Genomic DNA, 72089 nt, shown 5'->3' on the forward strand with positions numbered 1-72089 from the left:
CCCTCAATCTAGTTGAGAAGATAAGAATATGCAGTTCTGATATTGATCAAAAACTGATCACTAGTTTAAAAGTGCAAATTTCAGTACACTGCTAACTTGAATCGATTAAGGAAGAAGTAAAAAGAAAAAATTTCATGTTTGATTTTAAAGAAAAAAGAATCATAAGAGAGCCACATTTTGCTATTGGAGGAAGAAAAAAACGTCGAAGCCCTATCGAATACGACGTTCTATTAAGCAAACAATTAATGCTCCCAAGTACTTCAATTCCCTTCACGTCCTAGCCCGGCAGCCTTCGACGTTCTATGGGATGGGAGAAAAGAAAAAAGATCCCAAAGGATGGTACTTTTTGGCGGAAGAACAAAACGTCCAATTCCAACAGAATTCGACATATTATTAATGCTCTCATGTTTAAAAGTAAAAACTAAAAAGAATTTAAAAGGTAAAAACTCTTGGCTTCCAATACTACGTCTTAGCCCCTTCAAATTCGACGTAACCTTTGCAATTTATAAGAAAAAATTAATAATAAAAGGCGCGTTGTTTTTAGAGAAAACGTCGAATGGTTTGGGACTTTGACGTTGTTTTTAAACATAACGTCAAATTTTTGTTGTATTCGATGTGAAAATTATTTATTGAATGTAAAAACAAAACACAGTCTCATTGTTTGTTCGCGGTTCCATTTCTGCTTGAACTTTCTTCTTGGTGGATGACTGCGATAAAGAAAGAAGGTTATTTTTAAGTCGTTTTTGTCTTTGTAATGTCATTTGGTTCTCATTTCTAAGGTTGACCGATTGTTTTTCGTACGTGGTCAGCGAACTTCATCATTTTTTCAGTGACACCATTCAAAGTATGTTTTTTTTTTCTTAAAATACTCTTACGTATGATGTATGTGCTCGTGTTTTTGTTGTGTTTGTCGATTCTGGACGTATGATATCTATATGTATAACGATACTATGATAGTTTTTTTTCCTTCAACGTATGATATTTGTGTTCGTTCGTGGTCAGCGAACTTCCTCATCTTCTCTAGTGACACCATTTCATGTTTGGTTTCTTTTTCCTTCAATATCTCTTACATATGATATATGTGTTCGTGTTTGTCGATTATGGACGTATGATATATGTATAACGATAAATATTTGTGTTCGTGTACGTATACTATGATGGTTTATTTTTTTCCTTCAACATATGATAGGTATTAATTTTTGGTTCTCTACGTAAGTTAGTTTTTCTTTTCCGTGGATTCTTTGCTTTTAGTGTAGTAGTATGGATCGAAGCTGGATTCATCAACGTCGTATTAGTGAATAGTATGAGCGCGGGGTTTCTAAGTTCATATAATATGTTAAAAAAACACGATAAACCAGTGAACGGGGAATATTTTTGCCCTTGTTTTCGTTGTCTCAATCAAGTATATGAAGACTTGGACAACATCCGTGATCATCTGTTCATCTATGGAATAATGAGAAGTTATATAGTTTGGACTTGGCATAGGGAAGTATTATATAAGCCAACAACTTTAAGAGGTTCGAATAATGTCGACGAATGGATGAGTGATCATTTAGATGAAATGGTATGTGATGTTGGCGAACAAAAGTTTTTAAGAGCTCATTTATACGATAGTCTTAAGAACAATTCGGAGCAAGTGTTGTATCCAGGATGCATCAATTTTACAAGTTTATCGGCTACTTTTTAATTGTTTTGTTTGAAAGCAAGAAATGGATGGACTGATAAAAGTTTCACGGAATTGTTGGAGTTGCTGAAGGACATGCTTCCAGAAAATAACACGTTACCTGTTCGTAATTACGACGCGAAGAAAATTCTATGTCCAATGGGTTTGGAATACCTAAAGATACATGCATGTCCAAATGACTGTGTATTGTATAGAGATCAATATGCTTCAATGAAGGTGTGTCCGACATGTGGTTCGGCACGATTTAAGAAGAAACTTGATGGAAATAACGATGACCACAATGAAGGTCCATCGACTAAGGTCATGTGGTATTTACCTATAGTACCTAGGTTGAAACGATTGTTTTTTGTTAAAGAAGATCTGAAGAATCTTATGTGGCACGTTGATGGAAGAAAATGTGATAATCTTCTTCGGAACCCAGCTGATTCCCCACAATGAAAGAACATTGATGGCACATTTCCCGAATTTAGTGCAGAGCCGAGAAACTTAAGACTTGCACTTGCTACCGATGGTATGAATCCTTATGGAAACTTAAGTAGAAAACATAGTTCATGGCCAGTTATTTTGATGATTTACAATCTATCTCCAATGTTGTGCATGAAGAGAAAATACATGATGTTGTATATGATGATATCGGGTCCTAGACAACCTGGCAATGACATTGATGTTTATCTAAAACCGTTAATTGATGGTTTAAAAATGTTATGGTAAGAGGGCGTCGAGGTCATCGATTCATATTAAGAAGAAAATTTTCATTTGCGTGCAATGTTGTTTTGCACCATAAATGATTTCCCAGCATATTGGAACTTGAGTCGTTACAGTGTTAAAGCTCATTTTGCATGTCCGATATGTGAAGAAAATATTAGCTATCTTCAATTGAAACATGGGCAGAAAAGTGTGTACACAAGACACCGAAGATTCCTTCCTCGAAATCACCCTTACCGTAGATTGAAAAAAGCGTTTGATGGAAGTCCTGAGGATGATGTAGTGTGCAGACCATGTAATGGGGAAGAAGTATACGACCAGGTGAGGAGCATTGATGTTGTCTTCAGAAAACATAAAAAAAAGACCGTTGAGAAAAAACATTTGGAAAAAGTGATCAATATTCTTTAATCTTCCATATTGGTGTAAACTTGATGTTCGACATTGCATAGACGTGATGCATGGTCAAAAAAATGTATGTGATAGTGTTGTTGGGACTTTACTAAACGTTAAAGCAAAGACAAAAGATGGAGTAAAAGCACGACAAGACTTGGTTGACATGGGAATTCGTTCTGAGTTACATCTGCAATCCATAGGAAGACGCACCTATCTTCCTCCAGCTTGTCACACTCTTTCAAAAAAAGAAAAACAATTTTTTTGTCAATGTTTACATAGTTTGAAGGTTCCACAAGGTTATTCGTCGAATATTAGTAGCCTTGTTTCTATGAAAGATTTGAAGTTGGTTGGTTTAAAGTCTCACGATTGTCATGTCTTAATGCAACAACTTTTACCAGTAGTTATTCGAGCCATATTACCTGCCTCTATTGGAGGTATTCTCACATGTTTGAGTTTGTTTTTCAATGCCATTTGCAAGAAAGTTGTTGATCCTCGACAGTTAGATGATTTGCAAAATGAGGCCCTCAGACTATTGTGCCAATTGGAAATGTATTTCCCATCCTCATTTTTTGATATCATGGTTCATTTGATTGTCCATCTAGTGAGAGAAATTCGAATATGTGGGCCAGTTTTCTTGAGATGGATGTACCTGGTTGAAAGATACATGGAGATCTTAAAGGGATATGTTAAGAATCAATTGAGTCCGGAAGCTTCGATTATAGAGCACTACATTGCAGAGGAAGCCATTGAATTTTGCTCAAGTTATATGCCAAGTTGTGACCCAATAGGACTTCCAAAGAAAAGACATGAAAACAGACGTGAAGGAAAAGGAGTTCAAGGAGTAAGGATTGAAAGTGTTAGTGGAAAAGAAGTTAATCAAGCACATTTGTACATTTTAAACAACACAGAGGATGTTATTCCTTACATTTCACAACACATTGATCAAATTAAGTCAGCACATCCACGTATGAGTGAAAAGTGGACACTTAATGAACATAACAAATCCTTTTTAGCTTGGTTTAAGAAAAAGATTTATGCGACTCCGAATGTTTCTGAAAATCTATTGAGACTAGCTCGTGGACCTAACACTGATGTGATCACTTTCAGCGGCTATTACATAAACAATTACTTGTTCTATTCAAAGGAGGAAGACGATAAAAGTAGAGTTCAAAATAGTGGAGTTACCCTACAAGCTGAGGTTGTACACTTTTCCAATTCCAAGGATAAGAATTCAATTACAGCATCAATCAGTTATTTTGGAATAATACAAGAAATTTGGGAAATTGATTATGTCACTTTTAGAGTTCCATTTTTCAAGTGTAAATGGGTTGACAGTAATTCTGGTGTGGTGACAAAAGACCTCGGATTCACTTTGGTGGATCTTAACAAAATGAGTTACACGGATGAACCATTTATTATGGCTAGTCAAGCAAGACAAATATTCTATGTCACTAACCCAATGAATCCTAAGTGGTCAGTGGTATTGGAAGGCAGAGCCATGCACACAACTGATGATGAAAACTCTCTAGATATACTTGAGACAAGCTCCTTCTCATCAAGAACCATTGAAAATAAGGTTGATGATGTACCCGATGAAATACATGCAACTCGATGTGATCACAACGAAGGCATATGGGATAAATAGGTGTCTTAACATTGTTTTAATTACTTGTACAATTTATTTATTTTGTCTGTTCTAACTATAATTTACTAACAATTTGTAAACAGGTATGACAAGCTCTAGATCAGGTTCGACGGGAGGAGGGGGTAGATTTGTGACTTGGATGCCTGATGTCACATCCCGTCGAGTTAATGAGAAACCAATGATGGTGGAGTTTGATCCCCGAACATTTGTGCTTATTAGGGTACATGCAGCATCGTTCAGGAGTTACTTAGGCGTGATGGCAAAATATCATGTCCCTATTGTCGCTACCTATTGGGATGATGTCCCACAGGTTGACAAAAATCTACTATGGCAGGATATTTTGGTATGTTAAAGATGTTTTACTTCCATCATTGACTTATTTTTGTTGATCGTGCTTTAACATTAATTTTGTTTTTAACAGGAAAATTGGGATATCCCTAATGATGAGAGGATAAGGAAGAAGATTTTATCCCACATTGCAGTCCGGTGGAGGGAGTTTAAGACGAGAATGACACGTTAATACGTCTTTGGCTCTAAACAGAACGACACTCCTTATACAAAATATAAAATAACTGAGGAGGAGTGGGTGCAGTTTAAAGAATCTAGACATACTCTTGAGTGGCAAGTATGTTTTTTAATATTTTGCTCTAGTCACACAAGACGTTAATTTGTGATTTATGCTTAATGATTTTCATTTTTTCATAGGTGAAAAGGATAACCGCCCAGTAGAGGCATAAGCTTAATGATACACCACACATACTGTCACGTGGTGGTTATGCGTTATTAGAGAAAAAGATGAGAAAACGTCGCGCTAGGGAGTTAGGTCTTGAGTCACCTGATCTAGAACCTCCACCAACCAAACATGAATTGTGGAAGGCTGAATGGGCAAAGTCCAATGGCCAGTTTACATCCCAGTCTGCTCAGGAGATATCCTAGAGAATTGTAAGTGGAAACTTTTAATTGATTACCATAGTTCATAAAAAAATTATGTAACAAACTTTTTAATGTGTCTAGCTTCATTATGATATGTAGGATGACTTGGTTGACCAACAGAGTCAAGGCACATTTGTGACACAAGGTAGGGAGGACCTCCTAGTAGCAGCCACAGGTTGGCTAGACCGTCCAGGTCGTGTGCTCGCTGTTGGAGGAGCTATTGGGTTGAGGGCCCTAAACCAAGAAGCACAGAAGCTGTGACTCAGGAAATGGTTAGTAGCATCAAGCAACAAGTGCAAGTCGAATTAGAGGAAAGCATGGGTGAATGCTTCAGAATGCTCGAAGAAAAACTTGTGATGATCACCCAACAACAACAATAACAACAACAACATCAACAACAAGAGCAACATCAACAGTCACAACAAGAGGACGCCCCTACAGATTATCCTACTGCACCTCGTGTGAGCACCAAAGGCTCATGCTCTACTACAGATTGTACTGATTAAAATATTCAGTATGAGTTTTTGGTTGATGAGGATCCTCCGCGCGCAGTGGTCTTGGGACGACAGATTGCAGGAGGCCAGTGATAACAGTTGAAAAACTGTTATTTTTATACTTAATTTTGACATCAAAAACACCCTTTATGACTTTGAAAACTAGCTTGAAATCTTGCTTTTGCTTGAGTTAAGGAAATAAGAGAGTTGGATGGGTTTTATGCTTAGTTTTCCTTGTTTTGGATGGAATTTAGAGGAATTTGATGAAAGAAGTTGAAGTAGCAAGGAGTTGGACTCAGGAAAGGAAGGAAAAGTGCACAAAAGAAGAATCGCAGCCACCGCTCAACGCCATTTCACAGCTGAGGGCCAAGCTTGTTGTTAAGTGCACTATCTCTCACTTAAGCGCAATCGCTGAGGGCTAATTCAAGTATCGCAGTCACCGCTAAGCGCCACTTAACCGCTGAGTGCCAGAGTTTGTTGTTGAGTACATTATCTCATGCCTGAGCGCCATCGTTGATCGTCATTCTGAAGTGTCGTACTTACCGCTGAGCGCAATTCCTATCACTGAGCGCTGTGAACTTGCGCTTGGGCCAATTTTCTGTATTTTTAATAAACTATATAAGGGTTTAGTCGACCTAGGGTTGAGATCTTTGGACAGAAAGAGGCGAAATTACACTCCTTTCACCCCTCGGAGGCGGATTTTGGATGCAGAAGCTCCGATCTTCAACTTTTAGGGTTCTATCTTTTATTCTTTTCATTATTTTCATCTAGTTGCACCATGTCTATGGTGAACTAAACCTCCACTGTTGTTGGGGAAACGATGTAATCCTTTAGAACTCTCATGTACGAATTGATTCTTGATTATATATGCTTTACTTCATTAATTGTTAGGGTTTTTCCTCTATACTCTATGTATGCTTTGTTTAACTCATTCAATTGCATGATTATTGATTTTGTCAATATGGACACATATGAGAAAATCTAGAACTGGGGAAAATCTCCCGGAAGAAGTATTACCTAGATATAGGAATAGGAGGATCGGTTGCCTTTAAGCTTTTGTTCGAATGTAATGCATTATTAGTTGATAGGGAGACAAGACATTGTGAATTAGTACTCTGTGCGGTAGTGGTCGTGGGACGACAGATTGTAGGAGGCCAGACCATTCATGGTGCTCCTTTATTGCCTACTCACGCGTGGGTTATGATTGATGATCCAAGAGACCCCCAAGCTCGAGTGCCAGTGCCTACATCTGAAATCCAATTCGTGGGGGAGGCCTTAAGCACATTTATAGCTTTGCTTAAGGCTGTGATCATGCCATATATATTTTGGCCCACTAGTAGTATTATATTTTTCTTTTTATTATCTTAAATCTTCAAGTTATAATTAAATGATTCCTAACTTTTGTAAATGTGAGTTGCAGGTCTACCGTCCTAAGAAACAACCAATTGCTCAACTTGTGAATAAGGCTCGTGAGGAAGCAAAAGACCATGATCCTATATCCATATTGACCTCCAAATCAAATAAGTGGAGAAAAGGACCGGTAGAGATGCTGTTAGAGTTAAGAACATTTGGCCTCGATTGCCATGTTCCATTATATATTAATTCTGATGATGCATATGAGATCATTGGTGGAGAAAAAATGCCGAACATTTCATGCATACAACTATGGTGCAATTAAGTTTTCTATTTGTTACTTTCCAATTTGTATATTAGTATTATTACTTTTTAATAAATATACTTAACTTTATTTTTACAGGTACATGGACACCATCGTAGTGGAATCAGGTCGCGCGTCAGTTTATGGCTTTCTTGAACCTCAGATCATTCAACCATCTGGAAACACATTAGATTCCAGAAAATCATTTATTCAAACATGGATGACTGAGTCTAACAGAGAGATATATATCGCGCCATACATTGATGTGTATGTGTTTCCTAATATTGTTAATTTTTATCAAATTTTATTCAATAAACTAAATCACTAGTTGTTGGTACATGGTAGGGGCCATTGGCAACTCATGGTGATCATTCCAAAAAAAGCACAAGTTGTATGGTTTTGTTCTCTTCATAGGAAGATTAAAGCGGAGTTGAAGTCCTTGATACAAACGTAAGTATTACATTCATTCTTATCAATTCATTATGATATTAACATATTAACTTTTGTTTTTAATGTTTCAAATTTGTTTAGAGTTGTGACTAGGACCTGAGGGCAACAACATAAAATTATATATCCTAAGGTTGGAATTCGTTGATCTTTAACCTTTAATTTTCATAGTCAAATTTAAACCATTACATTTGACTAAGTGCTTTCACATGTTTAGTGTAATAGGCAAAATGATTCCTAGGCATGTGGCTACTATCATGTCATGGATAAAGGCAATCGTCCGAGCAGAAATCAGAGGGGAATGGACTGAGGTAGAAATTTACATTTGAAAATCTTACAAATATCAATATACTTTTGACATTAAAATGAATATAATAGTAAAGTTTCCTTGATTATGCAGCGGTTCAACACTACCTCTTCATTGTCCACTTCAGTAATAAAGACGATAAGAGAGGATTGGGCAAGATATTTGAATAAACATTTTAAATAGCTATAGCTTTAGGTTTTTCCTTTCATGATAGTAGCATTTTCTTACTTGTGCAACTTTTAAACTGTTAATAGATTATTGTGAATAGATGTATACTGTGAATAGAAGAATGGAAAACTGGGTTCTTTTAAGTTTTGATGATAACATTAGTGTCTTTTAATTTTACTATTTAATCGGAATTGATGAACTGATGATGAATGGTTTAAATTAATTAATTATGTGAATATATATGAATTGGAAAACTGGTTTCTGTATTTCAGGTTTGGTTAAATGAGCTAAACCGAGTCAAATTTAAAAAAAAACATTGAAGGTAACGTCTAAGTATATACCATTTGACGTTCAAACATCGACAGTAATGTCCAATATTGTCCAATATCGACAAGTTCGACGTTAACCTTACGTCCATCCCCTTCTACTTGACGTCAAATATTCCTTTAAATATAAATATTTATTCAAATATTACTCAAAAATTGATGTCCTCTTTCAACTTCGACGTGAACATTACGTCCGTTATCTTCCATAACGACGTTAACTTTACATCACTTCCCTCATACATAAGACGACAAATCTTACTATAAATATAATATTGGACGTCATTCTCTTTACTAATGGACGTAACCTCACGTCGTTGCGCAAAATCGATGTTAGACTTACGTCAATTCTCGATCCACTCGACGTCAAATTGTCCTATTAACGTCGCCCACTGATATTCGACGTAAAATTTACGTCACCCGCTATGACGTCGGTTTCAAATTCGTCGTTAAAAGCCAAAAATAACCGACGTAATACGTTGTTTTTGTACTAGACGTAACACTCTTTTATGCACTTTAATGTGCATTTACCTGTGAATTAAATTATGCTTTGAGATTTTTTATTGTTTTGATAGTAATAAACTTGATTCTGTGTTGCTTTCTTAGGTTTTGAATTAGTTGAATTGTGCATGTTACATTTTTTGATTTTGTATTGTTTTGTTTCAGCATTTAGATTTTATAGTTCAATTTCATTTTCGTTCATACTGGTTCTAGGCTTGATATTACATTTTGTTTACGTTTAGTGTATTGATGGACGAACGCCCGAGAAGATAACGATAGAAGCTTTGAGAGCTCGATTCGGAGTCCTCGAGGCTTCCTCTAGAGATGAACGCAGCGGAAAATGACAAAAACTCAAAGAAGAACAAGAACAGAGGGTTAAACTCGATAAAAACCCTAGAAATGGAAGGAAACCCAATATGAACCGATTAATCGGTTCAAAATGAAGATTGAACGGTGGAAAAGGTTTGGAACGGATCAAGAGTGATTTTAATTGGCTAAAATCAGAGAAAATGATGACAGATGAAGAAACCCTAGCAGAGAAGATGATATTCGGTGGAAAATGGTGAAAATGAGTGGAAACCTTAGAAGAAGATGAGGAAGTGTGGTGAATGAAGAAAAGATACCTTCGAAGACGTGTATGTAGTGCAGATCTGTGGTTGGAGACAATGGAGCTCTCGAGAGCGAGAATGAGACGCTCTGAGATGTGGATGGATGCGCGAGAGAAAGAAAGGAACGAGATGCAATCTGAAGACGTGGATGATGTGTTGGAATGGAGACGTAATGAGGCGCGCACGAGAAGCTGAAGATGTGGCAGCAGAACAATGGTTTAGAGTGGAGGATGACGTCGTGGATGAGAGAGAAATACGGTGAAATGGAAAATAAAAGTGAGAGAGGTGCTTTGAAAGTGGCTAGAGGGAGTCTTTGGACTATCTAGCCTATGACTTTCAAGAGAGAATAGTTTCTGATTCAGAAAACTCAATTCTCATTAATCTCAAAAGTGAATGATACAGTGATGGAGACGGGTATTTATATTAACCCATGCTCCTTACAAGCTAACCTATAAAAGGTAAAAATACTAAACAAGGACTACGTCGGGCAGGATTACATCATACCCTCCCTCTTAAAAAAAGATTTGTCCTCAAATCTGGCATCGCCTTATGAAGAAACTCCACGTAGTCTTGGAAGCAGAGCCATGAAGTGGCCTTATTACTTTAGATCTATTTTTCTTCCTCCTGGATCAAACACGAATCTGCAATACACATCAAATATATCTTCAGTTAATATCAATCCAAGAAAAAAAATTTCTTTAAAGACAAGAGAATAAGAACTTCTAATACTTTGATATGTAATCTTTGAAAATTTTAGAAGTCCAAATTCAATTTTGTCTTGAGTTAAGTGTTTTCTTAAAGATAAGAATAACTCAAGATTTGAATTGTCATATTTTGAAAATGTTTTTATAGAATATATAATGACAATTGTTTTGAAAGAGAAGTCAATATTTGAAGAATAAACCATGATTGGAAAAGAAGTAAAGATTTGGAAACCTTCCCTTTTAGGTTCCATAGTCTTGGAAAGAATAGAATTTGTCATCAGCAACAATTTCTCCTTCTCTTTCTTCTCTCTTTCTTGCCTTTCTCTCTTTTCTTCTTTTCTCTCTTTTTCTTTTCTTTCTTCTTCTTTTCTTAATTCCTCTCTTCTTCTCTCTTCTCTTTTCTCGTTTTCTTTTCTCTCTCTCTTCTCTTCTTCTTTCCTTTCTTCCTCTTCCTTTCTCTCAATCTCTCTTTCTCTTCTCTCAATCTCTCTTTCTCTTTTCTTATTCTTGAGCTCTTTAAGTCTTGCCCCAAATTCTAATTCTCTACAAAGAAACCCATGATCATTTAAACGCTCAAGAAATAATTTTCCATCATCAATGCAATCCCTAATTAGTTCTAGGTTTCTTTTAATGCTTGAAGGCACAAACTTTCTTCTCATGCAAGCTTTTAAATCATGCCAATTATGTATGGAGGACTTTCTACCTTTCCTAACATGATATTGTCTTTCATCCCACCACTCACTTGCATGCTCTTCTAACTTAGAGAGATATATGCTAAGGACATAATATTCACTCTCTTCATAAAACCAAGGATTTATTTTATCAATTTCTTTTTCCCAAGCTAGGTATGTTAATGCACCTATGTCTTTACCAAAGGATGGAAGATTCCTAGCTTGTTTAAACATTTCATCAACTCTATCTAACTTAGAAGACCTATATGAACTATAAGAAGACATCTTTGTTTTTAGAAGTTTTCTTAATCTAAAGGGTTCAAAACTTTCACTTAGATAAGTCCCAGGTAAGAGAGGTGAGCTAAAGAGCTGCTTAAGTACCAAGTCTTGCCTTGCCAGAAATGTCTTAGGCTACTAACTAATTACCCCTTAAACTAAAATCACCTTTAGAAACAAAGTACACAACTCAAACAATCACAAACAATTAAGCACAATTAAAAGACTAGACTCTCGGACTCTAATGTGATAAGGCTTAGAGTGTAATCCCTTTTAGCCTATTCACCCCTAAACGTGAACACAAAATCAAACAAACAAAACACTTAAGAAATCAGCGGACTCTAATGACCCATACGAGATACACCAATCAAGTCAATATTAAAGTCTACTCCTATGGTGAAGCTTGTAGCTTTGGCTAACAAGACACACTCACCTGTCTAGCTATACTAAAATTAAAGCAAGTAAAGTTGCCAAGAGTTTGAAAGAGCACCAAGGACTCTTCCAAAGCACTTGGACTTTATAAAAGGCCTTTTACAATGCAGAATAAACCCAAACAAAAAGCTAACACTAGACTATTACAAACCAGATTACACAAAAACAAATTCAAATAAAATAAGCTATGCTACTAGTCTTGTTCTTGAACGTTCTGGGTACGGTTCACTGCTGCAGGGCTTCACTTGATCAAAATATGGCCTTCAACTACCTCTCTCAGCCTAATCAAGAAATTAACTTGTCCAATCCTGCAACACAAATGAATCAAGGCTGCTGTCACTAACACCCTTAGTAAAACTAGTTTGCACAAAAATATAGGGCAGTAAGAACTTCCCTTTCTCTTGGCTGCACAAACTTTCTAGTGAGATTTTACAGCTGCTCAATTAAACTCCTGGACAATTTGAATTCCAATGAAAACAACTCTGCACAGATAATTCACACCAATTCAGCAGATCATGTAATTCAACAATGAACAATTTAAATCCAAAATAGTTTAAACAGTCAGAAGCAATTAAACTAGATAACTCCCTTTAGTTCAAAGCTTCCACATTAAGTGCTTAGGTTTCTGTTTTCTCAGTAAATTTCTGCTCAAGCTAAACTCTCAAATATCAGTTCTGCACATACCAAAATCAAACCAGATTCTATTAGACACATGCAAATGGTCATTATACCAGATTCAAATGGATGTAATTCTAAGCTGAAACCAGATTGATTAACAACCACCCCAGTCTAATCAAAATCAGATTAATCCAATACAATGTAGAATAATTTCAATTTAGAATTCAGATTGGCTAATCCTAGTGTACAAAAACTGTCATACCAGATTCAACACTTGAAATTATGCTAATCAAAGACAAGCTATAACAAGAATAGTTCAACCAAAACAAAAGAAATTTAAGGTGAAAGAAACTCCCTTCAGTTCAGATGAATGCTTGTAGCTTGCCTACTTTAAATCTGCTAAGCCAACAATAACACTAGACCAGCACTATCACTTAATGTATGGATGTCCAAACTTGCTAAACCAAATTCAATTTTCAGGAATAATTAAACCATATGATATCCACATAATATTCAATCAAATATGGTTAACTATTTCTAATCAGGCACAAATATAACACGAAAATACACAACAGAATGAAGAAACTCCCTATTCAGCTTGGTGTAGTTTATGCAGGTAACAAAGCTCCTTTTTCTCCACTGTAGGTATTCTTGTCCTAAATTTCCTACACGTACAAACTGCTTTTGAACAGTGTTAATCAGAACAAAAACTGCACAACTAAATGGTCATCACATTGCAAGTTCAGAAGTTATTTCAGCACTTAAAACAAAAACACCTCTCAACAATAAATTTGGTTCTTAGATGCAACCACACAAAACCCACAAAAATCAGGTCTATCTCTGGAAGTTTAAAGCACTCAAAAAAAAATGAAAGATTTGGAAGGGAGATTCTCCCTTGGCAGTTCAAGGCTTGAGAGTCTTTTAGACCACCACCACCTAAGATGCTACCAAGCACACAAACCTCCTTTCAAATTCCAGAAATCCAGAGTGTACAAGCTTCTCAATCAAGAATGGCTAGGCTAAGGTCAAAAATCAGAAACCAGAACAGAACAGGACAGCCACAAGACAATGACAGCACAACAGATAATGAAACTGACTCAAGATCAACTCTAGATCAGATTATGAAAACAAACAAAGCTCAAATTAGAACAGCTGAACAGATTTTACATGTAATGTAGACAAAACTAAGACAGCCAACAAATGACAAACAAGAAACAAAGCTATTTAAGAAGAAGGCACAAAAACTGAACCTACCAAAGGATCTAGAACAGATTCATAAAACAAGAAACAGAAACAAGTTGCAATATCATCAAAATTTTAAGCTCAAAGCAATTGAGTGAAACTGTTTGATGAAATGCTAATAGAGAACAACAGTTTTCTGGTGCACCAGATTTCAGAAAAGTTAACTGCCCTGGTCTTTCAGCTTTTTATAACTATGTAAATGTTTCTTTTGTCAATTGTTTTACATGTAAACAGAATGACCAAGCTTTTGCTGCAATGATAACTCAATTTCAAATGGACCAATTCCACAATTTCAGAAAAGGCAAACAACTAGTAACTTGTGAATGAAAAAATGCCAAAAGTTTGGTGGTTTAAAGAGTGAAAAGGCTTAGGGCAGCTATTAACTCATGGTTTCTTTGCATCATCAGTTTCAAAATATCTAAAACAAACTTGTTTGTAAAGCAACTGGATGCAGAAACACACTATCTCAAAATTTGATTTAGTCAGCCCCAAATTACTCAAATTAAGCAACTCTTCCACTCAAATTTTGACTTAATGAATCAAATGACCTTTGAACACTTAAATTGAACCAGAAACAACAACTCAAACTTGAACAAGACACTAAATCAACAATGAAAGATGTTTAGCAATGATCTATGTGCTAAACCATATTTGAAACAAAATAACTAGACTCAAGCAAAGCAATACAGATCGGCCAACTGCAAATGAGACTCTAATGGAGTTTTCTCAGTGCAACCAAGCTTTGCCAAAGCAATTCATTGCTTATATAGTATGCACATGGTACTGGCTCAATCAATCAGATGCATCTCAATGCTAAATTCAAAACAAATTATACTTCAATCAGCCAGTCAGATCTGAGATTAATGTCACTTTTGCATGCACCCGAGCTCATAATGACTGTATCATAGCTCATATGGTGTACAACCACTGATCATATAATCCAAAATCTCAGGAAAAAATCAAATACAGCTTTGAACACAGAATTTATGACATTTTAAGCAATTAAACATAACTGTAAACATGACAGAATATGATTCATCAATGAAAATGACTCAAATGAACAAATGGACCGATTAAAATGAGGAAAAGACTCAAAGAAAAGCTGGCACACACAAATAGACTCAAAAATAATGACTCAAGCACAGGATACACAACCTTATCAGAATTTGGAAACCTAAACACATAAATTGAACAAACGCGAAATCAACACAAGACATTCAATGAAGATAATGAACAATGCGAAAAATTGAAGAACAAACTCAGAATCAAGACAGAATCAAAACACAAAACTAGAAACAAAGACAGAGACGCGAATCAGACGCACGAACAGAAGAAAATCGAACAACTCAAAAATGGAAGAAAACTCAGAACAGAGACGAACCGAGATACTTACCTTCGAAGCGTGTTCGACCTTGCTCTGAATACCACTTGATGGACGAACGCCCGAGAAGATAACGATAGAAGCTTTGAGAGCTCGATTCGGAGTCCTCGAGGCTTCCTCTAGAGATGAACGCAGCGGAAAATGACAAAAACTCGAAGAAGAACAAGAACAGAGGGTTAAACTCGATAGAAACCCTAGAAATGGAAGGAAACCCAATATGAACCGATTAATCGGTTCAAAATGAAGATTGAACGGTGGAAAAGGGTTGGAACGGATCAAGAGTGATTTTAATTGGCTAAAATCAGAGAAAATGATGACAGATGAAGAAACCCTAGCAGAGAAGATGATATTCGGTGGAAAATGGTGAAAATGAGTGGAAACCTTAGAAGAAGATGAGGAAGTATGGTGAACGAAGAGAAGATACCTTCGAAGACGTGTATGTAGTGCGGATCTGTGGTTGGAGACAATGGAGCTCTCGAGAGCGAGAATGAGACGCTCTGAGATGTGGATGGATGCGCGAGAGAAAGAAATGAACGAGATGCAATCTGAAGACGTGGATGATGTGTTGGAATGGAGACGTAATGAGGCACGCACGAGAAGCTGAAGATGTGGCAGCAGAACAATGGTTTAGAGTGGAGGATGACGTCGTGGATGAGAGAGAAATACGGTGAAATGGAAAATAAAAGTGAGAGAGGTGCTTGGAAAGTGGCTAGAGGGAGTCTTTGGACTATCTAGCCTATGACTTTCAAGAGAGAATAGTTTCTGATTCAGAATACTAAACAAGGACTACGTTGGGCAGGATTACATCATGTATTTTCTTAGGTTGAATTGCATTGATTAAGCCATTTCTTTTTATATTTGATGCTTTGATTTAGTGTTGGATAGTTGTAGTTTAGATATTACTATTTCTTCAATCATAATTTGGAATTAGATGTGATGTATATTGATTGGATGAAAGGTTGAAAAGTGCCAATCCATATTCTAGAATATGAATCAAAAATACCCAAAGTGGATTTAATTTTAACAGGATGTCTTCCTGTGAGTGAATTTGTGACTTTTTCATCCAAACTAATGTGCATTTGCCTCTGACTTCATGTTTTGATTTTATCTTCAGTTAGTTTCTTAGCTTTTATACTTGATCAAGTTACTTTAGAGTAGTTTAGCTTAGGTAATGATTTCATATTTCCTTTTCAATTGAATTTGAATTTTTTTAGTTATGAGTCTTATTTTGTAAAGGTATTGACTAGGTTCTGGTAGTGTCTAATTCTAAGTGTTGTTTCAATTTTCTTTCATATCGCATTTCATTGTACATTACAGCTTCAGTTGCCAGTTGTTTAGATTTTTGTCTTTTATTCTTTTATTTCTCCTTACTTTCTTTCTTCTTTAAACATATTTCAATTGCTTTATTCTTTTCTTTTTAAATTTCATTGTTTCATTTTTTAATTTCCCCACCTTGCATTAGTAGTTAGTAGTTAATTAATAAATAGTAATAAGAATTAATTTTACATTCTGAAACTTAATTGTACGGAGTCCGAGGATTGATACCTAGGTTGTCCCTTTACTACATTAGTGGGGAAACTTAATTTGTTCTGATTTTAGGCGATAAAAATCAGTTTAACAGAGACAAACCATTTATCATGGAACATACATATGACAATTCCGTTTAATTATGTATGAATTTCAAATTTGTGTATAAGTTTTTTATTAATATTACATAAGTCTTTTTATTAATATTTCATATGACTCCTATTACATGTTTTGTTAATTATATGATATTACATAAGTCTTTTATTTATATTTAATTTGACAATTATATGGTTGACCACCCACATTCATCAGAGGATGAGGCTCCCTCTTCCAGACTGATGAGTCAATATTTTCTTGATTTCACTTAGCTTATTGTGCTAGATTTAATCACGGAATTGTGTTTGAATGTCTAGTATTTTCCCATTTTTACTAATTGTGCTTAATTTGACTAGAAATTTTTATTTTAATTAATTTGAATTATCTAGGACTAATTATTTGCATTATTAATTGTAGGGAAATTATTGGATAAAATTTAGGGATTAATTTCTTTTGGGAGGCAATTAATGAAGAGGTGCAGCCCAGAAGGAGTAAGAGTGAGCTGATTCATTGCAGCGTGAGAGAAGGGTTTTCTATTCCAGTAGCTTGGATGAAAAAAAAAAGAAACAAACCCGTGGAGCTGAATGTGGGAGGTGTGTGCTTGGAGAGATGGCAAGCGGTATTTGATCTGGCTGGAGAGAAGCTCACTTTCATTTGTTTTGAGAAACACGCAGATACTCATTTTGCAGAGGGAATTCAATTTCTTCTAGAACAGCTCCTTTAATTCATTTAGCTGGAAGAGCACATGCGGAGCTTGAACTCATTTTCTTTCCTTGTTGGAGGAAGCACACGTTGTTGCTTCCACGTCCAGCTTTAACAATTAGAAGCACTCTTTCTTTTCTGTGATTTGGGTTTATGGGCAGTACGTGGATCTTCATTTTGGCAGCAGCACGTGATGGACAAATTTATGAACACCAAAATATGATGTCACAAACTTGTTTTTCAATCGGCAAGTATGACCGAATCGTTCAAGTAATAAACTTGGTAAGACCAAGTATCGTTCTTCCCAAAGGACTCACGGCCTAGTTTAGTTGTGTGGTTTATTGATTAGCTAAGACTTAAAGACGAAATATTTGGATTTTTATATGCAAAAGACGAAAATTATATATGTATGCATGAAGTTTTGATCAATGGCAAAAAGCAAAAGATAAACACTTTCAATGAAATATGAATATGTTGTTGGGGGTCAATTTCATCTTATCCACTCTCATATATTTTAGGAATTCAACATTCAAATCATCATTGTTAATGCCACTCTCTAAAGTACCTTTCAAGAAGGCTTCTCTCTAATCACGAGTTCATACAATTCCTAGCATTCCTAATGATTAGTTCATAAGTGCAGGAGCTTAACGACAACCAATATAATATTGGGAGAAATTCCCCGGATCTAGACTTCCCCGTACGCGCCCGTATCGACAAAACCAATAATCATGCATCGAATGAGTTAAACAATGCAAGCATTACGCAAAGAGGAAAAACCCTAACTAATGATGAAAGAAAGCATAGATCTTAAAATAAAAGATGTAAAAACAAATTCCATATATGAGAGCTTCAAAAGATTACATTGATTCCCCAACAAACATACAGAGTTTAGTTCACCATATTCATGGTGAACCTAGATGAATAACAATGAAAGAATGAAAGAGATAGAAAAACCCAAGAAAGAGAAGAGGAGAGCTGTCACCATCTCCCAATCTACCCCAAGGGGTGGAAAAGTGTGTTTCTACTTCCTTCCAGCCAAAGATACCTAACCCTAGGAAACCCTAAAGCTTATATATTATTCGTAAATTACAGAAAATTAGGTCCAAGCCCATTAAAGTGCCGCTCAGCGGTAAAATACCGCTCAGCGGTAAGTGCGTGTCACGTTTCTTCCCCTCAGCGGCCATTTTGCCCCTCAGCGGTCCTCCCGTGAGCTCCTGAGTGCCGCTCAGCGGTAAACTGCCGCTGAGCGGTGACTTTGGCTTCTCCTTTTGCAGTTTTTGATGTCTTTCCTGATTCCAATTCTCTCCTTCTTCACTTCTTTCACCAAATTCACCTTAAAACCTGCACAAAAACACTGAAATCAAGCATAAACCTGTCCAGCTCTCTTATTTATGAAAATATGAAGAAAAGCATGATTTCAAGCTAGTTTCTAAGTATAAAGATTGCTTTTAATATCAATTTTAAGCATGAAAATAACAGTTTTTCAACTGTTATCAGCACGCGAGATTTTTCTTTCTTTTAAATAGAAGCACATGGATATAGAAGATGGGAGGAGGTGTCACGGCTGAGCTGGTTGATTCATTGGCTGGAAGAAAAGCACACGCGGATCACTTGGTCTTGGAGAAGGAGGTGCCCATGTGCACACGGAAGCAGCTTACTCATGGATTCAACATTCACGGTTTTCAATATGCAATTCAGTATTTTACTTCTTAGCTCATCTTTAAGAGTATTGAACGTATTTCTTTGGCCGTGCATTTTAATTGGTTCAAGCACTTTATGAATTTTCTTTGAAATTTTATTCCAAGTTGCAATGTGCATTTCGTTGTTAGGCAAACGTTCTTTTTATTATTACTGCTGCATTTTAATTAGTTCACACATTTTATTTTAGGACTATTCACTTTATCGTTTTCCTTCACTGCCGATTATGTTCGGTTTATTGTTTCCATTCATTTTAATGTTGTCCAATATGTTCGGCTTCTTTATCTTCCTGCATTTCTAATTTCCTCAACTATTTTAGAGACTGTTCGGTCTCAATGAAGAACCGTTCGAACATCTGTAGGACCGTTCGGTCTTCATGCTTTGTCCATTTAATTCAATGTTTTCAATTATGTTTGGTTGTATTTAATTTCCAGTTTTAATTTAGTTCATTTCGAATCACAAAAACACCTTCAAAACCCCCCACTTCCTAGCACTATACTGCATTTTTAATGCACATCAAATTTGATGGGCCGCGACAGCCGCATCATAGACCTACTAGAGGAGCCACCAGGTTGAGACAATTGACGGTCAAAAGAAATAGTGGTGAAAGAACACCTGTGGATGTTAATGTGAGCACTAGTGTGGCATCTGGCCCAAATGCAGATGTCTTCCGATCGTACCTTGGAGTATTGGCGTGTGATAGGACTAATATTCTTACTGCATCTTTTGACCATGTGTCCGAGGTTGATTGGAACATTATATGGAACGCTCTATTGGTAAGTTAATGAATATCATCTGAATTACACTTTGTTTATATTGATAATTTTGTACTAATACAACTTTATTATTATTATTGCATATGACATTTGACATTTCAAATGTTGCAACACTTAGAAATAAGTGTTTATCATCTATTCTTGAAAAATGTCGGAGTTTTAAGACTAATTTGACCTTGAGATATATATTTGGAGCAAAAAAAATGAGTCTCCATGTGCAAAATATAAGACCATTGATGAGGAGACTTGGCGCCAATTTGTAGATAGTCGGACATCAGAGAAATGGCAGGTTAGTATAGTTGATATTATTCAATTCCTCAATAAATTTATATGATATAAACTAATTCATTATATGTGACAAGCAACAAGAACCAAAGCATAAGGAATAAGTGTCCAAAATAAAAAAACCCCACCTATTATCTCGTGGTGGGTATAGGAAGCTTGAGGAGAAAATCCTCAAGCAAAAGGTAGAAGCTAGACCCTCATCTGAGGGTTGTAGACCCTAGCCTCTGTCTCCACCTTCTCGGCATGAGAAGTGGAAGTTGGCTCGTTTAAGATCATCGGGGGACTACTCTTCTGAGACTGCACAAGAAATATCTAAAAGAATTGTACATTATCACTATTCCTAAAATAATAATAGTTTCATTATACATACTACAACAATAGGCCATTACCGAAGAAGGGCATTACCGAAGGCCATAATCCCTCGGAAACAACCAAAAGCCTTCGGTAATTACCGAAGGGCAAAAGCCTTCGGTAAATCCTTCGGTATGATCCAGGAAAAAATAAGTCATATTTGTATTTCTTATCCATGCAAAAAACCTGCATAAAATGTTCACAACACAGACAGACCTGCATAATATTTTCAAACCACAGACAGACCTCTATAATATGCATCCCAAAATCATCCAATCATTAATGACAAAAACAACAATATAACATCATTTGTATTCTTCAAATTTAAGAACTTCTATTTATAAATGAAACATAAAACAATATCATTTAGACGTGAAACATAATGTTCTAAGATCCAAATGTTCTAACAACTATGTTCAATAACAAAATAAAAGTAATAATCTACATAGTCATCATCAGAATGATCTTCATTATCCTAGTGCTCTATAGATGGCTAGACTGGTGTGGGCTGGACTGGTGTGGGCTGGACTATGTGGGCTGGACTGATGTGGACTGAACTGATGTGGGCTACTAAGGGACAACCGGTGATGGGGAGGGTTGTGGCTGGGTCGGAGGGACGGTGGAATGAATGTCTCAAGCATCAGACAACACTCTTATGACCAGGGACTTGAAGTTTGTAAACTCAATTCTCAAGTCACTATAATTTTCTCTCATCACGATTTTCCTGGTCACGTTGTTGTAGTAGTTATGTCAAGCGCTCGATGGTCTCGTCAACAGTAGTGGTGGAAGAAGAAGGTTGGTGCTTCAGAGGACCTTCTTTTGATGTTGTATAGTTTGCAGCAAGTTTTCCTGCACCGTACACTCGTCCCTTTTTCTTCCCATCAATGACATCGACCCAGCACTATATCCTACGGATGTCGTCGTCCTCATTACTCGCATCATCCGGTGTAGAAGCTGACCCATGTTTGGATCTAACCTGTGAAAGTCTCGTAGAAAATTCTTCATGTTCAAACATTAAAAGAAATGTTAGGGAATGATTCCATAACATAATGAGAAATTAATATTAGTAGCATTGTTATTTTCTCACATGAATCTTCCGAGATCTTTCATCAACGAATTGATTAGTGCCCTTCCGAACATGAGTCTGTGCAAAGAACTCATCAACATGGACTGCTCGTCCTAGAGCTTGTGCCTTTAACATAATTTAGACTTAGAAGTGTACATGAAATATAAAATATATAAGTTATATATGAAAGAAACAAAATAGTATTGAAATTTTACCATACGAATGGCATGCTCATGAACCATGATCGACCCACCAGTATGTAGGGTGCCACACTTTTCAGAAGCTCTATTCCTCTAGGCTGTAGCACATTTATTGCGAAACTCTGTTGAATTCCAATGAGCAAGTAAAGAGTTCCAAATGTACTTGCCCAACCAATAAGGGTGTTCCCCTGCATTGCGGGCATCCCTAAACATCTCTGACAGCCGATGAGATGCTTTCATGTGGAAATTTCTTTGTATTTGAGTTTCATGTTCAGGTTTCCACTACACCTTCATCTGTAACAACAAAAAGAACCAACATTGATTAATGAACATATTAAAATAAGAATGACAATTTGTTTAATTGGTTGCTCACCTTAAAACGCTCCCATAATGGCTTTTTGTCATGTATAAGTATTGCTCCCGAAGTAGGCCATGGACTCAAATATTGTTGCTTAATTGATCGTGTGATGTATTGGGAAGCAACCCTGGATGGAATAAACCTGCATATAAAGAAATAAAAGTCATTTGAAGTAAGACAAACTTTAAACATCAAAATGGTTAAAAAAGGGATTAAAGTCTTACCCTTTACCATATGGCTCAATCCATGATCGATCATGGAGGGGCGGGTCAACACCATCATCATCACCAGCTGAATTTGGATCAGCAAATTGTGTGGCAGTTGATAACGGTTGAAAAACTGTTATTTTTATACTTAATTTTGATATTAAAAACACCCTTTATGGCTTAGAAACTACCTTGAAATCATGTTTTTGCTTAAGTTATGAGAATAACAAAGTTGAAGGTGGTATTATTGGTTTTATGCTTGTTTTTCCTTATTTTGATAGGAATTAAGATGAATTGGATGAAGGAGTTGAAGTAGCAAGGAGATGGATTGAAAAGTGACACATAGAAGACTCGCAGATAGTGTTGAGCGTCATTTGGGGGCGTTGAGCGCCAACCTGGAAGTGCAACCATTGTTTCACTCTTGGGCGCCACCGCTGAGCGCCAGTCTAGAAGTGCAACCACTGTTTCATGCCAGGGCACCACCGCTAAGCGCCAATTTGGTTTTGAAAGCACTGTTTCACGCTTGGGCGCCACTGCTGAGCGCCATTTGAGTGCCCCAGCTACCACTGAGCACCATAAGTAGGGCGCTGAGCGCCAGTCTCGTGGGCTTGGACTTTTTCTACACTCTATTTAAGGTTTTGGACGACTTAGGGTTCATATCTTTGGACAGAAGGAGGCGCAAAAACACTCTTTCCACCCCTTGGAGGCGGATTTTGGATGCGGACTTTTTCATATTTTCATCTAGTTTCACCATGTCTATGGTGAACTAAACCTCCATTGTTTTTGGGGAAACGATGTAATCCTTTGAAACTCTCATGTATTGAATTGATTTATATTATAAATGCTTTACTTCGTTAATTGTTATGGTTTTTCCTCTACGCTCTATGCATGTTTTGTTTAACTCATTCAATTGCATGATTATTGATTTTGTCAATATGGACACATGTGGGAAAATCTAAAACTGGGGAAATTCTCCCAAAAGCAATATTACCTAGACATAGGGATAGGAGGGTTGATTTCCTTTATGCTTCTGTGCAAATTTAATGTATAATTAATTCCTGGGGATACAAGACATTGTGAACTAGTAATTAAGAGTAGGCTTTCTTCATCGAGACATCGGGTTTAAGGTAAATTAGAAAGTGGAATTAACATTAATGAAGAAGATGAATTCATAAATACATGATATTGGATAGGATAAGTCGGAAACCCCAACAACATAATCATTCCATATGTTATATCAATCACCTTTGCGTTCTTCAAGTCAATTGATCAACAATTGCATTCATATTTATTTTCTACATTATAAACACTATGATTTTGTTTACAAGTCGTAATTAATCAATAAGCCACATGAATGTTTAGGCCGTGAGTCTCTAGGGAAACGATACTTGGTTTTACCATTTATTATTACTTGATACGATTCGGTACACTTGCCGAAGTGTTAACTAGTTTTTGGCGTCGTTGCCGGGGACTCGTGGTTTAACTATTCTATTCGTGTGATTATTTATTAGTTTTGACTTGTTTTTTTATTTATTTTTGTTTTAGTTTGTTTTTAAAAGTTCTTTTTAGGGTTTTGTTTTCTTGTGTATGCAAGGTATAATTCGAACTAGAAGCAAGAAAACATCGGAACCTCTTCTTGAAGAATTGGACGAGAGTAGACGGAGAAGGAGAATCCGAACATCTAGAGAATTATTTCCTTCTCCGGAGACACTTTTACAACCCTCACCACAAAGATCTGACCAGAGTATTGAAGAGATGGCTGGAGAAAATAATAGCAGACGTGTCGCAACCGGAATCGCGACGGGACGACGATCCAAAGAATAAAATCGAGTTTTTGGAAAGAGATTTTGGAGTCGCCACCATAGTTTATTATGGGAAACTACGGGAAAACCATAAAACGATAAAGCACGGTCCACGAAAACCAGATTCTGGGTTCGGGAGTCGGTTACGCGTGGGGAAGGTGTTAGCACCCCACAACGCCTGCCCTAAGGCAGTACCTTTAACTAAATGCACGAATATGATGTGATTTTCAAAATATTTAACTATCCCCTAAAATAAAATTCTAAAATAAACAAAACATATTTTTTAGTTTTTTGGGCCCGACAAGGATTGACCTTGCTCCTACGTATTCTCATTCAAAATGAGAAATCAGGGTTACGTAGTTCTTTTTGAAAATGTTTGAGAGATTTGTTTGAAAAATTGATTGAAAGATTTGTTTGAGAAATTGATTGAAAGATTTGTTTGAGAAAATGATTACGGATAAATTTGGATTTTTGGGAAAGTGAACCTGACAAGGGCTAGCCTTGCTCCTACGTATCTCCACTTTTGATGGAGAATCAAGGATCACGTAGTTCTGGTTAGCAATTTGTTTGTTGTTTGAAAATATGGATGTTTTTTTTTTTAGTCTTTGAAGATTTTATGTTTTTTTGAATTTTTTGTATTTTGGAAAGAGAAAAGGTTTTTAGCACAAGGACGATGCGTGCGATCACACATGTACTTAACCTATAAAACATATTTTTGTAATTTTACTTAAGAAAGGGAAAAGGTTTTTAGCACAAGGACGATGCGTGCGATCACACATGTTCTTAAACCTTTAAAATATATTTTTGTAATTTTAGAAAAGAAGAAGAAAAGGTTTTAGCACAAGGACGATGCGTGCGATCACACATGTGCCTAAACCTTTTAAATATTTTTTTTGTAATTTCATTTAAGAAAGAGAAAAGGTCTTTAGCACAAGGACGATGCGTGCGATCACACATGTGCCTAAACCTTTAAAATATATTTTTGTAATTTTAGAAAAGAAGAAGAAAAGGTTTTAGCACAAGGACGATGCGTGCGATCACACATGTGCCTAAACCTTTTAAATATATTTTTTGTAATTTTATTTTTTATGTGTATATAAGTAAAATTATTATATATATATTTTCAAATAGTGGATATTTAAAAGAAATAAATAAAATAAAATAAAATGAAATGAAATAAGATGAATAAAAAGGAAAATAAATAAATAAATAATAAAATAAAAAAAACAACAAAATGGGGGTGCCAAAGTAAATAAAAAGGGGTGTCGAACGTTCGGTCGAAAATTTGGATAACGAGCGCTCGTTCGTGGAAGAAAGCGGAGGCTATCGTGCGGACGTTGGGGAGAAGGCTGAGGCTGCAGAACGATCGGTCGAAAAGTTTGGATAACGAGCGCTCCTTCGTTTGGATAACGAGCACTCGTTGGTAAGAAGGTTGAACAGTCAGTCGAGAAAGGGTTAAGGTTAACGAGCGCTCGTTCGTTTGGATAACGAGCGTTCGTTGGTGAGAAGGCTGAATGGTCAGTCGAGAAAGGCTTAAGGTTAACGAGCGCTCGTTCGTTTGGATAACGAGCGTCCGTTGGTGAGAAGGTTGAATGGTCAGTCGAGAAAGGCTTAAGGTTAACGAGCGCTCGTTCGTTTGGATAACGAGCGTTCGTTGGCGAGAAGGCTGAATGGTCAGTCGAGAAAGGCTTAAGGTTAACGAGCGCTCGTTCGTTTGGATAACGAGGGTCCGTTGGTGAGAAGGTTGAATGGTCAGTCGAGAAAGGCTTAAGGTTAACGAGCGCTCGTTCGTTTGGATAACGAGCGCTCGTTGGTGAGAAGATTGAATGGTCAGTCGAGAAAGGCTTAAGGTTAACGAGCGCTCGTTCGTTTGGATAACGAGCGCTCGTTGGTGAGAAGGTTGAACGGACGCTGGGAAAGGAGGCTTAATGACGAGCGCTCGTTGGGGACGAGCGTTCGATGGGGAGTTGACGAACGGACGCTGGTAAAGGGGCTGAATGACGAGCGTTCGTTGGGGACGAGCGTTCGTTGGGGAATTGGCGAACGGACGCTGGGAAACGGGCTGAATGACGAGCGCTCGTTGGGGGACGAGCGTTCGTTGGGGATGAGCGTTCATTGGGGAATTGGCGAACGGACGCTGGGAAACGGGCTAAATGACGAGCGCTCGTTGGGGGACGAGCGTTCGTTGGGGAATTGGCGAACGGACGCTGGGAAACCGGCTGAATGACGAGCGCTCGTTGGGGACGAGCGTTCGTTGGGGTGATGGTCACCAAACGGTCCGTCCAAGAAGTGGCCGGACGGACGTTCGGTGAGGAGGTAGATGACGAACGTTCGAAAAAGGCTTAACGTGCGTTTATTTATGGGCTTGGCCCACCGGGGTAGTTTCTAACCTAGAATTCCCCTAGGGGTTCTGCCTTCCCATTCTCATTCACTCACTCACGCCGTTCCTCTCAAATGAGACCAATGTCTCCTTCTCTCTGACCAAAAGAGTTGCTCCTCCACGCACTGCAACATCGACGCCGCTGCCTCCACCGAAGTTGGCCGCCGCAGGCCACGAGCCAGGGCATCGCCGTCAAGGTCGTTGCCGGCGACCACCCCGATCTCTCCCTCTCTTTCCACCGTCATTTCTTTGATTGTGTAATGGGTGCCATGTGTGTGAATGTTGTTTTCTGGTTGTTACGGGTGTGTGTGTATGGTGATGGGAAAACATGATTGAGACTAGGCACAGAGTGGGTTTTGGGTTTGGTTTGTTGGGATTGGCCGTGAGCGTGGGAGTTAGGAAGGAGAGAGGGAGCGTGGTGAAACAGAGAATGAATGGAAGTGGAGATCGGTGTTGAATGGTTGATGGCGACAGTGGATGGTACAGTGGCAAATTCTGGCTTTGATTCAGTGAAGGTAAAGTACGAGCTTGTGTTTGGGTGCTGGAAATTGGTCATTGTTCTTGGTTGGTTGTGGCTTTGTGCAATGCAGGTTGAGGATGATGGTGTTGGAGGTGGTCATGTTGACCGAATGGGATGGATTTCAAGAGCAGAGAAACTGAAATCAGTGGTGGCTGGGGAGGATGATAGATGTAGTGCGTGAGTTGGGATGGATTTGGTTTCTTCCGTTCATTGTTTTGTTGTTGTTTTTAATGCAGGGGAACTGTGAATAGGTGTATCAAGAAGGATGAAAATGGCGATGGTGATGATTTTGGTGGCAAAGATGGAATAGGAATCAAGGAATGAATCAAGCATGTTTCAGGTTAAAGTGGAAGTGTGCTTATGCGTTGGACCAGAGAAAGGAAAACATTCACACCATAATATCATACTCAAACAGAGCAAAATCAAGCATAAAATGACATACAATGCCGCCAGCTTATATGGACAGGGTGTGAGCGAGGTGTGCTTATTCCAGTATATATGACAGTATGAACCAGTGAAGGAGTTCCTTACCTCTTGGAGCTCCTGTGTTATTGCTTGGTGCGTGAAGCCGGTGATCCCTTCTCCTTCTTCCTAGCCAACCTCTGTCTTTCTTTTGCGGGTGAAAAATCTGGATCCTCCCACTAGGAATTAATGATCCTTTTTTGAAGGCTCTCTCTAGTTCCTCTTTCTTTCTCCCTGCCCTCCAAATCCCCTTTTTTCTCCTTTTTCTGTTTTTTCGGTCTGCTCCCACCTTGTGCTCAAACCTCTGTGCTGATTCCGTATGCCCAAACCAAATTGTACCAAATCCGTACGACGCCCCAACGCTCAGCCACCACCTTGCTCTCTGCAGAAAATCATTTTTTCCCTTTTCTGCTCCCCACGTTCCAACCTCCACAGCCAACCTCTCTTTCTTTTTTCAAATCTTTTTCTTATATTTTTCCTTTCTTTTTTTTTTAGCCGTATTAAACAAAATATTTAAAATAGGTAAAACTTAACACTAAAATGAAAATAGAATAAAAAATAAAAGCAATAACTAAATAGTAAAATTTTAAAATAAAAATAACGTAAGAAAAATATATATACATATATATGGAGAAAAATAAGATAACATATAAAAATAGATAAAACAAAAATGATGATAATAATAAATAAAACAAAAAAAAACAAATAATAATAATAAAAAACAAATAAACAAGTAACAATAAATAAATACAAGACAAAAACGAGAATAAAAATAAAGATACAAAGAAATAAATAATAGATTACAGTAAAGCCAAAAACGATCCGGACGAAATTTGGTATTGACAGCTGCCCCTCTTTACTTAGATTTTACTAGATAATATGACAAAGTGATGTTTTCATATTATATTGTAAAAGATAAGTAAAGATAAAAAATACTAATTTCGTCCGGATTTCTAAGGAAGCAAAATGAAGTAAAATGAATACGAAACATAAGTTAAACAAATCGATGAAGAATGTGAAATTGCAACATAAACGACCATTGCCGAGCAGAGGGCCCAAAATCACAGAAAAACTAGAGGCGCCAGACAAGACTGGGCTTGAAACGCTGAACCAAAACCGTGCTTGAGCGGAACGAGGTGTACAAACCTCGTGGAGGGTGTACAAACCCTGAACGAATGATGTGAGGTGTACTAACCTCGTGGAGGGTGTACAAACCCTGTGGACGAATGATGTGAGGTGTACTAACCTCTTGGAGGGTGTACAAACCCTATGGATGAATGATGTGAGGTGTACTAACCTCGTGGAGGGTGTACAAACCCTGTGGATGAATGATGTGAGGTGTACTAACCCTATGGATGAATGGTGTGAGGTGTACTAACCTCGTGGAGGGTGTACAAACCATGTGGATGAATGGTGTGAGGTGTACTAACATCGTGGAGGGTGTACTAACCCTATGGATGAATGCTATGAGGTGTACTAACCTCGTGGAGGGTGTACTAACCCTATGGATGAATGATATGAGGATCAATAGGCTCGACGAGGGCCTTGAGGTGTGCTATCGTAGGAGAAACTCTTGGATTCAGATCTTTTTTGAAGAAACATTGGTAAATACTGAGCAAAACGTTAGAGAGATTTAGATATAAAGGTCTGCTAACCTTTTTCACCACTTCATTTTCCCCTTACGGATTTTTGAACAGTTTTCTTTGCTTTCTATGAAATGATGTTATGTTATGATGGTGCATGAATGCATATGAGCCATTGGTTTCGTTCCCTTCTTTTGCTCTCGCTTTCTCTTTCTTACACCTTTTTTTTTCTTTTTCTTTTTTTTTTTTTTTTTTTTTTGAAAATTCTATGCTTGGAATCCGTTGTCAATGTTGACGTCAAACGCGATGTACGTTCGAAATGTATTCAATCAAAATAATGTCAAGAAGCAGTGGGTTCTTTGATGAAAGCAAGAGAATGTAACTAGGGGTTCAAATTCCCTCTAGCACTAGCTTGAACCTCAAAAGGTGCGGGAGATGAGTATGAAAGGTAGATGGTTGAATGATTACCTGTGGGTAACGTTAGCATTTGAATTTTTCTTACTTTGGGAGGTGTTGTTAGTATCTACACATGCATGGCCCGCAAGGGCTGCCCCAACTTTGTTGCGTATAGTAAACTTGATTTGGAGAGGTGGAAAGGTTCGGGTAGGAAGGATTGCCCCAATTTGGCAATTCTTAATTGACGGGGAGACTTCACATTTTTTGTCTTTTCTCTTTTTTTTCGATGTTTTTATTTTCTTTCCTTCTTTTTTTCTTTTCTTTTGAGTGATTGTGTCATTCACCACATCATTTCGTTTCAGGGTTAAATTCGTGAGAAAGATTAGGACAAACAGTCTTCAGTTAGCGTGGACTTTTATTGGCTTGTACCGTGGCCAAAGGTCAAAGGGTTTTGAAAGAAATGGATAATGAAGGCTCAAATAAGTGTTTGGCGGTTAAATTGTTTCAACAAGAATCATTTGCAAGGTATCGAGTCAACTATCCTTAAAGATTTGAAACTTCGGGCATCCTTTTATTTTCATTGCTGTTTTTTCTTTCTTTCTTTTCTTCCCCTTTTGGGTCGCTTGCTTCATTGTCTTTGCTGTGTACTTCTTTGAGACTTTATATATTTTTTATTCCTTTTTCCTTCTTCTCTTTTTTTTTAGAAATCCCCTCCTTGATTTCGGATGCCCTTGATGTACCCTTTAGGTTGACATCGATGTGCTAATGATTCTTGTCGAGGGTGATGAAAACAATTATAATTTATGGCTCAAAAGGGGTGCAATTGGATAAACTTCTTTTAACGTTTGGATAAAGAAAAAAAAATGGCCACACGTCACTCTGAATCTTTGCTTACCTTACTTTCTCGCAACTTTAGCCCTGGAATAAAACTCGGTAGTGATTGACACATCGACTTCATTGTTTTTTTTTCTTCTTTCTTTTTTTTTTTTTATTTATTTTTTTTATCTCCCAATCAACAGATCGTTGGGGATGTGTACCATGATGAACACTGCCCCGGTATTGTATTCATGACAATCCTTTGTTTTAATGGGAAACGAAAAGGTTGAGGGTTCACGTAGTATGAATGCAAATGCTCTAGCCGGAAAAGAACGATGGTTACCCCCGAAACCTTGCATCAGGAGAAGACCCAACTTTGGTATTTTCAAAATTTATTTTGCTTTTGCTTTTCGAAAACACTACGCCCTTGACAACCTCATTGACAACGAATTCAACATGTGTCTTTTCTTTTGCTTTTTTTTTATTTTTATTTTTATTTTTATTTTTTTATTTTTTTATTTTTTTACGACACCCACCAGGACCGAGCTAAGCCGACTGAATACCTGTGATGCTTTTATTGACATTCGTTCAATTATTTTCGTTTTCATTCCTCTTTATTTACCTAAACAGCTCAGCGCGACATGCAATAATTTCAGAAAGTATGAACAAAAATTTAATATGCGGTATTTATTGAATGAAATAACACAGATTACAACAATTTAAAAGGCAATGTTAATATTCGCTAACGGCAACCCCCATCACGGAATCATCATACATAGAACTTTTTGACCGCATCAGAATTAACCGGTAACGGTAATTCCTCCCCATCCATCCTTGTGAGAATTAGTGCCCCACCAGAGAATGCTTTCTTCACCACAAACGGCCCTTCATAGTTTGGGGTCCACTTGCCTCGATGATCTTTTTGGATGGGCAAAATCCTCTTCAACACCAGTTCGCCTTCATGAAACTCTCTTGGGTGCACCCTTTTGTCAAACGCCTTTTTCATTCTCCTTTGATACAGTTGTCCATGACACACTGTTGTTAACCTTTTCTCTTCGATAAGGTTGAGTTGGTCGAATCGGGTTTGAACCCACTCAGCTTCCTCTAACTTAGTTTCCATTAACACGCATAAGGAGGGAATTTCGACCTCAAATGGAAGTACCGCTTCCATCCCATACACTAGTGAGAACGGCGTGGCCCCAGTTGATGTTCGTACTGATGTGCGGTATCCATGCAGAGCGAAAGGAAGCATTTCGTGCCAATCCTTGTAGGTGACCACCATCTTCTGCACAATCTTCTTGATGTTCTTGTTAGCAGCCTCTACTGCCCCATTCATCTTTGGACGATAAGGAGAGGAATTATGGTGGTGAATTTTGAATTCCTCACATAACTCCGCCATCATCTGATTGTTCAGGTTGGTAGCGTTATCAGTGATGATCTTGTTAGGTAGCCCATACCTACAGATCAACTCCTTCCTTATGAATCTAACCACAACCTTTCTAGTCACGTTGGCATACGAAGCAGCCTCAACCCACTTGGTGAAATAGTCGATTGCGACTAGTATGAAGCGATGTCCATTTGACGCTTTTGGTTCTATAGCTCCGATGACATCCATTCCCCACATCGAAAATGGCCATGGTGCAGACAACACGTTCAGAGCAGTGGGTGGCACATTGATATTATCTACATATATCTGACATTTCTCACACTTTCTCACGTGTATGCAACAATCGTTTTCCATGGTCAACCAGAAGTAACCAGCTCTTAAGATCTTCCTAGCCATCGAATGTCCATTCATGTGTGTACCAAATGTACCTTCGTGCACTTATTTCAATATCAACTCGGCTTCCTTTGCATCCACACATCTGAGGAGGACCATGTCATGGTTTCTCTTGTATAAAACATCCCCACTTAAGATGAAACTGCCGGCCAACCTTCTTAGTGCTCTTTTATCGTTTTCAGATGCATCCTCAGGGTATTCTCGGGTTTTAAGATAACGCTTGATATCAAAGTACCAAGGTTTACCGTCTAACTCCTCCTCGATGAAGTGGCAATATGCTGGCAAAGTTTCCGGAGGAGGGAAAAGTTCTCTAGATGTTCTGATTCTTCTCCTCCGTCTACTGTCTTCTAATCCTTCAAGCAGAGGTTCTGTTGTTTTCTTGCTCCTAGTTCGAATTGCCTCCTGCATACACAAGAACACAAAACCCTAGAAAAGATTTGGTTAGCACAAAAAGATATAAGAGAAGATATAATATTCAGAAAATAATAAAAAAAATAAAAAAAACAGAAAAATAAAATAAAAATTCGAAATTTAAAAATAAAATAAAAAAAAATAAGTCAAAGATAATCAATAATCACACAAATTAACCCGTTAAACCACGAGTCCCCGGCAACGGCGCCAAAAACTTGATGGACAAATTTATGAACACCAAATTATGATGTCACAAACTTGCTTTCAATCGGCAAGTATGACCGAATCGTTCAAGTAATAAACTTAGTTAGACCAAGTATCGTTCTTCCCAAAGGACTCACGGCCTAGTTTAGTTATGTGATTTCTTAATTAACTAAGACTTACAAACGAATTAATTGGGGTTTAAAATGCAAGACAGAAAATAAATATGTATGCATGAATTTTGATCAATGGCAAAAAGCAAAAGATAAACACTTTCAATGAAATTTATGTATGGATATGTTGTTGGGGGTCAATTTCATCTTATCCACTCTCATATATTTTAGGAATTCAACAATCAAATCATCATTGTTAATGCCACTCTCTAATGTACCTTTCTAGAAGGCTTCTCCCTAATCACGAGTTCATACAATTCCTAGCATTCCTAATGATCAGTTCATAAGTGCAGGAGCTTAACGACAACCAATATAAAATTGGGAGAAATTCCCCGGATCTAGACTTCCCCGTACGTGCCCGTATCGACAAAACCAATAATCATGCATCGAATGAGTTAAACAATGCAAGCATTAAGCAAAGAGGAAAAACCCTAACTAATGATGAAAAGAAAGCATAAGTCTTAATTAAAAGATGTAAAAACAGATTCCATATATGAGAGTTTCACAAGATTACATTGATTCCCCAACAAACATACAGAGTTTAGTTCACCATATTCATGGTGAACCTAGATGAATTACAATGAAAGAATGAAAGAATAAACCCTAAAAAGGTGAAGAGGAAGCCTCAGCATCCAAGATCCTTCTTCAAAGGGGTGGAAGAGAGAGTGTTTTCTTCGTTCCAGCCAGAGATACCTAACCCTAGGAAACCCTAAAGCTTATATATCATTCGTAAATTACAAAAAGTCAAGTCCAAGCCCATTAAAGTGCCGCTCAGCGGTAAAATACCGCTCAGCGGTGAGTGCGTGACTTGTTTTCTCCCCTCAGCGGCCATTTTGCCCCTCAGCGGACCTTACGTGACTTCCAGAGTGCCGCTCAGCGGTAAACTACCGCTCAGCGGTGAGTGCGTGACTTGTTTTCTCCCCTCAGCGGCCATTTTGCCCCTCAGCGGACCTCCCGCAAGCTCCTGAGTGCCGCTCAGCGGTAAACTGCCGCTGAGCGGTGACTTCGGCTTCTCCTTTTGCACTTTTTATTGTCTTTTCTGATTTCATCTCTCTCCTTCTTCACTTCTTTCACCAAATTCACCTTAAAACCTGCACAAAAACACTGAAATCAAGCATAAACCTGTCCAGCTCTCTTATTTCCAAAAATATAAAGAAAAGCATGATTTCAAGCTAGTTTCTAAGTGTAAAGGTTGCTTTTAGTGTCAATTTTAATCATAAAAATAACAGTTTTTCAACTGTTATCACAACCCCAAACTTAAAACTTTGCTTGTCCTCAAGCAAATACTATGTAACTCCATCTTTAAACCAATTCATATGATGGTTCACTTCATTCAAAAATCTTCTTTTCAAGATAAGCAAAAACTTCACTCAAACTTATGACCAAGAGTTCAATCAAGATGTGCACATGCTTTAGTGTTCACAAAGTCATTTAAATTCCAACAAATGCTATTTTCATGAATGATCAATCAATTAAGCATGGATGTTCATGTGTTCATGTGATATTTCCTCACTAAGTCAAGTGTTTCACTCACACTCAAGTGTATAAGAGATGATCACTCATTCACTCTACTATCACAATGTTACATGAATTAACTTTGCCTTTCATTTTACCACAATCAAAAACATTCACAAGCATGCATCATCACAAGGACTTTTCTATGGCTTACAATGTGGCTGGGCTAACAAGAAAATTGGTTTTTCTGGATCACAAAATCCTTGAGTTAAGAGAATCATAACAACACAATCATCTTATTCATTCCCAACTTTCTTTTGCCTTTGCATTGAGCTTTGCTTCTTTTTCTTTTCTTTTCTTTTTCTTTGCATATTCTTACTTTTTAGCTCTTAGCTCAATGCTTTTCATATTTTCCCAACAACCCCAAACTTGAACACTTAACAATACCACACAAGATCTTCTACTTAACTCAAGGTAAAGATTTTTCAATTATAGGTTTCAGTGTATTTTCAAGGCTAAGGGTTCAAAGGATAGAACACACAGTGTTCTCTTTTAGTGGGCTAATTTTATGAATTTGGCCAATAAAAAGGTTTTCAATAAATGGCCTTGATCACATGATGCAAAACAAGCAATTGATTCAATCATAGAAAACCTGGGCAAAACCATTCATGCTTTCAAAGTAATAGCATTCACAATAACAACTCTGGAGCTCAAAATCTCACATATAAGCTCATTCCAATTTTTACATACACATCCTGCTTAATTTCACAATCACAATCATGATATCATGCATTTGTTCACAAAGCTTGTGAATCACCTGTATAAGCATTTTAATGTGCACATCATCTCAACATCAGTTAATCATAAGCATCATTCAGTATTACTTATCACACAATCACAGTTAATAGCAAACCATCACAAGAAACCAGGTTTCAAATAGAGTACATCAAACCCTAATCTAAAAACAGAAAATACTTACAAAACACTGGGTTGCCTCCCAGTGAGCGCTTGTTTAACGTCACGAGCCTGACCCAAACTTTCAAGGATCAACCAACAACATCATTGTGGAAAATTGTTGCACCTCTCCCCCTAGATAAGGTTTGAGACGTTGACCATTCACCACCCAACTTCTTTGTGGATCAGCAGCAACTGGATTAAATATTTCAATTGCTCCATGCGGATGCACTTCTTTTATCACATATGGTCCTGACCATTTTGACTTCAGCTTCCCAGGAAATATCTTCAATCTTGAATTGAACAATAATACCTGTTGTCCTGGATTGAAAACTCTGTTCACCAACTTTCTGTCATGATAAAATTTAATTTTGTCTTTGTAAGCCTTGGATGAATCATATGCATGTAATCACATTTCTTCAAGCTCCAAAATCTGCCGTCTGCGTGTGCATTTAGTTTCATAAGGATCGAAATTCAAGAATTTCAAAGCCCATAATGCTTTATGCTCCAATTCTACAGGCAAATGGCATGCTTTCCCATAGACTAATTGAAATGGTGATAATCCCATAGACGTTTTCATTGCTGTCCTATAAGCCCAAAGAGCATCATCCAATTTGAGAGACCAATCCTTTCTTGATGAAGTCACTGTTTTTTCCAGGATCCGTTTTATCTCCCTGTTAGATACCTCAGCTTGTCCATTGGTTTGTGGATGATAAGGTGCAGCTACTTTATGTTTTACTCCATAGTGTTTGAGTACTTTCTCTAGCTGATAATTGCAAAAATGAGATCCTCCATCACTGATCAACACTCTTGGAGTGCCAAAACGTGAGAATATCTGCCTCTTCAGGAATTTAATTACCGTGCTAGCATCATTTTTAGGACAAGCTAATGCTTCCACCCATTTACTCACATAATCCACTGCTACCAGAATATATTCATTGTTGAAAGATGGAGGGAAGGGTCCAACAAAGTCAATACCCCAACAATCAAAAACCTCAACCTCTAAAATACCTTGTAAAGGCATCTCATGACGTTTAGTGATTGTCCCTGCTCTTTGACATTTGTCACAATTTTTAGCATGATTATGAGCATCTTTAAACAAAGTTGGCCAATAAAATCCTGATTGAAGGACTTTTGTTGCTGTTCTTTCTCCATTAAAATGTCCTCCATAAGGTGAATCATGATAATGCCAGAGAATTCCTTCTGCTTCTTCATTTGTAACACATCTCCTCAGAAGATTATCTGCTCCAATTTTGAACAAATAAGGATCATCCCAAACAAACTGCTTGGCATCATGCAAAAATTTCTTTCTTTGTTGCCAAGTTAAGTCTTCTGGCATAACCCTTGCAGCTTTGAAATTAGCCATATCAGCAAACCAGGGTCTCTGCTGAATATACATGAGTGATTCATCTGAAAAAGATTCCCAGATTTCAGACTCCTTGCTAGTGACTTCATTATTGACTAACCTTGACAAATGATCAGCAATTAAGTTTTCACTTCCTTTCTTATCACGGATGTCTACATCAAATTCTTGCAATAGTAAAACCCATCTAATCAGACGTGGCTTAGAATCTGGTTTTGTCAACAATTATTTGATAGCTGCATGATCTGTATAGACAGTTACCTTGGACCCAATAAGATAAGGTCTAAATTTCTCTAGAGCATACACAATAGCAAGAAATTCTTTCTCGGTTGTAGCATAATTCAATTGAGCATCATTCAGAACCTTGCTAGCATAATAAATTGGATGAAACTTTTGTTCTTTCCGCTGGCCAAGGACAACTCCTATTGCATAATCACTTGCATCACACATTAATTCAAAATTTTGATTCCAATCTGGTGCTACAATTACTGGAGCTGACACTAACTTCTTCTTCAATGTGTCAAAAGCTTTCAAACAATCTTCATTCATCACAAAAGGTGCATCCTTCATCAAAAGATTACTTAATGGTTTAGCAATTTTTGAAAAATCCTTGATGAATCTTCTATAAAACCCAGCATGACCAAGAAAACTTCTAATCCCCTTTACATTTGTTGGTGGAGGTAGTTTCTCAATGACTTCTACTTTAGCTTTGTCTACCTCAATTCCTTTAGCAGAGATTTTATGCCCCAATACAATTCCTTCAGTTACCATGAAATGACATTTTTCCCAATTCAAAACAAGATTTGTCTGAACACATCTTTTGAGGACAGTGTTCAAATTAGCCAAACATCTTTGGAAAGAATTTCCAAAAACTGAGAAATCATCCATGAATACTTCAATGCATTTTTCTAAAAGATCCGCAAAAATTGCCTGCATACACCTCTGAAACGTAGCTGGAGCATTACATAATCCAAAAGGCATCTTTCTATACGCAAAGATACCAAAAGGACAAGTAAAAGCCGTCTTCTCCTGGTCTTTTGGATCTACCACAATTTGATTATATCCAGAATATCCATCTAGAAAACAATAGAAAGCCTGCCCTGATAACCTTTCTAGCATCTGATCCATGAAAGGAAAAGGAAAATGATCTTTCCTAGTAGCTTTATTCAGCTTCCTGTAATCAATGCACATACGCCAACCAGTAACTGTCCGAGTAGGAATAAGTTCATTCTTATCATTATAAATTACTGTCATCCCACCTTTCTTTGGAACCACCTGTACTGGACTCACCCATTCACTATCAGAGATTGGATAGATGATACCAGCTTCTAACAGTTTCAACACTTCTTTTCTGACAACCTCCTTCATAACAGGATTTAACCTTCTCTGTGGTTGACCACCCAATTGCTTCTTTGTTGGCTTTCAGAATTTCTATCAATTGCTCTTCTTCTTGTAGAGATAAAGAATTATTGATGATGACTGGCTTTGTTCCATCTTCTTCTAGAAACACATATTTCAGGTGTGATGGAAATCTTTTTAATTCTGGTGTCTGTGTTTTGACTGTTTCTTCCTTATCAATTATTTCAAATATTGGATCTTCCTCTGGACTCTTTTTCAATGTTTCCAAGTCCATCAGACATTCATCAATCAATTTCTCTTCTTCTTCATCTAAATCTTCACATGCATCAATGAGAGTTTTTTCCAATGGAGAAATATTTCGCACCATCCTTTCTTGCACCATACAAACTTTGTCAAGTTCATCAAATTGAAAACATGCTTTGTCATCATTTGGATATGTCATGGCCTTGGATACGTCAAAAGTGACTTCTTCATCGTCAACTCTCAATTTAAGCTTACCATTCTCTACATCAATCAAAACTCTAGCAGTCTTCATAAAAGGTCTCCCAAGAATAAGAGGAACATCACTAGTTCCTTCCATCTCCATCACAATAAAATCCACTGGGAATACAAATTTGTCAACCTTCACTAGAACATCTTCAACCACTCCATATGGATACTTAAGAGACCTGTCCGCCAATTGAAGAGCCATTCTGGTTGGTTTAATTTCCAGCCCCTGAATTGTTCTGCACATGGATAGCGGCATTAGATTAATGCTAGCTCCCAAATCAATCAATGCTCTTCCAACTTTCACATCTCCTATGGTGCATGGAATAGTGAAGCTTCCTGGATCTTTAAGTTTAGGAGGTAGTTTCTGTATGATTGCACTGCAGTTGCCTTGTATATTGATAGTTTCCTTCTCAATATACTTGTGTTTCTTTGTGAGGAGTTCCTTCAAAAATTTCGCATTTGCTGGCATCTGTTGCAATGCTTCAGAGAATGGTATAGTGATCTCCAACTTCTTAAACAATTCCATGAATCTTTCCAACTGCTTTTCTTTCTCCTTCCTTGAATAACTCTTTGGATAAGGAAGTGGCTTTTCATACTCTTTTTCTTTCTGTCTCTCCTCTCTCTCTTCTCTCTCTTTTTTTTCTCTCCTCTCCTCTTCTTCTTTTTCCTTTTTCTCTCTCTCAACTCTTTCTTTCCACTCACATGTTTCTTTTTCACTCTCACTCTCATTTTCTTTCTCTTCTCTTTCTTTTTGTCTCTCCTCTAACACTCTACCACTTCTAGTCACAACAGTTTTACACTCCTTTCCAAGATTATCATGTTTCATCTCGTCAACTATTCTCTCAACATAAACCTCCATTTTTTTAAATGCAACATCCACATTATGACAATAAGACGCATTCGTCTTCAAGAATCTTTGGAAAGTCTCTTCAAGCTTTGTTGTTTTCTCAACTGGAGTAAATTGCATCTGCCATTTTGGTTGTTGCCCTTGAACCATTGAGACCTGTTGTATTTCCTGTGGTATTTGAGAAAGTTTCATAGTTACTTCTTCAAGCTGTTGAGAGATAATTCTATTTTGAATAAGCAAAGCCTCATTTAATTGTAACAACTCCTTCTGACTAAAATCTCCTTTTTCAATGTTGAGTTCATTGTCATTAGTAGCCATATTTTCAATAATTTCAGTTGCTTCCTCTGGAGTTTTCCATTTAATGTTTCCTCCTGCTGAGGCATGAAGCATCATCTTAGCTTGTGAACCAAGACCTCCAAGGAAAGTTAGGACTACTTCTTCTTCTTTGAAGCCATGCGTAGGTGTTTTTCTTAGCAGACTTTTGTATCTATCCCATGCATGCCCCAGTGATTCTTCCATGCCCTGCTTAAATGAAGATATCTCTTGCTTGCCTTTTGTCACCTTTGATTGTGGAAAGTACTTGTTCAAAAACTTTGTTACCACTGCTTCCCACTCTGTGAAACTTCCTTCTGGAAAAGAGTTCAACCAAAGCTTAGCATTGCCTCCCAATGAGAAAGGAAACAAACTAAGTTTGATTGCTTCGTCTGGCACCCCATTGATTTTCACTGTGTTGCAAATTTCATTAAATGTAGTAAGGTGCTCATACGGGCTTTCATGAGATAACTGATGAGTCAATATTTTCTCAATTTCACTTAGCTTATTGTACCGAATTTAATCAGGGAATTGTGCTTAAATGTCCGGTATTTTTCCGTTTTTGCTAATTGTGCTTAATTTGACCAAAAATTCTTATTTTAATTAATTTGAATTATTTGAGCTAATTATTTGCATTATTAATTGTAGGAAAATTGTTGGATAATATTTGGGACATTTGGAGGTGAAAAGAAAATGACACATCAATTATACTTTAAGCTAAAATGAATGAGGAGGTGTGAATTTAAATTAAGGGTGTGACATCCAGCAAGGGGCAGCCACGTTGGCAATTGGAGAAGGTGCATACAGCAGCTGCCACGATTCAAAGCTCACAACAATACACACGGATATGAGCTGGAATGCAAAAATGCACATGCTGATTCCATTTAAAAAGCATATCTTGGCCTGGTCCAGCAGATTTCTTGGTTACATACACATTCCACGGTCCAGCAGCTTAGAGGTGCACACGGAAGAAATCCAGCACGTGGTGGCAGCATAATCTCGTCCAACAATTAGGTGAGAACAGGGCTTGCGTCCAAGGTAGCTCCACATTCATGGTCGAGGCCCACCACGCGTTCAGCAAATTGAAAAGCAAAGGCAGCACGTGGGTTTCATTATCCAGCAAGATTCCAGCAAAGGGGTGGCATCCAGCAAAAGCCCCACACTTGGCATGGGGATGCCACGCACTCGAAGCTCCAGAGGTTTTGATTCATGAGAGAGCAGCACACGTGGAGATTCATTTCTTCATCCAGCCTTCACTTCATCACGCATCCAGCAAATGAGGTGCAGCTTGGAGGAAAGTCCAGGGGTGTGTCCAGCAATCCTTGGTCCAGCAGCCTCCACGTCCCACATTTGTCTAGCACCAGGAAGAGATTTGGACATTAGCAACAGAAGAGGGGTCACGGCCCGCTTGGAAGCATCACGCGTGGAGGTAGGTGTGTCCAGCAAGCATGTCCACGGTCCAGCAACACAGCTCTCGGTTTTGGGGAGCGTTGTTACATTGGGGGTCATTCACCCTTATTTTAAAGAGAGTTGTAGCCACTACCGAGAGGGGGGGCACTGGAAAAATGGAGAATGGTTGAGCTGGATGGAATGAACTGACAGCCGCCACTTGAAATTTAATCCTGAAGTGTTTTCTCTTCTTTAGATTTGTGGTGCAAGGTTACGGTTTGTTTAAAGAGCTATTCTCCTTCTTTCATTTAGTTTTATTTCATCCACTTTTGATTGAATCCTTTTATTGTTTATGCTAATGTTAATGGCTGTTTTGAGATAGATAATGAAGTATTGTTTCATGCTTGTATTTTAATGTTGTTAGAAGTGAAAAAGAAGCAAAGTAAATGGTGATTTATGGACATGTGTAACGGCTGGAATACTGCAGTAAATTTATTTTGTTTGAGAATGAAGAAGTAGATTAGGTGTGTGTTACGTAAAAGCTTTCTTCTCCTTGTAAAAATCAAACATCTTTCTTCTAAAAATCTATTAGCATTTAGTCAACATGTGGGACCTTTTCTTACATTTGAATTTGTCTTTTTTAGTATTTTTGGAAGAAGATTGCCGTGGGTAGAATGGTGTGCATACAAATTAATTTGCTTTTCATTAAGAAATATTAATTGAAGTGGAAGTAATGTTTTCTTTGTAAAATCAAGTGGTATGGATGTAAGAAGGCACGGTGTTGGATGAAGGAACCTAATTCCAGTTTTTGTTTTCAATGAAACATATCACGACACATATGAAAAGTTTTAAAGGAAATTTTAATTTCAAATTTAATTTCTTTTACGTTTTATTTTTACCTTTACTGTTCAAGAATTTTATTTCAATTGTTGAATCCTTCATGAATTTCATTTTCAATTAAGTGTTTTTGTTTTTATTGTCTAATGTCTTTTACCGTTTGGTTTTACTTTCCTTAAAATTCATTTCAACGTTTTTACTTCAACGTTTTTAATTCTATTTCATTTAATTTATTTTGCATTTCAAAACAACAATCAAACCCCCCCCCCCACTACGTGTTGATTTGAGACTGAACCCAAATTGGTCCTTGAGAGACGACCTAGGAGTCACTTCCTAGTACTATACTGCATTCTTTTATGCACAACTTTTGTGGGAGGTGCGACCCTCTCATCAAAATGGCGCCGCTGCCGGGGACCAAAGGTTCGGTTTTGGGTCTCTTGTTGTTTTCTGTTATGTGCGTTTTTGTATGCGTGTTGTATGTGTTTTGTCTTGTGTTGTGATGTTCTGTTTTCTGTGTGCGTTTTGCATGTATAAATGTGTTGTGTTTTATTTGTTTCGTAATTTTTAGTATTTTTATTTTTCCATGTCTACTTATTCTGGTTTTGTGAATAGTGCTTATTCTGCCAATACTTATGATTCTCCTTCTGCATGGTACTCTAATTATTCTGCTGATTTCTATAAGGAGAACAATATTGCGCATCCTCTGGTGAGGGGCGTACATGATGATGTTGCCCAGTCTTTATCAGATTTTGAAAGCAAGTTGGAAGGAAAGATTGACTCTCTTGCGAAGTTGGTGACACAGTGCACTACCAACCAAAGATCTGCATCTCCATCTGCATCTGTTGCACGACTATGTGCTATTTGTCTTTCCAGTGACCACTATACAGATGCATGTCCTTCTTTGCAACACCATGCTGCCTTTGATGCACCTCAGGCTTATGCTACAAACATCTACAACAACAGGCAACAAAAACAGCAGCAACAACAACAGATGCAATTTTATGATGCTCCTGCTCAAATAGCTCCTCAGCCTTCTACTTCTAAACCTACATTGAAGGAGTTATTAGAGCAGATGACCATGCAAAATCTTCTGTTCAAGCAAGAAATAATGGAGTTTCAGCAGGAAACAGAAGCTGTCATTCAGAGTTTGAATGATCAGATAGGGCAGACAGCTACTCAGCTCAATCAGGAACAACCTCATGATTTAGAGGAATCACCATTTCAGACTGTTCAGATTCTTGATGATGATAGTGTCGTCCACATAAGAGATGGGGAACAGAGTTATGAGCTTACCACTGAGCAACCTACTTTCCTACCTTCAGATGTCCATACTCTTGCACCTGAGGAGACTAATGAAAATCTTGAGGACCAGGCAGGTATAAGCAGCAATTTTGAGCCAGGTAGACCACTTTCATCTTCCACCACTTTACCAATCTTTAGGGAAGTGGAGGTAAACATACCTCAATTTGATTATGTTGATGATTATGCTGTTGAGGGGTATGTTGATGATTATATTGTTGATGAGCATGCTTTTAATTCTCCCTCTCTGCATGATGAGAACCACTTTTTGCTGTCGCATCCGAATGTTTATTCTCCATGCATTGAACATGAATCTGAGTCTGTAGTTGATATTGCTTGTGATTTTGAAATTGATTCATGTTCTGAGGATGTATCTGAGGTTCAGTCTGATAAATTGGGATTGGGTGTTATACCCCTGCATGTCATTTCTTTGGAGCCACATTGCACTAACCATGTTGCAGGAGGTACACATGAATTTGACCAACATGCACCCACAGTGAAAGGAAAAGGTGCTTACATACACACTCGTTTCAACATCAATAGGCACCAGCTGAACCCGCTCATCAACAATCACTTCTTCTTAGATCCAGCTGTGGAAGACATTTCCCTGCTTGATCAAATATGGAGGATGAAGCAATTTTTCCTCAAAACTTCCTGGCTGGATCCAATGGTGGAAGACATCTCCCTGCAAGTCCAAAATTGGCAACTGCCACCATGATCAGGGGAGTTTTCCTTTTCTCTTCTCCCCCTTTCCCTACTTTTATTGCACTTGTCCATGATTTGTTGACTGTTTTGATTCCTGATCTTATGCTTATGACACATTGAGGACACTGTGTAGTTTAAGTGTGGTCTATTGGGGGAGATTTTTATTTTTCTTTGTTAGTTTTTGTTTTCTTTGTTAAATTTTTTTTTTCTTTTCTAGGTAGTTTTTGTCGTGTCTTGTGTACAGTTTTACATGTTTCTCTTGATTTCTGGACTTTGTTTAGGTTGTAGATGTGTCTTTCACTTCATTAATACTCTGATATGTTTGAAATCCTTGCTTTTCTCTGCTTGGGAAGATGATCATGATGTTTGAGAGTTGAATTGATTGCGACACAAATGCCTTGTGTGAGAATTTGAGCCACTTTATGTTCTTTCTTATGTGTGATATGTCTCTTGATTGCTTGCACATATGCCTTGGCTTGACTCTTGTTGATAATTCTTGATTGATATGCATGTTTGGAAGTGATAAAGGCAGTTTTGTTCTTGAGCCTCTCTAGCCAAATAAGCCTACCTTGTTCTAATCCTTTGAAAACCCTTTTTGAGCCTACACTTTCCCCCATTTCTTTGCTTTGAATGCTCATACACTAGCCCTAAGTGAAAAACCATGATTACCTTAACCTTAGGGAATTTTGGAGCTTTGAAAGTGTTTTGGGAACAAGTGTGGTCTTCTTGGGGATTCTGATAAATTGGCTAGTTGGTTCCTCTTCTTGTTTTGTTTTTAGAAATATGATTTATATCTTGTCTCTTATAGTTTTGTGCTAAAGGGAGAAAAGAAAAGAGATAGGATGAAAAAAAAAGTGCAAAAAAAAAAAATGAGAAAAATAAAAAATTTGTGAATAATGAAGTCAAGAAGAGGAGGGAATTAGAGGTTGTGGGTGTGTTTGAATGTGTTTACACTTGTTCCCCATTGGTCCTCTGTTCCTTATGGTTTGTAGCTTCTTATCCAAATATATCCTGCCTTGTCCTTGGCCCCATTACAACCATGAAAAGACCTTTTGATTTGAATATGCGTATGTGCTTGAGTATTGATATTAGAGGCTTGCCAAGTCTATTTGTGTTTGCTTTCTTGAGTGCATTGAGTGACATTGATTTACCTTAGACACTTGAGAGAAACACTAATAGTGTATCTGTGAGCTTTTGTTACTTTTGATTCACCTCTTGAGCTGATTGATCATTTTGCCATGTCTTGAATTGCTTGGATGATTACATGAGTATCTGCTTTCAATGATTCATTCTGTGTTGGATATTGTCTACTGCTTTTCTCTGTCCAGATTTCTTGAGAACTGTGTTCTTAGTCTTTGTTTTCTGTGTGTTGAGTTTATGTCGTACACCTAATGTCCTCTGAACTATTCCTTGAGTTGTGTCTTGATTTTGCCCAGGAGTGCAAAAGACTAAGTGTGGTCTATTTTGATGAGTCAATATTTTCTCAATTTCACTTAGCTTATTGTACCGAATTTAATCAGGGAATTGTGCTTAAATGTCCGGTATTTTTCCGTTTTTGCTAATTGTGCTTAATTTGACCAAAAATTCTTATTTTAATTAATTTGAATTATTTGAGCTAATTATTTGCATTATTAATTGTAGGAAAATTGTTGGATAATATTTGGGACATTTGGAGGTGAAAAGAAAATGACACATCAATTATACTTTAAGCTAAAATGAATGAGGAGGTGTGAATTTAAATTAAGGGTGTGACATCCAGCAAGGGGCAGCCACGTTGGCAATTGGAGAAGGTGCATACAGCAGCTGCCACGATTCAAAGCTCACAACAATACACACGGATATGAGCTGGAATGCAAAAATGCACATGCTGATTCCATTTAAAAAGCATATCTTGGCCTGGTCCAGCAGATTTCTTGGTTACATACACATTCCACGGTCCAGCAGCTTAGAGGTGCACACGGAAGAAATCCAGCACGTGGTGGCAGCATAATCTCGTCCAACAATTAGGTGAGAACAGGGCTTGCGTCCAAGGTAGCTCCACATTCATGGTCGAGGCCCACCACGCGTTCAGCAAATTGAAAAGCAAAGGCAGCACGTGGGTTTCATTATCCAGCAAGATTCCAGCAAAGGGGTGGCATCCAGCAAAAGCCCCACACTTGGCATGGGGATGCCACGCACTCGAAGCTCCAGAGGTTTTGATTCATGAGAGAGCAGCACACGTGGAGATTCATTTCTTCATCCAGCCTTCACTTCATCACGCATCCAGCAAATGAGGTGCAGCTTGGAGGAAAGTCCAGGGGTGTGTCCAGCAATCCTTGGTCCAGCAGCCTCCACGTCCCACATTTGTCTAGCACCAGGAAGAGATTTGGACATTAGCAACAGAAGAGGGGTCACGGCCCGCTTGGAAGCATCACGCGTGGAGGTAGGTGTGTCCAGCAAGCATGTCCACGGTCCAGCAACACAGCTCTCGGTTTTGGGGAGCGCTGTTACATTGGGGGTCATTCACCCTTATTTTAAAGAGAGTTGTAGCCACTACCGAGAGGGGGGGCACTGGAAAAATGGAGAATGGTTGAGCTGGATGGAATGAACTGACAGCCGCCACTTGAAATTTAATCCTGAAGTGTTTTCTCTTCTTTAGATTTGTGGTGCAAGGTTACGGTTTGTTTAAAGAGCTATTCTCCTTCTTTCATTTAGTTTTATTTCATCCACTTTTGATTGAATCCTTTTATTGTTTATGCTAATGTTAATGGCTGTTTTGAGATAGATAATGAAGTATTGTTTCATGCTTGTATTTTAATGTTGTTAGAAGTGAAAAAGAAGCAAAGTAAATGGTGATTTATGGACATGTGTAACGGCTGGAATACTGTAGTAAATTTATTTTGTTTGAGAATGAAGAAGTAGATTAGGTGTGTGTTACGTAAAAGCTTTCTTCTCCTTGTAAAAATCAAACATCTTTCTTCTAAAAATCTATTAGCATTTAGTCAACATGTGGGACCTTTTCTTACATTTGAATTTGTCTTTTTTAGTATTTTTGGAAGAAGATTGCTGTGGGTAGAATGGTGTGCATACAAATTAATTTGCTTTTCATTAAGAAATATTAATTGAAGTGGAAGTAATGTTTTCTTTGTAAAATCAAGTGGTATGGATGTAGGAAGGCACGGTGTTGGATGAAGGAACCTAATTCCAGTTTTTGTTTTCAATGAAACATATCACGACACATATGAAAAGTTTTAAAGGAAATTTTAATTTCAAATTTAATTTCTTTTACGTTTTATTTTTACCTTTACTGTTCAAGAATTTTATTTCAATTGTTGAATCCTTCATGAATTTCATTTTCAATTAAGTGTTTTTGTTTTTATTGTCTAATGTCTTTTACCGTTTGGTTTTACTTTCCTTAAAATTCATTTCAACGTTTTTACTTCAACGTTTTTAATTCTATTTCATTTAATTTATTTTGCATTTCAAAACAACAATCAAACCCCCCCCCACTACGTGTTGATTTGAGACTGAACCCAAATTGGTCCTTGAGAGACGACCTAGGAGTCACTTCCTAGTACTATACTGCATTCTTTTATGCACAACTTTTGTGGGAGGTGCGACCCTCTCATCAATAACCCATTAAATTGATTACTCTTCACTAGTTGGATTAGTGCTGGTTTGACCTCCATATTGGCTGCATTGACTCTAGGTCTAGCTATGCTGTTAAAGTGTTGAGGTCCAGCTATGTTGGTGTAATCAGCAAGAGTTCTTCTGATATTATTATTCTCCATATTTTCTGTGCTATTGTCAGAACCTTGGGGTGATGGTTGCAACAGAGTTTCCGGAGGAGGGAAAAGTTCTCTAGATGTTCTGATTCTTCTCCTCCGTCTACTGTCTTCTAATCCTTCAAGCAGAGGTTCTGTTGTTTTCTTGCTCCTAGTTCGAATTGCCTCCTGCATACACAAGAACACAAAACCCTAGAAAAGATTTGGTTAGCACAAAAAGATATAAGAGAAGATATAATATTCAGAAAATAATAAAAAAAATAAAAAAAACAGAAAAATAAAATAAAAATTCGAAATTTAAAAATAAAATAAAAAAAAAATAAGTCAAAGATAATCAATAATCACACAAATTAACCCGTTAAACCACGAGTCCCCGGCAACGGCGCCAAAAACTTGATGGACAAATTTATGAACACTAAATTGTGATGTCACAAACTTGCTTTCAATCGGCAAGTATGACCGAATCGTTCAAGTAATAAACTTAGTTAGACCAAGTATCGTTCTTCCCAAAGGACTCACGGCCTAGTTTAGTTATGTGATTTCTTAATTAACTAAGACTTACAAACGAATTAATTGGGGTTTAAAATGCAAGACAGAAAATAAATATGTATGCATGAATTTTGATCAATGGCAAAAAGCAAAAGATAAACACTTTCAATGAAATTTATGTATGGATATGTTGTTGAGGGTCAATTTCATCTTATCCACTCTCATATATTTTAGGAATTCAACAATCAAATCATCATTGTTAATGCCACTCTCTAATGTACCTTTCTAGAAGGCTTCTCCCTAATCACGAGTTCATACAATTCCTAGCATTCCTAATGATCAGTTCATAAGTGCAGGAGCTTAACGACAACCAATATAAAATTGGGAGAAATTCCCCGGATCTAGACTTCCCCGTACGTGCCCGTATCGACAAAACCAATAATCATGCATCGAATGAGTTAAACAATGCAAGCATTAAGCAAAGAGGAAAAACCCTAACTAATGATGAAAAGAAAGCATAAGTCTTAATTAAAAGATGTAAAAACAGATTCCATATATGAGAGTTTCACAAGATTACATTGATTCCCCAACAAACATACAGAGTTTAGTTCACCATATTCATGGTGAACCTAGATGAATTACAATGAAAGAATGAAAGAATAAACCCTAAAAAGGTGAAGAGGAAGCCTCAGCATCCAAGATCCTCCTTCAAAGGGGTGGAAGAGAGAGTGTTTTCTTCGTTCCAGCCAGAGATACCTAACCCTAGGAAACCCTAAAGCTTATATATCATTCGTAAATTACAAAAAGTCAAGTCCAAGCCCATTAAAGTGCCGCTCAGCGGTAAAATACCGCTCAGCGGTGAGTGCGTGACTTGTTTTCTCCCCTCAGCGGCCATTTTGCCCCTCAGCGGACCTTACGTGACTTCCAGAGTGCCGCTCAGCGGTAAACTACCGCTCAGCGGTGAGTGCGTGACTTGTTTTCTCCCCTCAGCGGCCATTTTGCCCCTCAGCGGACCTCCCGCAAGCTCCTGAGTGCCGCTCAGCGGTAAACTGCCGCTGAGCGGTGACTTCGGCTTCTCCTTTTGCACTTTTTATTGTCTTTTCTGATTTCATCTCTCTCCTTCTTCACTTCTTTCACCAAATTCACCTTAAAACCTGCACAAAAACACTGAAATCAAGCATAAACCTGTCCAGCTCTCTTATTTCCAAAAATATAAAGAAAAGCATGATTTCAAGCTAGTTTCTAAGTGTAAAGGTTGCTTTTAGTGTCAATTTTAATCATAAAAATAACAATTTTTCAACTGTTATCACCTGACAATCCTCATTCCACACCACAGCCTGATTCTTTCGTAACAACTTGAACAGTGGTTCACAAGTAGCAGTTAAGTGGGAGATGAATCTAGCAATGTAATTCAATCTTCCCAAAAACCCTCGAACTTCTTTTTCCGTTTTAGGCGCAGGCATTTCCATTATCGCTCACACTTGGTCTGGATCCACCTCTATCCCCCTCTGGCTGACAATAAAGCCCAACAATTTCCCGGATTTCACTCCAAATGTACATTTGGCGGGATTCAGCCTAAGCTTATACTTCCTCAATCTCTCGAATAACTTTCTCAAGTTGAGGACGTGTTCTTCTTCTGATTCGGACTTCGCGATCATGTCGTCCACATAAACTTCAATCTCCTTGTGCATCATATCATGGAAAAGTGCCACCATCGCCCTTTGATATGTTGCCCCAGCATTCTTGAGTCCAAAAGACATCACTTTATAACAAAATGTGCCCCACAATGTAATAAAAGTCCTCACTAAAACCAACATGTTACTAAATGATGCATGAATATGATGCATGATAATAAAACAACATGATGAATCAAATGCATGCATGGCATGAAAATGCAATAACATGATTTTCGAAAGAGAACGAACAGCGTGAGGATTACAAGAATACACGTTTCTCCCTTTGTGCCCTAATAAAGGTTCAATGGCTTGGATTCGAGGTCAAGTATATGCAATTTGACAAGGATGGTCTCCTGAACCTAGAGGTCAATGGTCACTAGAGCTATGGCCCCCTTCATAGCATCTCCACAACAGTCGAGTAATCAACTAGATGAGGAGATACAAGTGAAGAGAACAGACTCTAGCTGGAGTTCTCACGATAGCTAGACAGGAAGCACATCCCAGAATGACACCGCTACACAACTCCTCTAATTCTAAGTTACGCTCAGACCCGGGTATAGGGCCCCACTCATGATATGCACAAAGTGTGTGTGTGAAGGGAGAATGCAATGCATACCCAAACCCTCACCTGCAAAACAACCAGAAAAATTCCCAGGCAGATATAAACATGTTTTCTACCCTAGGGTTCCATATTCAACAATTCACATGCAGTTATTCCAACTATCAAACACAAATAAAGAAAAAAAACAAGGGAAGAAAAACACAAAGAAAAATCATGTCAAATTCGCGCATCTAATTAAATGGCCTGACTCTCGACCTCCCTAGTGGAGTCGCCATCTGTCGCAACCGGAATCGCGACGGGACGATGATCCAAAGAATAAAATCGAGTTTTTGGAAAGAGATTTTGGAGTCACCACCATAGTTTATTATGGGAAACTACGGGAAAACCATAAAATGATAAAGCACGGTCCACGAAAACCAGATTCTGGGTTCAGGAGTCGGTTACGCGTGGGGAAGGTGTTAGCACCCCACAACGCCTGCCCTAAGGCAGTACCTTTAACTAAATGCACGAATATGATGTGATTTTCAAAATATTTAACTATCCCCTAAAATAAAATTCTAAAATAAACAAAACATATTTTTTAGCTTTTTGGGCCCGACAAGGATTGACCTTGCTCCTACGTATTCTCATTCAAAATGAGAAATCAGGGTTACGTAGTTCTTTTTGAAAATGTTTGAGAGATTTGTTTGAGAAATTGATTGAAAGATTTGTTTGAGAAATTGATTGAAAGATTTGTTTGAGAAAATGATTACGGATAAATTTGGATTTGTTTGAGAAAATGATTACGTATCTCCACTTTTGATGGAGAATCAAGGATCACGTAGTTCTGGTTAGCAATTTGTTTGTTGTTTGAAAATATGGATGTTTTTTATTTAGTCTTTGAAGATTTTATGTTTTTTTGAATTTTTTGTATTTTGGAAAGAGAAAAGGTTTTTAGCACAAGGACGATGCGTGCGATCACACATGTGCTTAACCTATAAAACATATTTTTGTAATTTTACTTAAGAAAGGGAAAAGGTTTTTAGCACAAGGACGATGCGTGCGATCACACATGTGCTTAAACCTTTAAAATATATTTTTGTAATTTTAGAAAAGAAGAAGAAAAGGTTTTAGCACAAGGACGATGCGTGCGATCACACATGTGCCTAAACCTTTTAAATATATTTTTTGTAATTTTATTTAAGAACGAGAAAAGATTTTTAGCACAAGGACGATGCGTGCGATCACACATGTGCCTAAACCTTTAAAATATATTTTTGTAATTTTAGAAAAGAAGAAGAAAAGGTTTTAGCACAAGGACGATGCGTGCGATCACACATGTGCCTAAACCTTTTAAATATATTTTTTGTAATTTTATTTTTTATGTGTATATAAGTAAAATTATTATATATATATTTTCAAATAGTGGATATTTAAAAGAAATAAATAAAATAAAATAAAATGAAATGAAATAAGATGAATAAAAAGGCAAATAAATAAATAAATAATAAAATAAAAAAAACAACAAAATGGGGGTGCCAAAATAAATAAAAAGGGGTGTCGAACGGTCGGTCGAAAAGTTTGGATAACGAGCGCTCGTTCGTGGAAGAAAGCGGAGGCTATCATGCCGACGTTGGGGAGAAGGCTGAGGCTGCCGAACGGTCGGTCGAAAAGTTTGGATAACGAGCGCTCGTTCGTTTGGATAACGAGTCTTCGTTTATGAGAAGGTTGAACGGTCAGTCGAGAAAGGCTTAAGGTTAACGAGCGCTCGTTCGTTTGGATAACGAGCGTTCGTTCGTGAGAAGGCTGAATGGTCAGTCGAGAAAGGCTTAAGGTTAACGAGCGCTCGTTCGTTTGGATAACGAGCGTCCGTTGGTGAGAAGGTTGAATGGTCAGTCGAGAAAGGCTTAAGGTTAACGAGCGCTCGTTCGTTTTGATAACGAGCGTTCGTTGGCAAGAAGGCTGAATGGTCAGTCGAGAAAGGCTTAAGGTTAACGAGCGCTCGTTCGTTTGGATAACGAGCGTTCGTTGGCGAGAAGGCTGAATGGTCAGTCGAGAAAGGCTTAAGGTTAACGAGCGCTCGTTCGTTTGGATAACGAGCGTCCGTTGGTGAGAAGGTTGAATGGTCAGTCGAGAAAGGCTTAAGGTTAACGAGCGCTCGTTCATTTGGATAACGAGCGTTCGTTGGCGAGAAGGCTGAATGGTCAGTCGAGAAAGGCTTAAGGTTAACGAGCGCTCGTTCGTTTGGATAACGAGCGTTCGTTGGTGAGAAGGCTGAATGGTCAGTCGAGAAAGGCTTAAGGTTAACGAGCGCTCGTTCATTTGGATAACGAGCGTCCGTTGGTAAGAAGGTTGAATGGTCAGTCGAGAAAGGCTTAAGGTTAACGAGCGCTCGTTCGTTTGGATAACGAGCGCTCGTTGGTGAGAAGGTTGAATGGTCAGTCGAGAAAGGCTTAAGGTTAACGAGCGCTCGTTCGTTTGGATAACGACCGTTCGTTGATGAGAAGGCTGAATGGTCAGTCGAGAAAGGCTTAAGGTTAACGAGCGCTCGTTTGTTTGGATAACGAGCGTCCGTTGGTGAGAAGGTTGAATGGTCAGTCGAGAAAGGCTTAAGGTTAACGAGCGCTCGTTTGTTTGGATAACGAGTGATGAATCAATATTTTATTGATTTCACTTAGTTTAGTGTGCTAGAATTAATCAGGGAATTGTGCTTAAATGTCCGGTATTTTTCCGTTTTTGCTAATTGTGCTTAATTTGACCAAAAATTCTTATTTTAATTAATTTGAATTATTTGAGCTAATTATTTGCATTGTTAATTGTAGGAAAATTGTTGGATAATATTTGGGACATTTTAGAGGTCAAAAGAAAATGTGACATCAATTTTGTTTAAACTAAAAAGTGAGAGGTGTGGATTTACTTTTTGGAGGGCTGCCACATAATTAAGCTCTCCATTAAAGAAGTGTCTAGGACATTATGGTCATTTTAATCTTTGAAAGGGGTGCTTTATTATTGGAAAAAGGCTATGAGCTGCCACGGTTCAAAGCACACACACGGACATGAGCTGGAATGAAAAATGCACATGCTGATTCCATTTAATGCATATCACGGCCCACACTTGGAACCTTGTGTCCAGCGCAAAGAATCGGCCCAACACTACAGCGTCCAAGAGGTGTTGCACGTCCAGTAAAAAGCTGTGACAGCCAGCAGCTTGAGAAAGGTGGTGCGTGAAGAAAGAAGCACCCAGCAGCCACGCGTCCAAAATGTTTCTTCATTATCCAGCAGCTCCAGCAATTTGAATGGGGTGACGTCCAACAAATTAAAGCACATGGCCTGCCACGTGAAGGAGCGTCCACGTCCAGCTGAAGCAAGGAATCACCATGGCCCAACATGTTTCTTCAATTCCCAGCAGCTTGGGGTGTGCACGTGGATTGAAGAGAGAAGGGCGTGACCCAGCCGTGACACGGATTTTTGGTTGGAGTGTCCAGCAACACTTGGGCTTCATGCGGAGAATGGGAAGCAGTAAGGGTGCACATCCAGCTTTCAAATGGAAAAGAATTCCACGCGTTCACGGTGCATTCAGCAACTTGGAGAGATTAGGCCCACTTGGAAGCACAACCCGGCAGCACTTCACGCGCACATAGCTCTCCCATCCAGCAAGCGGTAATTAGGAGAAGATGCTTCTCGGTCCAAGCAGCCCACGCAGCAAGGAGTGACATCCAGCAAATGGGAGGCACACGGTCCAACAGCCGGGAGAAGGGTTTTTAAAACCCCTGACGTTGGATGAAGATGGGGGTCTCGGCCTGGAGCTGTAGCCGCCAACCTCAGTTTCTCTTTGAATGTTTTTTTTTTTTTGAATTGAAAGAAGTGTGCAATGCTGGTACGGAGATGAATGAAAAAGCTTCACCTTAATTTCATTTGGCTGATTTATTCATTGCCCTTTTCATTTGGTTCATGCATATTTTTTTTATTGAAGTGTTGGTGTGCACGTGAATGTGACCTGCAAGCTGCTGGAACGGTGATGGAGTTTGAAAGGAGGTGTCATGGTTTGGTTGGGAGAAGCACATTTCATTCTTATGTGATATGCTGATTTATTTTGTTTGTGGCCCACGTTGGTGATGCATTTTAACGTGGAGCAAGGCAGGAAGAGTGGTGTCACGGCCTGAATCATTTGTGTCATTAAATGCTCATCTTTTGCATTGAATATTTGATTTCTAAGCTGCAACTTTCGTTTGTTTATTAGTTAGCGTGGTTCCATTTCAATTTAGGTAGATGAGTTTTAGATTTCTTTTATTGCATTTCAATTCGGTTATGAGTTGTCTTATATATTTAGTGCATTTAATTTGGTTTATATGTGCATTTTATTTTTAACCAAGTGTCTCTTATTATCTGCTGAATTTTAATTAGTTCACACGTCTTGTTTTAGGACTGTTCAGTTTATTGTTTTCATTCACTATGTTGTCTATCGTGTTCTGCTTCTTTATCTTCCTATATTTCAAATTTCCTCGCTTGCTCTAGAGACCGTTCGGTCTCAATGTAGAACCGTTCGGTCATTTGTAGGACCATTCAGTCTTTATGTTTTGTTAGTTTATTTCAATGCTTTCAATTATGTTCGGTCGTGTTTAATTTCCAATTTTAATTTAGTTCGTTTCTAATCACAAAAATACTTTCAAAACCCCCCCAACTGCGTGTTTGACGTAAGACTCGAACCACATTTGGTCCTTGAGAGACGACCTAGGAGTCAATTCCTAGCTATACTGCATTCTTTTATGCACAACTTTTGTGGGAGGTGCGACCCTCTCATCAAAATGGCGCCGTTGCCGGGGACCAACGGTTTGGTCTTAGGTCTTTTGTTGTGTTAGTGTGTGTTGTGTTTTGTCTTGTCTTGTGATGTGATGTTTTGTTTTGTGTGTACGTGTCGCATGTTCAATTGTGTTGTGTTTTGTTTGTTTCGTAATTTTTAGCATTCCCTTTCTACCTTTCCCCTTCTCTTTCCATGTCTACCTATTTTGATTTTGTGAATACTGCTTATTCTGCCAGTGCCTCTGATTATGATTCTCCTTCTGCATGTTACTTTGATTATGATTCATATTCTGCTGATTTGTATGTTGAGAGCAATATGGCTCATCCTCCGACTTCTGAGAGTTCTCTTTGGGAACCGGTTCCACCTACTGAGGATGATGTTCATTGCGTTCTCAAGACTAGACTGATACATTTGCTGCCTAAGTTTCATGGTTTTACAGGTGAATGCCCACATAAACATTTGGAGGAATTCCACATCATCTGCTCTTCAATGAAGCCTCCACATGTACCGGTTGATCACATGTTATTAAAGGCATTTCCACAATCATTGCAAGAAGCAGCAAGGGATTGGCTTTATTGTCTTCCTTCAGGGTGTATCACTTCTTGGGAAGATCTTAAGCGATTGTTCTTGGATGAATTCTTCCCTGCTCGGTATGGTTACAGCAATAATCTTGGAAGGAATGACACTAACTTAGGATGGCAGGATACCCCACAACAACATCATTATCAAGATCCACCAGTCCCGCGATCCCAGAGTCAGCATTATGATGCTCCTGCCCAAATAGCTCCTCAGCCTTCTACTTCCGAGCCTACATTGAAGGAGTTACTGAGGCAGATGACCATGCAGAACATTCAGTTTCAGCAAGAGACCAGAGGGACCATTCAAAGCTTGAATGACCAGATAGGGCAGATGGCCACCCAACTTAATTAGGAACAATTTCAAGATGTCAGTGCCATCGACATAGGAGATGAAGAACAGAGTCATGAGTTTGCTACTACACCATCTACTTTCCCATCGTCCTATGTCCCTACCCTTGCACCTGAGGAAACTGATGAATATTTTGAGGAGCAGGCAGAAATAAGCAGTAATTCTGAACCAGGTAGACCACCATCATCTTCTACCACTCTTCCAACCTTCAGGGAAGTAGAGGTAAACATACCTAAATTTGATTATGCTGTTGATGAATATGCTTTTCATGATTATGATGTTGATGGGTATGTTATTGATGATTATATTGTTGATGAGAATGCTTTTAATTTTCCCTCTCTGCATGATGAGAAACCACTTTTGCATTCATATCTGAATACTTCTCATCCATGCACTGAACATGAATCTGAGTCTGTGGTTGATAGTTTCTGAAATTGAAATTGATTCATGTTCTGAGGATGTATCTGAGGTTCAGCCTGTCACACTGGGATTGGGTGTTATACCCCTGCATGTAATTTCTGTAGAGCCACATTGCACTAACCATGTTGCAGGAGGTACACATGAATTTGACCAACATGCACCCACAGTGGAAGAAAAAGGTGCTTACATACACAACAGTTTCAACATCAATAAGCACCAGCTGAACCCGCTCATCAACAATCACTTCTTAGATCCAGCTATGGAAGACATTTCCCTGCTAGATCAAATCTGGAGGATGAAGCAATTCTTCCTAAAAACTTCCTGGTTGAACCCTAAGATGGAAGACATCTCCCTACAAGTCCAAAATTGGCAACTGCCACCATGATCAGGGGAGTTTTCCTTTTCTCTTCTCCCCCCTTTCCCTACTTTTATTGCACTTGTCCATGATTTGTTGACTGTTTTGATTTCTGATCTTATGCTTATGACACATTGAGGACACTGTGTAGTTTAAGTGTGGTCTATTGGGTGGAGATTATGATTTTTCTTTGTTAGTCTTTGTTTTCCGTGTTAAATTTTTTCTTTTCTAGGTTGCTTTTGTCGTGTCTTGTGTACAGTTTTACATGTTTCTCTTGATTTCTGGACTTTGTTTAGGTTGTAGATGTGTCTTTCACTTCATTGATACTCTGATTTGTTTGAAATCCTTGCTTTTCTCTGCTTGAGAAGATGATTATGATGTTTGAGAGGTTGATTTGATTGTGACATAAATTACCCTGTGTGAGATTTGAGCCACTTTGTGTTCTTTCTTGTGTGTGATATGTCTCTTGATTGCTTGCGCATATGCCTTGGCTTGACTCTTGTTGATAATTCTTGATTGATATGCATGTTTGGAAGTGATAAAGGCAATTTTGTTTTTGAGCCTCTCTAGCCAAATAAGCTTACCTTGTTCTGATCCTTTGATAACCCCTTTTGAGCCTATACTTTCCTCATTTCTTTGTTTTGAAGCTCATACACTAGCCCTAAGTGAAAAACCATGATTACCTTAACCTTAGGGAATTTTGGAGCTTTGGAAGTGTTTTGGGAACAAGTGTGGTCTCCTTGGGGACTTTGATGAATTGGCTAGTTGGTTCCTCTTCTTGTTTTGTTTTTGGAAATATGATTTATATCTTGTCTCTTATAGTTGTGTGCTAAACAGAGAGAAAAGGAAACAGACAAGATGAAAAAAAAATATAGAGAAAAAAAAAGAGTGAAAAATGAAAAACAAAATAAAATTTTGTGAATAGTGGAGTCAAGAAGAGGATTGAATTAGAGGTTTTGGGTGTGAGTTGACTGTGTTTACACTTGTTCCCACATTGCTCTTCTATTTCTTTTGGTTTGTAGCTTCTCATCCACATTTATCCTCCCTTGTCCTTGGCCCCATTTCACCCATAAAAGACCTTTTGATTTGAACATGCATGTGTTTGAGTGTTGATATTAGAGAGTTGCCAAGTCTGTTGTTGCTTGCTTTCTTAAGTGCATTGAGTTGAAATTCTTTACCGTAGACACTTGAGAGAAACACTGATAGTGCATCTGTGAGTTTCTGTTGCTTTTGATTCACCTCTTGAACTGATTGATTATTTTGCCATGCTTGGAAGTGCTTGGATAATTTCATGAGTATCTGCTTTCTTTGATTTTGTGTCGGATATTGTCTACTTTCTTTCTTGGTCCAGATTCCTGGAGAACTATGTAATTCTGTTTCTGTTCTAGTTAGTGTTTGTTTTTTTTTTTTGTGTGCTGAGTTTGTGTCACCTTCCTAATAGTCCTTTGAACTATTCCCTGATCTGCGTCTTGATTTTGCCCAGGAGTGCAAAAGACTAACTGTGGTCTATTTTGATGAATCAATATTTTATTGATTTCACTTAGTTTAGTGTGCTAGAATTAATCAGGGAATTGTGCTTAAATGTCCGGTATTTTTCCGTTTTTGCTAATTGTGCTTAATTTGACCAAAAATTCTTATTTTAATTAATTTGAATTATTTGAGCTAATTATTTGCATTGTTAATTGTAGGAAAATTGTTGGATAATATTTGGGACATTTTAGAGGTCAAAAGAAAATGTGACATCAATTTTGTTTAAACTAAAAAGTGAGAGGTGTGGATTTACTTTTTGGAGGGCTGCCACATAATTAAACTCTCCATTAAAGAAGTGTCTAGGACATTATGGTCATTTTAATCTTTGAAAGGGTGCTTTATTATTGGAAAAAGGCTATGAGCTGCCACGGTTCAAAGCACACACACGGACATGAGCTGGAATGAAAAATGCACATGCTGATTCCATTTAATGCATATCACGGCCCACACTTGGAACCTTGTGTCCAGCGCAAAGAATCGGCCCAGCACTGCAGCGTCCAAGAGGTGTTGCACGTCCAGTAAAAAGCTGTGACAGCCAGCAGCTTGAGAAAGGTGGTGCGTGAAGAAAGAAGCACCCAGCAGCCACGCGTCCAAAATGTTTCTTCATTATCCAGCAGCTCCAGCAATTTGAATGGGGTGACGTCCAACAAATTAAAGCACATGGCCTGCCACGTGAAGGAGCGTCCACGTCCAGCTGAAGCAAGGAATCACCATGGCCCAACATGTTTCTTCAATTCCCAACAGCTTGGGGTGTGCACGTGGATTGAAGAGAGAAGGGCGTGACCCAGCCGTGACACGGATTTTTGGTTGGAGTGTCTAGCAACACTTGGGCTTCATGCGGAGAATGGGAAGCAGTAAGGGTGCACATCCAGCTTTCAAATGGAAAAGAATTCCACGCGTTCACGGTGCATTCAGCAACTTGGAGAGATTAGGCCCACTTGGAAGCACAACCCGGCAGCACTTCACGCGCACATAGCTCTCCCATCCAACAAGCGGTAATTAGGAGAAGATGCTTCTCGGTCCAAGCAGCCCACGCAGCAAGGAGTGACATCCAGCAAATGGGAGGCACACGGTCCAACAGCCGGGAGAAGGGTTTTTAAAACCCCTGACGTTGGATGAAGATGGGGGTCTCGGCCTGGAGCTGTAGCCGCCAACCTCAGTTTCTCTTTGAATGTTTTTTTTTTTTTTGAATTGAAAGAAGTGTGCAATGCTGATACGGAGATGAATGAAAAAGCTTCACCTTAATTTCATTTGGCTGATTTATTCATTGCCCTTTTCATTTGGTTCATGCATATTTTTTTTATTGAAGTGTTGGTGTGCAAGTGAATGTGACCTGCAAGCTGCTGGAACGGTGATGGAGTTTGAAAGGAGGTGTCATGGTTTGGTTGGGAGAAGCACATTTCATTCTTATGTGATATGCTGATTTATTTTGTTTGTGGCCCACGTTGGTGATGCATTTTAACGTGGAGCAAGGCAGGAAGAGTGGTGTCACGGCCTGAATCATTTGTGTCATTAAATGCTCATCTTTTGCATTGAATATTTGATTTCTAAGCTGCAACTTTCGTTTGTTTATTAGTTAGCGTGGTTCCATTTTAATTTAGGTAGATGAGTTTTAGATTTCTTTTATTGCATTTCAATTCGGTTATGAGTTGTCTTAAATATTTAGTGCATTTAATTTGGTTTATATGTGCATTTTATTTTTAACCAAGTGTCTCTTATTATCTGCTGAATTTTAATTAGTTCACACGTCTTGTTTTAGGACTGTTCAGTTTATTGTTTTCATTCACTATGTTGTCTATCGTGTTCTGCTTCTTTATCTTCCTGTATTTCAAATTTCCTCGCTTGCTCTAGAGACCGTTCGGTCTCAATGTAGAACCGTTCGGTCATTTGTAGGACCATTCAGTCTTTATGTTTTGTTAGTTTATTTCAATGCTTTCAATTATGTTCGGTCGTGTTTAATTTCCAATTTTAATTTAGTTCGTTTCTAATCACAAAAATACTTTCAAAACCCCCCCAACTGCGTGTTTGACCTAAGACTCGAACCACATTTGGTCCTTGAGAGACGACCTAGGAGTCAATTCCTAGCTATACTGCATTCTTTTATGCACAACTTTTGTGGGCGGTGCGACCCTCTCATCAACGAGCGCTCGTTGGTGAGAAGGTTGAATGGTCAGTCGAGAAAGGCTTAAGGTTAACGAGCGCTCGTTCGTTTGGATAACGAGCGCTCGTTGGTGAGAAGGTTGAACGGACATTGGGAAAGGAGGCTTAATGACGAGCGCTCGTTGGGGACGAGCGTTCGATAGGGAGTTGACGAACGGATGCTGGGAAAGGGGCTGAATGACGAGCGTTCGTTGGGGAATTGGCGAACGGACGCTGGGAAACGGGCTGAATGACGAGCGCTCGTTGGGGGACGAGCGTTCGTTGGGGACGAGCGTTCGTTGGGGAATTGGCGAACGGATGCTGGGAAACGGGCTGAATGACGAGCGCTCGTTGGGGGACGAGCGTTCGTTGGGGAATTGGCGAACGGACACTGGGAAACGAGCTGAATGACGAGCGCTCGTTGTGGACGAGCGTTCGTTGGGGTGATGGTCACCAAACGGTCCGTCCAAGAAGTGGTCGGACGGACGTTCGATGAGGAGGTAGATGACGAACGTTCGAAAAAGGCTTAACGTGCGTTTATTTATGGGCTTGGCCCACCGGGGTAGTTTCTAACCTAGAATTCCCCTAGGGGTTCTGCCTTCCCATTCTCATTCACTCACTCACGCCGTTCCTCTCAAATGAGACCAATGTCTCCTTCTCTCTGACCAAAAGGAGTTGCTCCTCCACGCACTGCAACATCGACGCCGCTGCCTCCACCGAAGTTGGCCGCCGCAAGCCACGAGCCAGGGCGTCGCCGTCAAGGTCGTTGCCGGCGACCACCCCGATCTCTCCCTCTCTTTCCACCGTCATTTCTTTGATTGTGTAATAGGTGCCATGTGTGTGAATGTTGTTTTCTGGTTGTTACGGGTGTGTGTGTATGGTGATGGGAAAACATGATTGAGATTAGGCACCGAGTGGGTTTTGGGTTTGGTTTGTTGGGATTGGCCGTGAGCGTGGGAGTTAGGAAGGAGAGAGGGAGCGTGGTGAAACAGAGAATGAATGGAAGTGGAGATCGGTGTTGAATGGTTGATGGCGACGGTGGATGGTACAGTGGCAAATTCTGGCTTTGATTCAGTGAAGGTAAAGTACGAGCTTGTGTTTGGGTGCTGGAAATTGGTCATTGTTCTTGGTTGGTTGTGGCTTTGTGCAATGCAGGTTGAGGATGATGGTGTTGGAGGTGGTCATGTTGACCGAATGGGATGAATTTCAAGAGCAGAGAAACTGAAATCAGTGGTGGCTGGGGAGGATGATAGATGTAGTGCGTGAGTTGGGATGGATTTGGTTTCTTCCGTTCATTGTTTTGTTGTTGTTTTTAATGCAGGGGAACTGTGAATAGGTGTATCAAGAAGGATGAAAATGGCGATGGTGATGATTTTGGTGGCAAAGATGGAATAGGAATCAAGGAATGAATCAAGCATGTTTCAGGTTAAAGTGGAAGTGTGCTTATGCGTTGGACCAGAGAAAGGAAAACATTCACACCATAATATCATACTCAAACAGAGCAAAATCAAGCATAAAATGACATACAATGCCGCCAGCTTATATGGACAGGGTGTGAGCGAGGTGTGCTTATTCCAGTATATATGACAGTATGAACCAGTGAAGGAGTTCCTTACCTCTTGGAGCTCCCGTGTTATTGCTTGGTGCGTGAAGCCGGTGATCCCTTCTCCTTCTTCCTAGCCAACCTCTGTCTTTCTTTTGCGGGTGAAAAATCTGGATCCTCCCACTAGGAATTAATGATCCTTTTTTGAAGGCTCTCTCCAGTTCCTCTTTCTTTCTGCCTGCCCTCCAAATCCCCTTTTTTCTCCTTTTTCTGTTTTTTCGGTCTGCTCCCACCTTGTGCTCAAACCTCTGTTCTGATTCCGTATGCCCAAACCAAATTGTACCAAATCCGTACGACGCCCCAACGCTCTGCCACCACCTTGCTCTCTGCAGAAAATCGTTTTTTTCCTTTTCTGTTGCCCACGTTCCAACCTCCACAGCCAACCTCTTTCTTTTTTCAAATCTTTTTCTTATATTTTTCCTTTCTTTTTTTTTTTAGCCGTATTAAACAAAATATTTAAAATAGGTAAAACTTAACACTAAAATGAAAATAGAATAAAAAATAAAAGCAATAACTAAATAGTAAAATTTTAAAATAAAAATAACGTAAGAAAAATATATATACATATATATGGAGAAAAATAAGATAACATATAAAAATAGATAAAACAAAAATGATGATAATAATAAATAAAACAAAAAAAAAACAAATAATAATAATAATAAACAAATAAACAAGTAACAATAAATAAATACAAGACAAAAACGAGAATAAAAATAAAGATACAAAGAAATAAATAATAGATTACAGTAAAGCCAAAAACGATCCGGACGAAATTTGGTATTGACAAGACGCACTCTGGCAGATTACACCACTGTTGTTGGCCCTCGTTACTTTAACAGCATTGGAAGGTCGAGGGTCAATGCTACAAACATGGAGGTGAAACCGGCATTGATACAATTGGTGAAGAGAAACCACTTTAATTGAGTGTCTCATGAAAGTCCATATGAGCATCTGACTACATTCAATGAGATTTGCAACACTGTAAAGATCAATGGTGTGCCGGATGACGCTATAAAGCTTAGTTTGTTTTGTTTTTCATTCGGAGGCAATGCTAAGCTATGGTTGAATTTTGTACTAGAGGATAGCTTTACTGAATGGGAAGTTGTGGTTTCAAAGTTTCCGAACAAGTACTTCCCACAGTCAAAAATCAAAAAAGGGGAAGCAAGAAATTTCTTCTTTCAGGCAAGGTATGGAGGAGACGTTAGGTCAAGCATGGGATAAATACAAAAGCTTGTTCAGAAAGACACCCACTCATGGCTTTGATGAAGCAACAATAGTCATTCTTTTCCTTAGAGGTCTTGGTTCACAAACCAAATTGATGCTAGATGCCTCAACTGGAGGTAATATCAAGTGTAAAACCTAGATGGATACTAATGATAACGAGATGCATAGTGAAAGAGGAGCTCCACCTCAATAGAATGGAGTTCTACAATTACAGTCTCAAGATGCCTTGCTTGCACAAAATAAAATTATAACTCAACAGTTGGAGAATTTGACAAAGACACTCGCTCAGTTGCCAAAGGAGCTGAAGAAGGTTTCACAGGTTCAACAAAACTCTGTGAATTATGTGGTGGTGATCATATCAATGGTCAATGCGCTTTTCCAGTAGAGGCCCTAGAAGATGTCAATTTTATGCGCAATCAATTCCAATACCTCAAAGGAAACTTCAACCAAGGGTGGAAAGCTCACCCAAGCATGGGTCAAGGTCAAAATGGACAAGCTAGACAAGCAAGACAATTTAATATACCATAGCAGCAACCATCACTATGGCAACAAGTATCTGCATTAAATGAGAGATCAACAAAGCTAGAAGACACTCTTCAACAATTTATGCAGGTGACTATCTCCAATAACAAGAGCACTGAAGTTGCTATAAGAAATTTGGAGATGTAGGTTGGCCAACTGGCCAAGAAGATGGAAGATAAAGTGGAAAAGCAATTTGGGGCTAACACTGAAGTTAACCCTAAGGAAGAGTGTAAAGCTATTGTGAGCATAGATAATGAGAGGGTGGAAGAGAGCAAAGAAAGAGTTGAGTTAGAGAAGAGAGAAGAAAGTGAAGAGAGAATATGTGAGGCTGACACAAAAGAAAAAGAAAATAAGAGGGGAGAGAAAAATTGTGAAAAAATTGAAAAAGTTCTTCCTTATCCTAAGGGGAGTAAAAAAAAATAGAGAAAGAGAGACAATATGAGCGTTTTAAGGAGATCTTCATGCAATTGGAGATTACTATACCTTTGATCGAAGCACTACAGCAAATTTCTGCTTATGCTAAGCACATGAAGCAATTCTTCATAGAAAAGAAATATTTAGATGAGGAGATTATGGATGAATATGGAAATTGCAGTGTTACTTTGGAGAAACCACTTCCTCCAAAAGTGAAAGATTTAGGAAGTTTTACTATTCCTTGCTTCATTGGGAAGGTGAATATAAGGAAAGCCTTAATTGATTTAGGGTCAATAATTAATTTGATGTTCTTATCTATGCTTGAAAGGATTGGTGATGTTGAAGTCAAGCCAACAAAGGTGACTTTGCTCATGGTGGATGGATCTTCCAAGAAACCCTATGGTGTAGCGGAAGATGTTGTGGTTTGTATAGAGAAGCTTAAATTCCTAGTGGACTTTGTTGTGATGGAGATGGAGGAAGATGAGAAGATCCCAATTATTCTTGGAAGACCGTTTATGAAAATGACAAAGGTAATCATCAATGTGGATGATGGGATGATAGTGCTTCAAGACCGAGAGGAAAAGGTGATCTTTAATGTCTTCAAAGCGGAGCAGCAGATTCAAGAGAGGAAGACTAATCATAAAGCTGCATGTAAGGATGCACCAGTGATTAGCCCTAAAGCTATCAAGCCGGTCATCAAAGGTAAAAAAAATTTCTTGTCACATGTTAGGGAAGAAGAAAAATATGACAAAGGAAGGATGGTTCATGATAACTTGGTGGATGCACAATTCAAACTTGGCACACCTGTAAGATTCAAGAGCAAGTTATGGGTTGTGAAATATTTTAAAGAGAATGGAGTGATAGAGATTGAAGATCCATATTCAAGACGAGTCAAGAAGGTGAACCGAAAGCAATTGATGAGTTGGTGTGATGAAACCAAGAAGAACACCAACATTAAAGATGGAACTTGAGCTTTATTGGGTCAAGCTAATGACATTAAAAGAGCGCTTATTGGGAGGCACCCCAGTGATTTAAAGACATTAATTTCTTTGAGTTTGTTTATTTTGGTGATGTAATTTGAAACTTTGGAACATTGTTTTATTTTGTTATGAGACTGTTATGGCATAGCATCTACTGATAGATGCTAGGTAATAGAGTATTTATTGAAGGATATTATGCTGATACAAACTTACTGATGGGTGTTGGTGAGAAAGTTATGCATCTACTGAAGGATGTAGGAGGATTCATGGGTCAGGCTCGTGACGTTAAACAAGCGCTACCTAGGAGGCAACCCATTTGTTTGAAGTTATCTTTGTACTAGTTGCATTGTAGGTTCTTAATTGTTGAATGTTTGAGCGGTGTGAGAGATTAAATGCATTATTTGAGTGAGAGTATGTGAAGTGAGTGGAAAATACATGAAATTCGAAAAATTGAGAGTTGAAGATGAGTGAATATTGGTTAAAGCACGCTTAGGGCAAACAAGAAAAGAAGAGAGAATGTGTCGCGCTCACTGCTCAACGCCAGTTTGGGGCATGGAGCACGACTTCTGCAGATTGTGATGGAAACTTATCCATGCTTGAATGACCTGACCTTGCAGACAGAGCTTCAAAAAAACCGAGAACAGTATTGGTGCAGTGGATGAAAAACAGCAGTGTGGATGCAGCGGAAATTGAGTGAGATTGATTGATGATTGGTGTATTTGAGTGGAATGAGTATGTGTGGGAACCTCACAGCTCGGAAGGCCTTCCTACAATGGAAGGAAGCTAGAGGAAAGGGAAGAGAAAGTAGAGAGAATAAATGACTCAAGAGCAATAGGGCTGGCAGTGAATTTCAGCAGCAATTTACTAAGCTCAAAAGTGAATCAATACAAGGAAAAGGCCCTCTTATTTATAGGTGAAGAGGAGCCTAATTTCTAATTCTAATTCCCTCCTAAATTCAGATGATTCAGATTTATTTTGATCAAGCAAAGTCCATGCCTCTTTCCAGCTCATCCAGCAAGGTGTGTGCTTCCTTCCACATCAGCCAATTCACGTGGAAAATGCTGGTGCATGCCGTAAGCACCTCCTTTGCTTTTTTTGGCTCCTTTGCTTGGTTCTTCTTGGATGGCTCAATCATAGTCTCCAAGATTTATTAATTCCTACAAAACAAAATATAAGTGCTTTAGTTAAGAGAAGAAGGATTTTTATAAGTAACCTTCCATATAAGTAAAATGTTAGATGATCCTTCTTCTTCTTGAATCTTCCTAGCCATTGCTCTAGTAAGAGGTCCAATGTGATTTCTTGATGATTTTCCATCAGACCCTCCTCTTGAAAAAGATCTGTCCTCAGATCTGCTTCATCCTGTTGATCATCTCCTGTGAAAGGAATTAAATCGCAGATGTTAAAAGTAGGACTGACACCATAACTTTCAGGAAGGTCTAATATGTATGCATTATCATTTATCTTTTTGACCACCTTGAATGGACCATCTCCTCTTGGACTAAGTTTGGATTTCCTTTGAGAGGGAAATCTTTCCTTTCTCAAATGAAGCCAAACTAGGTCTCCTTTTTCAAAAACTATTTTCTTTCTCCCTTTGTTGTTGTATTCTGCATATTTTTGAGTTTGTTTTTCAATTTGGATTTTAACTTTCTCATGTAACTTCTTGATAAACTCCGCTTTAGAAGCACCTTCTTTATGAAGAAAAGAAGATGATTCTGGAAGAGGTAGTAAATCAAGAGGTGTGATAGGGTTAAAACCATAAACAACCTCAAAAGGAGAAAGATTAGTAGTCTTGTGGACTACTCTATTATAAGCAAATTCAATATGAGGTAGATGTTCATCCCAAGATTTGTTATTTCCTCTTAATATTACCCTTAATAATGTAGATAAAGATCTATTTACTACTTCAGTTTGCCCATCAGTTTGTGGGTGACATGTAGTAGAAAATAGAAGTTTAGTTCCAAGCTTTTCCCATAAAGTTTTCCAAAAATGGCTTAGAAACTTCACATCTCTATCAGACACTATAGTTTTGGGTAAGCCATGCAATCTCACTATTTCTTTAAAGAAGAGTCTAGAGATATAGCTAGCATCATCTACTTTGTGGCAGGGTATAAAATGAGCCATTTTACTAAAACGATCTACTACCACAAATATAGAATCATACCCCCTTTGAGTTCTTGGCAATCCTAAGACAAAGTCCATGCTTATGTCCTCCCAAGGGGTATTAGCTATAGGAAGAGGTGTATAGAGTCCATGAGGCATAATTTTGGATTTAGCTTGTAAACAAGCTATACATTTAGAACAATGCCTTTGAACATCTATTCTCATGTGTGGCCAATAAAATTTACTTTTCAAAATGTTTAAAGTTTTATCAACTCCATGATGGCCCATGAGTCCTCCTCCATGACTCTCTTTGATAAGAAGTTTTCTAATGGATCCTTGGGGTATACAAAGTTTTCCTTTATTAAAAAGATACCCCTCAGAAAGATAGAATCCATCAAAAGGCTTCTTAAGACATGATGAATAAGTGGATGCAAATGTTTCATCATTTTCATATAACTCCTTTATGTCATCAAATCCTAATATTTGGGATCCTAGGGTTACTAATAATGCATGTCTTCTAGATAAAGCATCCGCAACAACATTAGTACTCCCCTTTTTGTGTTTGATGACATAGGGAAATTGCTCAAGATATTCCACCCACTTTGCATGTCTTTTGTTTAGCTTTGCTTGCCCTTTAATGTACTTGAGAGATTCATGGTCAGTGTGTATGATGAATTCTCTAGTTACCAAGTAATGCTCCCAAGTTTTTAAAGCTCTAATGAGGGCATACAACTCTTTGTCATAGGTAGGATAGTTTAAGGTAGGCCCCCTAAGTTTTTCACTAAAGTAAGCTACGGGATGTCCTCCTTGTATTAAAACAGCTCCTATTCCTACCCCAGATGCATCACATTCTAGTTCAAAGGCTTTGGAAAAATCAGGCAAAACTAGAATAGGTGCATGTGTTAACTTGTGTTTCAAAGTCTCAAAAGACAACTCTTGCTTATCACCCCAAATAAAAGGCATATCTTTCTTGACTAGCTCATTTAAAGGAGCAGCTATGGTGGAGAAATCTTTCACAAATCTCCTGTAAAAACTTGCTAACCCATGAAAACTTCTCACCTCTCCTACATTTTTAGGGGTTGGCCATTCTTGTATAGCCTTGATCTTCTCTGGATCAACATGTACACCTTCTTTTCCCACTTTGAATCCAAGGAAAATCACACTTTCTTGACAAAAAGTACATTTGTCAAAGTTGGCAAATAGATGATGTTCTCTAAGAAGAAGCAAGACTTTTCTGACATGGTTAAGATGTTCTTGAAGGCCTTGACTATAGATTAAGATATCATCAAAGTAGACCACTACAAATCTGCCTATGCATTCCCTAAGCACATGATTCATTAATCTCATGAATGTACTTGGAGCATTGGTCAAGCCAAAGGGCATGACTAACCATTCATACAAACCAAACTTGGTCTTGAAAGCAGTTTTCCATTCATCTCCTTCATGAATTCTTATTTGATGGTATCCACTTTTAAGATCAATTTTGGTGAAGAGATTTGCTCCATGTAATTCATCCAACATGTCATCTAGCCTAGGAATGGGATGCCTATACTTGACAGTTATGTTGTTGATGGCCCTACAATCTGTACACATTTTCCAAGACCCATCCTTTTTAGGGACCAACAACACAGGCACAGCACAGGGACTTAAACTCTTTTGGATCCACCCTATGTTCAACAAGTCATTAACTTGTTTCTCTATTTCTTTTGTTTCCATAGGGTTGGTTCTATAGGCTGGCCTATTGGGTAGGCTTGCCCCAGGCACCAAATCTATTTGATGTTCTATTCCCCTCAAAGGTGGTAATCCACTTGGTACCTCTTTGGGAAATATATCATCAAATTCCTTTAAAAGTTTTTGCAACCCCTTTGGTAGAGAACCAAGTTCATGAGTGATTGAAACAAATGCCTCTTTGCAATAAAGAAGGAAATGAGGTTGTCCAAGAAAAAGATTTTTGGAAATATTCAAGGTTTGAGGTTGGACAACTTCATGGGCTGAGGCATGGGTTACCAAATTCTTTCTTTCTTTCTTATTTTCTTTTTTCTTTTCTCCATCCAACTTCTTCTTAAGAATTATTTGGTCCTCTCTTACTTGTAAAGGTGTAAGAGGACACAAAATAATTTTCTTTCCCTTGTGTTGAATGGTGATTTTGTTGGTGACTCCATCATGTAAAGCTTGTTTATCATATTGCCAAGGTCTTCCAAGTAATATGTCCCCAGCTTCCATTGGTACTATATCACAAACAATTTGATCTTCATATTTGCCAATGGAAATAGGTACACTTACTTGTTCTTTAACTACTATTCCATCATCCTCTTTGATCCATTGAAGTTTGTAAGGTTTAGGATGAGGAGTAGTTGTTAAGCCAAGCTTCTCTACCATTCTAGAACTACAACAGTTGCAACAAGAGCCACTATCCACTATCATTGAACATGTCTTTTCTAAAACTTTGCATCTTGTGTGGAATAGGTTCTCTCTTTGTGACTGTTCTAATTCTACATGTTTACTTTCCAGGAGTCTCCTTACCATAAGTAAGTCACCATCACAAGGTAAAGCTTCTTCTTCTTCAGAAGTGGATGTCTCAGACTCACTATATGAAGAACCCTCACTTTCACTCTCATGCTCAAGGATGTAAGTTGACTTTCTATTGCGGCACTCAGATGCATAGTGCCCTTTTTCCCCACATCTAAAGCACTTAGTCTCCTTACTCTTATGATCTCTTGAAGGTTCTTTGACTTTTTCTTTTCCTCTCTCTCTCTCTGTCTTCATATCTTGGCTTGGTTTGACTACCCTCCCTCTTATACTCTTTCTTATGGTAAGAACTATGAGGGTAATCTTTCTTGGTGGAGCTTTTCCTTTTTAGTTGTTGCTCAACCCTCACACAAAGTTGGACTAACTCATTGAGATCATTGTAGGGTATAAGTTCAACCCTATCTCTTATGTCATAGTTAAGTCCACTTTGAAACCTAGCTATTGTTATCCTAGGTTCTTCTCTTATCCCAGCTCTCAACATGAGTAACTCCATTTTTTGTCTATATTCCTCAACACTCATGTTCCTTTGTTGGAGTTTATGGAGTTTATCCATTATCTCCCTATCATAGTAGGCTGGTACATGCCTCGTCCTCAAGGCAGCTCTCATTTCATTCCAATACCTAATGGGAGGTAAGTGTCTTAGCCTATGGTCCTTGACTAAGGCTGTCCACCAAATTAAGGCATAACCTTGAAAGCTTAGAGAAGCCATGGTGACTCTCCTTTCATCATCTATTTGGTGGCACTCAAACAATTGCTCAACTTTCATTTCCCACTCTAGGTATTCTTCTACATCATCTTTTCCATGGAAGGAAGGAAGATCAATCTTAGGCTCTCTTGGGTAATGCTCTCTAACTCTATGTTGTCTTCTAGGAGGCATTTGGTAGTGGTCATCATTGTGATGACTACTATTTTGCTCAATTTCACTTGGAGAAGATGATGATTCTTCTCTTCTCCTATGGGAAGACCTCTCTTTCTTTTTATCTTGATTAATCAAAAGTTGACTAATCATATCTTTGAGCTCACTAATCTCTTTATCCCTTTGTTCAAATCTTTGCTCAAATTCTTCCCTTAAAGACATTTCACTATTGGGTTTCAAACTTCCTTGCACACTTGATTGACTCATTCTTGTCAAAGGAAAGTTTTTCAAAAGGTTTTCAAAATGTTTGACAAGTAATGAATGAAAAAGATTTTCACAAACTTTCTTTGTTTTTGGTGAAAATTTCTAAGAGATTCTAGAAGTAAAAGATGTTTCTAAGTAGCTCCCAGGAAGAAGAGGTGAGTCACAAATGGACAAGCTTAGAAACCAAGTTCTTCCTTAGCCAGAGTTTCCTTAGAATGTTCTTTTACTTTAGTTTCTAAGTAGAAATTCTTCAAATTCTTTTTAAATGTTATGAACCTACAAACCAAAGAAAGGTTTACTATATGCTATGCTATCCTAAATACCACGGAGACCTAAAAACAAAAGGATTACTCAAGACATTTAAGGAAAGCAATAAAGATGCAAGAATGTAAATGCTAGACGGCCCTAAGTGAAAGTGCAAGTGACACTTGGAGCCCCTTGACACACTTCCACACTAAAGAAAACGAAATTGGACTATTACAATGTTCAATTGTGAACTTGGAATTGCTTCAAGAGCATTTTCCCAAGTCACTTAACTCAAAACAGCAAAAATAAACTGAAATACACTTTTCAAACATCAAATTCCGTGATATAGACTTGAAATGAGGCCAAGAATTTAATGAAAACTTTGTCTTCTTGCTGCTGCACAAAGCTAATTGAATTGGAGATGCAAGTTGCTGCTGTAACAGAGTTTACAGCTTGCTAGACAGTGATGTTTAGCTGCTGTTGAGTCTTCCTTCTTGCTCCACTTTCAATGCTCAAAGCACTTCCTAGGAGGCTACCAAAGTAGGAGAAGGATTCTGGTACTGGATGCCCCAAACAGCTTGCACATACACTCCAAAACTCAGCAAAATCACACCAATCAGTTTAAAAATCTGCACCAAACTATGCTGCTGTTTGCACCAAACTATGCTGCTGTTTTGAGACTTAGGATGCCAAAAAAATAGACACAACAATTTGGAACA

At 38.3% G+C, this 72089-nt stretch overlaps 2 protein-coding genes across 2 annotated transcripts; both read left to right on the forward strand.

Annotated features, from left to right (window-relative positions):
- Positions 1-1540: 1540 nt before the first annotated feature.
- On the forward strand, positions 1541-4427 carry LOC148203582 (uncharacterized). The gene has a single exon (XM_088107666.1). The coding sequence runs from the start codon at positions 2844-2846 to the stop codon at positions 4425-4427; it is 1584 nt and encodes a 527-aa protein (XP_087963792.1). The 5' UTR covers positions 1541-2843.
- A 38091-nt stretch (positions 4428-42518) lies between these two features.
- Positions 42519-45324, forward strand: LOC148203583 (uncharacterized). Its single transcript, XM_088107667.1, has 3 exons — positions 42519-43156; positions 43313-43433; positions 45316-45324. The coding sequence occupies exons 1-3, from the start codon at positions 42567-42569 to the stop codon at positions 45322-45324; spliced, it is 720 nt and encodes a 239-aa protein (XP_087963793.1). The 5' UTR covers positions 42519-42566.
- Positions 45325-72089: the final 26765 nt, after the last annotated feature.

This window comes from Vigna umbellata, chromosome 2, assembly GCF_029865625.1.
Source record: "Vigna umbellata cultivar VRB3 chromosome 2, Vumbellata_1.0, whole genome shotgun sequence".
NCBI classification, from domain to species: Eukaryota; Viridiplantae; Streptophyta; class Magnoliopsida; order Fabales; family Fabaceae; genus Vigna; species Vigna umbellata.

What these genes read in the sequence shown, in the direction of transcription:
- LOC148203582 (XM_088107666.1), top strand. Translation starts at nt 2,844, where the DNA reads ATGCATGGTCAAAAAAATGTATGTGATAGTGTTGTTGGGACTTTACTA.
- LOC148203583 (XM_088107667.1), top strand. Translation starts at nt 42,567, where the DNA reads ATGTCTACTTATTCTGGTTTTGTGAATAGTGCTTATTCTGCCAATACT. An exon ending in GATCAGATAGGGCAGACAGC is followed by an intron (nt 43,157 to 43,312) that starts TACTCAGCTCAA and finishes TTCAGATGTCCA; the next exon opens with TACTCTTGCACCTGAGGAGA.